Source organism: Ranitomeya imitator, chromosome 4 (assembly GCF_032444005.1).
Source record: "Ranitomeya imitator isolate aRanImi1 chromosome 4, aRanImi1.pri, whole genome shotgun sequence".
NCBI classification, from domain to species: domain Eukaryota; kingdom Metazoa; phylum Chordata; class Amphibia; order Anura; family Dendrobatidae; genus Ranitomeya; species Ranitomeya imitator.
Window position 1 is genome coordinate 644,603,808 of NC_091285.1, and position 72,089 is coordinate 644,675,896.

The 72,089-nt window shown below is 44.4% G+C and overlaps 1 protein-coding gene across 1 annotated transcript; it reads left to right on the forward strand.

The window, feature by feature from the left end:
- The first annotated feature begins 19,736 nt into the window (after positions 1-19,736).
- Positions 19,737-44,970, forward strand: LOC138677087 (tumor necrosis factor receptor superfamily member 10B-like). Its single transcript, XM_069766950.1, has 9 exons — positions 19,737-19,902; positions 26,324-26,423; positions 36,898-37,029; positions 38,575-38,689; positions 39,424-39,509; positions 39,962-40,051; positions 41,148-41,167; positions 42,903-43,017; positions 44,467-44,970. Exons 1-9 carry the CDS (start codon positions 19,834-19,836, stop codon positions 44,748-44,750), a joined length of 1,011 nt encoding a protein of 336 aa, XP_069623051.1. The 5' UTR covers positions 19,737-19,833; the 3' UTR covers positions 44,751-44,970.
- The last annotated feature ends 27,119 nt before the right edge of the window (positions 44,971-72,089 follow it).

Consider the following 72,089-nt stretch of genomic DNA (forward strand, 5'->3'; position numbering starts at 1 on the left):
TTTTGTACATTTACAACGAGATTATCCATTGAGGAGCACAGAGCCTGAATATCCATGTCCACAGCTGTGTCCTGAAGCACTCTAATGTCTAGGGGAAAAAAAAGACTGAAGACAGAGCTAAGAAAAAAAAATGATGTCAGGATTTCTTTTTTCCCTCTATTGGAAATCATTGAATGGCTCCTTGTACTGTTATGGCTGGCAATCAGGCAACACAGCGTGCAGTAATCAGCGCACATACAGAGATCTGGCAATAACCCAAAACAATAGGACGAGCTCTGAGACGTGGAATCTCTGTAGACTGCAGTACCTGATCTATCCTCACACAACTGGAAGCAGCAGTGGATTGCGCCTATCAACTACCTATGCAACTCGGCACTGCCTGAGGAGCTGACTAGCCTGAAGATAGAAATACAAGCCTGACTTACCTCAGAGAAATACCCCAAAGGAATAGGCAGCCCCCACATATAATGACTGTTAGCAAGATGAAAAGACAAACGTAGGAATGAAATAGATTCAGCAAAGTGAGGCCCGATATTCTAGACAGAGCGAGGATAGCAAAGAGAACTATGCAGTCTACAAAAAACCCTAAAACGAAAACCACACAAAGGGGCAAAAAGACCCACCGTGCCGAACTAACAGCACGGCGGTGCACCCCTTTGCTTCTCAGAGCTTCCAGCAAAAGATAATAACAAGCTGGACAGAAAAAACAGAAAACAAACTAGAAGCACTTATCTAGCAGAGCAGCAGGCCCAAGGAAAGATGCAGTAGCTCAGATCCAACACTGGAACATTGACAAGGAGCAAGGAAGACAGACTCAGGTGGAGCTAAATAGCAAGGCAGCCAACGAGCTCACCAAAACACCTGAGGGAGGAAGCCCAGAGACTGCAATACCACTTGTGACCACAGAAGTGAACTCAGCCACAGAATTCACAACAGTCCATATGGGTCTTAATTCATGGAGGGAAAAATGGTAACAAAATTCTCATTGGGGTCTGTTACAAACCCCCAAATATAACAGAAATCATGGAAAGTCTACTTCTAAAGCAGATAGATGAAGCTGCAACCCATAATGAGGTCCTGGTTATGGGGGACTTTAACTACCCAGATATTTACTGGGAAACAGAAACCTGTGAAACCCATAAAGGCAACAGGTTTCTGCGAATAACCAAGAAAAATTATCTTTCACAATTGGTGCAGAATCCAACCAGAGGAGCAGCACTTTTAGACCTAATACTATCTAATAGACCTGACAGAATAACAAATCTGCAGGTGGTCGGGCATCTAGGAAATAGCGACCACAATATTGTACAGTTTCACCTGTCTTTCACTAGGGGGACTTGTCAGGGAGTCACAAAAACACTGAACTTTAGGAAGGCAAAGTTTGACCAGCTTAAAGATGCCCTTAATCTGGTAGACTGGGACAATATCCTCAGAAATAAGAATACAGATAATAAATGGAAAATGTTTAAGAACATCCTAAATAGGTACTGTAAGCGGTTTATACCTTGTGGGAATAAACGGACTAGAAATAGGAAAAACCAAATGTGGCTAAACAAAGAAGTAAGACAGGCAATTAACAGTAAAAAGAAAGCATTTGCACTACTAAAGCAGGATGGCACCATTGAAGCTCTAAAAAACTATAGGGAGAAAAATACTTTATCTAAAAAACTAATTAAAGCTGCCAAAAAGGAAACAGAGAAGCACATTGCTAAGGAGAGTAAAACTAATCCCAAACTGTTCTTCAACTATATCAATAGTAAAAGAATAAAAACTGAAAGTGTAGGCCCCTTAAAAAATTGTGAGGAAAGTATGGTTGTAGATGACGAGGAAAAAGCTAACATATTAAACACCTTCTTCTCCACGGTATTCACGGTGGAAAATGAAATACTAGATGAAATCCCAAGAAACAATGAAAACCCTATATTAAGGGTCACCAATCTAACCCAAGAAGAGGTGCGAAACCGGCAAAATAAGATTAAAATAGATAAATCTCCGGGTCCGGATGGCATACACCCACGAGTACTAAGAGAACTAAGTAATGTAATAGATAAACCATTATTTCTTATTTTTAGGGACTCTATAGCGACGGGGTCTGTTCCGCAGGACTGGCGCATAGCAAATGTGGTGCCAATATTCAAAAAGGGCTCTAAAAGTTAACCTGGAAATTATAGGCCAGTAAGTCTAACCTCTATTGTTGGTAAAATATTTGAAGGGTTTCTGAGGGATGTTATTCTGGATTATCTCAATGAGAATAACTGTTTAACTCCATATCAGCATGGGTTTATGAGAAATCGCTCCTGTCAAACCAATCTAATCAGTTTTTATGAAGAGGTAAGCTATAGGCTGGACCACGGTGAGTCATTGGACGTGGTATATCTCGATTTTTCCAAAGCGTTTGATACCGTGCCACACAAGAGGTTGGTACACAAAATGAGAATGCTTGGTCTGGGCGCAAATGTGTGTAAATGGGTTAGTAACTGGCTTAGTGATAGAAAGCAGAGGGTGGTTATAAATGGTATATTCTCTAACTGGGTCGCTGTGACCAGTGGGGACCGCAGGGGTCAGTATTGGGACCTGTTCTCTTCAACATATTCATTAATGATCTGGTAGAAGGTTTACACAGTAAAATATCGATATTTGCAGATGATACAAAACTATGTAAAGCAGTTAATACAAGAGAAGATAGTATTCTGCTACAGATGGATCTGGATAAGTTGGAAACTTGGGCTGAAAGGTAGCAGATGAGGTTTAACAATGATAAATGTAAGGTTATACACATGGGAAGAAGGAATCAATATCACCATTACACACTGAATGGGAAACCACTGGGTAAATCTGACAGGGAGAAGGACTTGGGGATCCTAGTTAATGATAAACTTACCTGGAGCAGCCAGTGCCAGGCAGCAGCTGCCAAGGCAAACAGGATCATGGGGTGCATTAAAAGAGGTCTGGATACACATGATGAGAGCATTATACTGCCTCTGTACAAATCCCTAGTTAGACCGCACATGGAGTACTGTGTCCAGTTTTGGGCACCGGTGCTCAGGAAGGATATAATGGAACTAGAGAGAGTACAAAGGAGGGCAACAAAATTAATAAAGGGGATAGAAGAACTACAATACCCAGATAGATTAGCGAAATTAGGATTATTTAGTCTAGAAAAAAGACGACTGAGGGGCGATCTAATAACCATGTATAAGCATATAAGGGGACAATACAAATATCTCGCTGAGGATCTGTTTATACCAAGGAAGGTGACGGGCACAAGGGGGCATTCTTTGCGTCTGGAGGAGAGAAGGTTTTTCCACCAACATAGAAGAGGATTCTTTACTGTTAGGGCGGTGAGAATCTGGAATTGCTTGCCTGAGGAGGTGGTGATGGCGAACTCAGTCGAGGGGTTCAAGAGAGGCCTGGATGTCTTCCTGGAGCAGAACAATATTGTATCATACAATTATTAGGTTCTGTAGAAGGACGTAGATCTGGGGATTTATTATGATGGAATATAGGCTGAACTGGATGGACAAATGTCTTTTTTCGGCCTTACTAACTATGTTACTATGTTACTATGTTACCTCATGCTGCTGTAGAGTACCTCAAAGGGTCAGAGCAATGAGAAAGTGCAAAAATGACCAAAACAACAGCAAAAAAGGATGAGAACAGAGAAATGGTCTGTGCTCACCCCCTACAGAACCACTCCTTTATAATAATAATAATAATTTTATTTGTATAGCGCCAACATATTCCGCAGCGCTTTACAAATTATAGAGGGGACTTGTACAGACAATAGACATTACAGTATAACAGAAATCACATGTCAAAATAGATACCAAGAGGAATGAGGGCCCTGCTCGCAAGCTTACAAACTATGAGGAAAAGGGGAGACACGAGAGGTGGATGGTAACAATTGCTTTGGTTATTCGGACCAGCCATAGTGTAAGGATCGGGTGTTCATGTAAAGCTGCATGAACCAGTTAACTGCCTAAGTATGTAGCAGTACAGACACAGAGGGCTATTAACTGCATAAAGTGTATGAGAACATGATGCGAGGAACCCGATTATGTTCTGTTTTTTTTTTTTTTGAATGGGCAAAACAGGGATAGTTAGGTTAATGCATTGAGGCGGTAGGCCAATCTGAACAAATTAGTTTTTAGGGCATGCTTAAAACTGTGGGAATTGGGGATTAATCATATTAACCTAGGTAGTGCATTCCAAAGAATCGGCGCAACACGTGTAAAGTCTTGGAGATGTGAATGGGAGGTTCTGATTATTGAGGATGCTAACCTGAGGTCATTAGCGGAGCGGAGGGCACGGGTAGGGTGGTAGACTGAGACCAGAGAGGAGATGTAGGGTGGTGCTAAGCCATGGAGTGCTTTGTGGATGAGGGTAGTAGTTTTGTACTGGGTTCTTGAGTGGATGGGTAACCAGTGTAATGACTGGCACAAGGTAGAGGCATCGGTATAATGATTGGTGAGGAATATGATCCTGGCTGCAGCATTCAGGACAGATTGGAGAGGGGAGAGTTTGGTAAGAGGGAGGCCGATTAGTAGGGAGTTACAATAGTCCAGACGAGAATGAATAAGTGAAACAGTAAGAGTTTTTGCAGAGTCGAAAGTAAGAAAAGGGCGAATTCTAGAAATGTATAGGGGTGGTCTTGCTTATTGCTTATCATTTCTAGCTATTTGTTCCAATTGCATAACAGCAGGAGAAATTGATTCATAATCAGTGTTGATTCATAACTGGACAGGTTGATTTCACATAAGTGTGATTGACTTGGAGTTACATTGTGTTGTTTAAGTGTTCCCTTTATTTTTTGAGCAGTATATTTGTGTTACCTCTGTAACCCTTATAGCTACACCCTCAATTACCCACTTTGGATAACCTCTCTGACAATCAAAGAAAAATTTAAAGGGGTTGTCCAGGACTAAGATATTATTATTATTATTATTCATTTTTATAGCGCCATTCATTCCTTGGTGCTTTACATGTGAAAAAGGGGCATTGTGCTGTTCCATGTATATTCCTCAGTTTCAATGTATATTTTACTCTGTATTTAACTCTGCTGCCACCCAATGGCCTTTTTCCATATGGCAGCTTGTTATTCATTATTTCTTGTGGGCATGTCTTACTTCTGGTTCAGAGGTCAAATCTTCTCTTCCTCTGGAAGCCATTTCCAGTTTACTTTCTGTTGTGAGAAGACACACTTTAACCGGCTTAGGAAGGCATCAGTCTTTCGACCTCTTGCTGCTCTCTTGCTACCCACACTTGCAGACATACTTGGTGCTATATCATACTGTACCCTGTCTACACCTGCATTTCTGGAGAAAGTACTGTATTACCAGTTATACGCTGTATGTCCAGATCTACAAAATAAACAAGTCTGGATTGCACAATCCCTGGTGTGCATCATCTCTTCGGACACGGAGCAGCATTGGTCCTGTCTGCCTCACGTGGAGGAAAATACGGAAGGTACGTCTCTCTCTCACAACGCTTATTAATCAACCACACCTCCATTCGCCTCATGTGGGGCATATATAGACAATTACAATAAACATGAGCAATACAAGGAACACACAAGTACAAAAGTAGAGAGGACCCTGCCCGTGAGGGCTCACAGTCTACAGGGGATGGGTGAGGATACACTGGTCATTGGGCGGTTCAGTAGGTTGAGGATCACTGCAGGTTGTAGGCTTGATGGAAGAGGTGAGTCTTCAGGTTCCTTTTGAAGGTTTCCGTGGTAGGCGAAAGTCTGATGTGTTGGGGTAGAGAGTTCCAGAGTATGGGGGAAGCACGGGAGAAGTCTTGTATGTGGTTGTGGGAAGAAGAGATTAGAGGTGAGTAGAGAAGGAGATCTTGAGAGGATCGAAGGTTACGTGTAGGTAAGTACCAGGAGACCAAGTCATAGATGTATGGAGGAGATAGGTTGTGGATGGCTTTGTATGCCATAGTTAGGGTTTTGAACTGGAGCCTCTGGACAATAGGAAACCAGTGAAGGGCTTGGCAGAAAGGAGAGGCTGGGGATTAATGGGGAGATAGGTGGATTAGTCGGGCAGCAGAGTGTAGGATGGAAGGATGGATTGGAGTGGAGCAAGAGTGCTAGAGGGGAGTCCAGAGAGTAGAAGGTTGCAGTAGTAGAGGCGGGAGATGATGAAGGCGTGCACAAGCATTTTTGACGTTTCTTGGTCAAGGAATGTACAGATCTGGGAAATATTTTTGAGTTGGAGTCGGCAATGGCTTTGATATGTGGCTTGAAAGAGAGGGCAGAGTCGAGGATCACCCTGAGGCACCGAGCATGTGGGACTGGGGAAAGTGAGCAGCCATTGACATTGACGAATAGGTGAAGTGGAGGGGTGGAGTGAGATGGGGGAAAGATGATGAATTCTGTTTTGTCCATGTTCAGTTTTAGAAAGCAAGCAGAAAAGAAAGATGAAATAGCAGACAGACATTGTGGGATTTTGGTCAGTACGGACGTGATGTCAGGTCCAGATAGGTAGACCCGCGTGTCATCGGCATAGAAATGATACTGCAAATCGTGTGAATCTATGAGCTGTCCCAGGCCGAAGGTGTAGATGGAGAAGAGTAGGGGTCCTCGAACTGAGCCTTGGGGAACACTGACAGACAGAACCCCTTTCTGATGTTGGGCATAATAGTACACCCACGTCGGACTCCCCATGTATGGTGTGGGTTCCGGCGCTGAGCCCACACCTTTCAGGGCATATGATAGCTGATCTATACAGCTAACATGTGCCCCCAACAGCCACGGGTGGAATCGCGATCCACCTGCGGCTGTTAACTAGTTAAATGTTGCTGCCAGTCTATGACAGCTGCATTTAACTTGCGCTTACTGGAAGCACGTTGCTAATCCCGCCCATAGGTTACCCCGTAACATGATCGCGGGTCACCGATGCGTCGGCATGACAACCAGAGATCTGCAGCAGATCTCTATGGTTGTCATTGCCAGATTGCTATGAGCGCAATGTGGTTGGCGCTCATAGCAAGTGAGCATTTCTGCTACACACAGGGAATCTGATCATCGCCTGTGTGCAGCAGAGGCGATCAAAGAACTGCAGCTTATACTCTCCCATGGAGACTATTGAAGCATGCAAGAAAATATTTTTAACAAAAATATAAAAGTTCAAATCACCCCCTTTCACCCCATTCAAAATAAAACAATAAAAAAAATACACATATTTGGTTCAGAATGTCCCAATCTATCAATAGAAAAAAAATTAACCCAATCACTAAACGGCATAAGGAGAAAAAAATAAAAAAATGCCAGAATTACGTTTTTTTGGTCTCAGCTACGTTGCAATAAAATTCAATAATGGGCGATCAAACAATTGTATCTACACCAAAATCGTATCAATATAAATGTCAGCTCAGGGGGCAAAAAATAAGCCCCAGGTCACGAAAAATGGCGACGCTACAGGTCTTGGAAAATGGTGTCATTTTTTTTTTTTTTTTTTTACAAATTTTGGAATTTTTGTTCAACAACTGTGGAATTGCACTTTTTGCAATTTCACCACATTTCGAATATTTGTCCAATTTTCCAGTACACGATATGTTAAAACCAATGGTGTAGTTCAAAAGTACAACTTGTCCTGCTAGCCAATTCCCGGTAATGCAGCTGCTGACTCCAGGGGCAGGATGGCAGACATGGGCTCGGAGTCACAGGCAAGACTGGATCCAGACGCTGCTCAGACATGACAGGTTTGGGACAGACTGGTATCTTGACTCTGAGTCCATGGGTAGCACTCGTATACTGAGACAGGCTCCAACAGTATGGACTCTGGAACACTAACCAGGATAGACACTAGTGCTGGTTTCAGTACTGCCGGAAAGGTTTCAGGTTCGGGTACTGTAGGTGTGGCTTCATGGTTCAGGTACCACCGGAAGCAGTGTCAGGCTTCAGGCACAGGTACCGCAGGTGCGAGTACAGGTCCAGGGACCACCCGGTGTGACTTCAGGCTCAGTGACCGCCAGGTGTAACTTTGGGTTCAGGGACCACCAGGTGCACCTAAAGTTTCAGGGACTGCTAGGTGCGACTTCAGGTTCAGGGACCGCCAGATGTGGCTTTGGTGTCAGGATCTGCCAGGTGTGGCTACAGTTTCATGGACCACTAGGTGGACCACTAGGTGCGGCTTCGAGTTCCGGACTGCCAGGTGCCACTTTGGATTCAGGGAGTGTCAGGTGCAGCTTTGGGTTCTGGACCGCCAGGTGCCGCTTTGGATTCAGAGACCACCGGGTGCCACTTCGGGTTCAAGGACCGCCAATGCGGTTTCAGGTTCAGGCATTGGCCATACAAGAACCAGGGGTTCAGATTCTGGCCAGATTCTGGCACACAAGGACCATGAGATCAAATTCATGTACTAACTACATGTGATACTAGTACGGGGGACCTAGCAACTTACAAAGTAAATGAAGGAAACCACAGGGGTTGCTCAGGCGCCTCCATACTGCGGAGGGTGCCTTTTATACAAAATGCCTCCACATGTGTGGTCAGTACAAAAGACTGGCGTATAACTTATTCCTACCAAGGACCATACTTAGGACCACGGAACATTCATTACGGATAGAAGAAAGGCGATTCTGGCAGCTAAAAAGGAAAGGGTTCTTTACAGTTAGAGCAGTCAGACTGTGGAATGACGACCACAAGAGGTAGTAATGGCAGACACTATAACAGCTTTAAAGGGAACCTGTCACCCCCAAAATGGAAGATGAGCTAAGCCCACCAGCATCAGGGGTTTATCTACAGCATTATGTAATGCTGTAGAGAAGCCCCCAATGTATCCTGAAAGATGAGAAAAAGAGGTTAGATTATACTTACTTGGGTGGGCGGTCGGATCCGATGGGCGTCGCGGTTCGGGGCCTCCCATCTTCATAGGATTATGTCCTCTTCTTGTATTCACGCTGCGGCTCCGGCGCAGGAGTACTTGGTCTGCCCTGTTGAGGGCAGAGCAAAGTACTGCAGTGCGTAGGTGCTGGGCCTCTGACCTTTCCCGGCGCCTGCGCACTGCAGTACTTTGCTCTGACTCCTAAAACAATGTATTTATTAAATCCAAGCATAAAATCCGATGGCTTTGATAAAGATCATCTTGATCGAAACGCGTTGCCGTTAGTCTCTGTCTCCTTGGGCACTTACCGACGGGAGTCTGTACAGTATGGACATTTGGATTTTATGCTTGGATTTAATAAATACGTTGTTTTAGGAGCTGGAACTCAATTCCTTTGTTTCCCTGATGATCATCATGTTTACCTGCAGCGGAGTTCCGTGCACCTGCGGTGATTACTGGTGAGCTGGCTACGAACTTTTCTATAAGTACTTTGCTCTGCCCTCAACAGGGCAGATAAAGTACGCCTGCGCCGGAGTCGCAGCGTGAATACAAGAAGAGGACATCATCGTAAGAAGATCGGAGGCCCCGGACCGCGACGCCCATCGGACCGGACCGCAGCGGTACCGCCCCTGGGTGAGTATTGTGGCACCCCTAGAGGTATTTGCCACAAATATAGTTACTGACACTGAATACAAATACTAAAATAGCAAGACTGCACTACCTCCTCCGGCCAGAAGGGGGAGCTCCAGAGACTCCCCTTGATCCATTCTGGTCTGAGAGAAGAACTGGCAGTTGGGCTAAGGAGCTGAAAGTGAGAGGTTATACAGCTGAATTTCTAACAGCCCTATGACGGTTTCCAGGCCCAAATCACCGGCCTGAGGAGAAGAGGGACAGAGAAAAAGGACATTGTGAGAACCGGGTAGCATTAATCACTACCCAGAACAGGCGCAAAGACGGATACCGGATCCGTAGCTGTATTCATTACATATAATACAGCAACCGGAAAAACGTGAGGTGATATCAGCTTCACTAGGGCCGGACGCAGCAACAGACACAGAGTTCAGCGGTACTCCCGGAGGGGGTAAGCCGATAAAAGGACTCGGGTTGCCCGTCGAACCAGGACCCGGAGGGGACAGATTGGGCCGGCAGCCAGTTCACATACAGCAGCAGGGCCACACAGAAACTGCGCACAATAAGAGGCGAAGACCTCGGCAGGGTCAAAGTAACTCAGAGTTCCCATACAGACTCCGGTGACAGGACTGGTTGTAAATCCTTTTTTTTGTTAAAGTAAACTGGTTAAACGTTTCAGTGCCTCAGTCTTTCATTTGGACAATAGCCATCTATCCAGGATTGGGATCATCACCGCTGGGAGAACCTGCTGCTGATCAAGTAAGTGCCTGTTCCCTCACGATACCCTTTACACTGTGCATTGCCTGAGGCCACAGCAGCGGGTCAAGCCACCCGTGACATCCCCCTCAAGAGACAGACCCCATTGGTCCGGTGCTGGGTACCCCGGTCTCTCGGGCGTCACAATTGGCGTCACGAACAGGATAGAGCCAGCCCATATACCGGGTATTGTGTGCCGTGATTGGAGCCCAAAACTTTGAAAACTTGGATGAAAAATCGTGAAAATTGACTTTATTAAAGAAAATTCCATTTCCCATTAAAAACTATTGAAAGTGACTTTTCCCCATTGGTTATAATGGAGTAAAGATGGCCGCCATCCCCTGAGGTAATCATCTCATAACCGTTAGGCGCGAGACTGTTAATTGAGCTACGCCATTACCTGAGCCCCAGTCTAACTGAAAAACTTCAGAATCCGCCATTACAGAGCGCAGTGGGTGGGAGCAGCAGGGGGCGTGTCATTGTGGGCGGCACCAAGCTGAGCGCTCTGACGTCAGAGCAAGGGGAAAACCAATCCTGCTGCACAGCAGAACGAATCTACACTATCCCGACGGAAGCGGAGGACCGGAAGGCTCCGGATTAACTAAGGGGGCACAGTATGTCGCAGCACGGAGACGCCGCAGCACCCGGCGGCGCTAGTGCAGCTGAAAGACAGAGTGTCGATAGAGCATCTGGTAGTGCAGCGGTGCAAGGAGTGGCGCCCATCATGCCGGTGCTGATGCCATATACCCCAGGTGGCCCGTGGCTTCCAATGTATGAAGGTGAGCCTAATACCCTTGACGATTTCAGAGAAAAGATGCTGGCCCATTTTAACATGTTCCCCGTGGGTGAAGTTCAGCGTGTTAGTCTCCTGATGATGCAGTTAAGTGGCCATGCTAAGCGAGAAGTCACAACATGGGCAGCTGATCTAAAAGGCACTGTTGAACGCATATTTGCTGGATTAAAAGCTACATTTGAAACCACTGCCAGCAGCAAAGCTAAAATACGATTCTTTAATTGCAAACAAAAAGTTAATGAGGGCGTGAGAGACTTTGCCTTAAACCTGCAGGAAGCCCTTAAATCACTTACACTGGCTGAACCCATTTTTAACACCGGAGCGGATAAACTGCTAAGAGATCAATTTATGGAGGGACTCTACACCCCTTCTCACCGGGGGCATGTGAGCATGCTTGTTTTTAAGAACCCTGAATTGACATTTGCTCAATTAAAGGAGAGCGCTATACGTCTCCAGCTGGCAGAGGCACCTCGGGATCAGGATCCTGCGCAACCCATGGCAGAGGCACCTCAACAACAGGGAGTGCCAGTGACATCAGCTATGTCCGGGGCCATTGCTAAGCCCCTGGGGCCCAGTACTAATGAGGCTCTTCAACAAAAGCTTGACTCTTTAACTGATGTTTTTGCTTCAATGGCTAAAACCATGCAGGAGATGAGAGGACCCAAGATAGAGTTTGCAAACCGTAGAGAGGATGTTCCATGGATGAGACCCCGGAGATACCCGACATGGAGAGGACGACCCCGCGACCACTACCAACCGGATGGACAGCCCATTTGCCGCCGTTGCCAGCAGCCAGGCCACTTTGCACGAGATTGTGATTTAAACGGGAATCCCCTGTGAATGCGGGCCGCTTCGCAGGAATGAACTTTCAAGGCCCAACACCCTGGCACGACAGGTACATCGGAGGACGACCCATTATCCCTATCGTGCTGGACGGAATTCCCCTCAATGCTTTGCTGGACACAGGTTCCCAGATTTCATCTATACCATATATCCTTTATAAGAGGTACTGGGCTGATGCAGATATTGATAAAGGGCCCTCTGATGTTGAACTAGATATATGGGCCAGTAATGGTAAGTTGGTACCGAAACTAGGATTCAGGGAGATGACCATAAAGATTAGTAAAGTAGAATTGAAGAAACAGGGTATAATTGTTGTTGATGTTGACCGGCGGAACTGTGAACCAAATGTATTGATAGGAATGAATGTGTTAGAGAACTGCTTTTCTGAAGTTATTTCTGTCTTACAGCAAATTTTCTGAAACTGCCCAATCCTGCCAGCAGAGAGTTCTCCAAAGGGAAATAAAAGTATTGATGTTAAGGCAACAGGTAGAAGTTGCAGGTGGAGAAATCGGCAGTGTGAGGGTAAGTGATCCAACATCTATTGTAATCCCACCAAAAACAGAAATGCTGGTATGGTGTAGAGCAGCCATTGGTACTAAGGGACGAGATTATCAAGCCTTAATAGAACCAGTGTACACCGACAGCAGGTCCACTATACTCACAGCACGAGGGGTAGTCGAGGTACACCGGGGACGAGTGCCGGTACGACTTTTGAACTGTGGAGAGGAAGAGGTCACTTTGCCAAGGTATGCTACAGTGGCAAAGCTATATACTGTTGACAACAATGCCATCACAACCATTGAGCCCTTAGAACCAACCTGTCAGGTGGAAGGCAACGGCTCAGACGGAGAATTGGAGGATTGGTGTCAACAGCTACACGTGGGCATAAATTCAACACCTACCCATCAAAAACAAGGGGTGTATAGGCTAGTGACGGAATATGAACAAGTCTTCAGTAAACACCCATTGGACTTCGGACGGATAGAAGGGGTAGAACACACAATCCCCACCAGTGACCATCCCCCAATAAAAGAAAGATATAGAGCCATACCGCCCGCTCACTATCAATGTGCAAAAGATATGCTGAGGGAGATGAAACAGGCCGGGGTAATAAGAGACAGCTGTAGCCCCTGGGCGGCCCCTCTAGTGCTTGTCAAAAAAAAGGACGGAACCATGAGAATGTGCGTAGACTACTGGCGGATTAATAACATCACCCATAAAGACGCCTACCCCTTGCCTAGGATAGAAGAGTCCTTGACTGCTTTGAAATCTGCTAATTATTTTTCCACCTTAGACTTAACAAGCGGGTATTGGCAAGTCCCTGTGGCTGAGAGAGATAAGGAAAAGACGGCATTCACCACACCAATGGGTCTATGTGAATTTAATCGCATGCCATTCGGACTCTGCAACGCATCCGGTACCTTCCAGCGGCTGATGGAATGCTGCCTCGGACACAAGAACTTCGAGACCGTCCTCCTGTACCTAGATGATGTGATCGTCTACTCAAAGACTTACGAACAACACTTAATAGACCTGGCAGAAGTGTTCGAAGCCTTATCCAGGTATGGCATGAAAATCAAGCCATCCAAATGTCACCTTCTCAAGCCAAAGGTACAGTACCTGGGACACATCGTGAGTTCGGAGGGAGTAGCACCGGATCCCGAGAAAATAAGCGCCATAAGGGATTGGCCAAGACCTACCAACGCAAAAGAAGTGAGGCAATTCCTGGGATTGGTGGGTTACTATCGCAGATTTATAAAAGGATTTACCAAATTGGCAGCACCCTTGCAAGACGCCTTGGTAGGGCAGATGAAGAAACCTTCAAACCGAAACCCTCCTTTTCAGTGGAACGATGAAAGGGAAGACTCCTTTGAACAACTAAAGAAGGCACTAACCGGAGAAGAGGTTCTGGCATACCCAGATTACCATCAACCTTTCATCCTCTACACCGATGCCAGTAATGTGGGACTAGGAGCGGTGCTGTCACAAAAGCAAGAAGGTCGGGAGAAAGTCATCGCCTTTGAAAGTAGAAAGCTCCGGCCTACTGAAAGAAATCCAGAAAATTATAGCTCCTTCAAATTGGAACTATTGGCAGTAGTTTGGGCTGTGACTTAACGTTTCAAACACTATCTGGCTGCTGCAGAATTTATTGTCTATACTGACAACAATCCGTTGACCCACCTGGACACAGCCAAATTAGGTGCGTTAGAACAGCGATGGATAGCCCGGTTATCTAATTACAACTTCAAGATCAAGTATCGAGCAGGTCGCAAGAATGGAAATGCCGATGCCCTATCCCGGATGCCACACTTGAGAGATGTAGAAGAAGAAACGGGGGAGCTTGAAGAAATTGAACTACCAGCCTTCCATCATCCCAAGGCAAAACATCATCAGTCAAGTACCTATCAGAAACAACAAGAGGTGAATTTTAATCCGTTAGCACACCATAGATGGGCTGACACCCAAGACAGCAATCCGGCTGTGAAGTTGGTGAAGGAACTGTTAACTGAGCAAAGTGCATATCCCGATGAGGATGCCCCAGAAGAGACGCATCAACTCTGGAAAGAGAGAGGCAAAATGTTCCTGTATCAAGGGAAGCTCTGTAGAAGGTACACCAATCCGAAAACACATGAATTGGTTTGGCAGATTATCGTGCCTAAACAAGATGTGAAGATGGTCCTCGAAGCTTACCATAATGGTGCTGGTCACTTCGGTTGGAAAAAGTTAGAAGTACTTCTAAGAGAAAGATTTTATTGGGTCGGGATGAGAAAATCAATCGAACAGTGGTGCAGAAACTGTGGCCCGTGCAACCTCAGAAGAAATGATCAAAAGAACCAAAGAGCACCACTGCAGCCCATCATCACTAAACAACCACTTGAACTTGTAGCTATAGACCACGTGAAGTTGACACCAAGCCGGTCCGGCTATGTCTATGCCTTGACCGTTGTGGACCATTATTCACGCTTCTTGGTAGTAGTACCCGTAAAAGATCTGACAGCAAAAACAGCAGCCAAAGCGTTCCAAACGTACTTTTGTAGACCCCATGGATATCCGGAACAGGTTCTCACCGACCAAGGTACAGCCTTTGAATCAGAGATCTTCAGAGAATTCTGTAATATGTATAGTTGCAAAAAGATCCGGACGACGGCCTATCATCCACAAACAAACGGCTTATGCGAGAAGATGAACCATATTGTAATAGACCTACTAAAGACTTTACCTGAGACAGAAAGGAATCAATGGCCAGAGAAATTGCCTGACTTGGTGGATCTGTATAATCATGTCCCGGTGAGTTCCACCAATTGCACCCCAGCTTACCTTATGCGTGCAAGACCCGGCCAATTACCAATCGATCTAGAAATGGGAATTCTGAAACCAGACGCAGAAGTCCAAGACTCCAATTGGGATATCATACGGCAAAAGCAGTATCGCCAAGTGCAAGAGAGTGTGGAAAGAAGCCTTCAGCAAACTAAAGAAAGACAAGAGTGAACTTTCAACCAGAATGCTCTAGCGACCCCATTAAGACCGGGTGACCAAGTGCTCAAGAGAAATCGTCGAACCAATAAACTAGACAATCAGTGGGAAGCCGTACCCTACACAGTTTTACCAACAAGAATGGATAATCCTAAAATGTGTCTCATTAGCAAAAACGGGGGCTTATCATCTGTACTAGTGTCAAGAGACAATCTTAAATTATGTCCGGAAGCATTGAAAGAGACAGAAGTTGTCCAGCCAGAACCAGAAGTTATTCAACCCATGCAGGTCCAACCAGTGAAGGAAAAAGAAGAGGAAATGTATCACACCTGTATAGGAGACTTTCCCAAAACCCTACTAACATACCATGGTGCAGTAGTGGTTCCCATTGTGGCCTTTTACCCAACACCGAACCCAATACCAGAAGTCCCAAGACAGGAAGAGGCTGACCCCGTACTACAGGAGATTCCAGGCCAGGAAGAACAGATTCCTGATCAGAGTAATCCCATTCACGGTGGACTTGCCAACTCCATAGTCGTGGAATTATCTTTAGATAATTAGAGCGGGCAGATACTACATCCGCAGTAGACAGTAGTACACCACATGGAGAGATACCGCTGTTACGTAGATCACAGCGTAGTACCCAGGGTCAATTACCGGCCAGGTATGCAGATTACCAACTATAAAACTATAGTCATTGTTATCATTCTGCAACGTTTAAGCCCAGTACCTACAGAGACTTGTCTGTATGAACTTCTTGCATATTCTTGAACTTTTTATCAGCCCGGAGGCACTAAATCAAAGCTCCGGAAAGACTGCTTTTTGAACTTTGCTTTTTGCTCTTTTTGAACTTTCTTTAGACGTTATATTGATAACTCCGTTGGAAAAATGGAACTAAATTCTTGGACACAAAGTGCAGTGCTTTTCCTAGTACCTTCAAGGATAGAACTGTATTAATGGACGCTATTTGAAGTGACTTTTTACAGAACTCTATTTTTGTTTCCTTGAGTGGTTTTTGTAACTTTTCATTTTTAAGACTCTGTACATATTAATTGTTATTTCAAAATGTTATCGTCCCACAGTCCCGGAGTACTGTTCTTAACTAAGGGGGAATGTGGCACCCCTAGAGGTATTTGCCACAAATATAGTTACTGACACTGAATACAAATACTAAAATAGCAAGACTGCACTACCTCCTCCGGCCAGAAGGGGGAGCTCCAGAGACTCCCCTTGATCCATTCTGGTCTGAGAGAAGAACTGGCAGTTGGGCAGTTGGGCTAAGGAGCTGAAAGTGAGAGGTCATACAGCTGAATTTCTAACAGCCCTATGACGGTTTCCAGGCCCAAATCACCGGCCTGAGGAGAAGAGGGATAGAGAAAAAGGACATTGTGAGAACCGGGTAGCATTAATCACTACCCAGAACAGGCGCAAAGACGGATACCGGATCCGTAGCTGTATTCATTACATATAATACAGCAACCGGAAAAACGTGAGGTGATATCAGCTTCACTAGGGTCGGACGCAGCAACAGACACAGAGTTCAGCGGTACTCCCGGAGGGGGTAAGCCGATAAAAGGACTCGGGTTGCCCGTCGAACCAGGACCCGGAGGGGACAGATTGGGCCGGCAGCCAGTTCACATACAGCAGCAGGGCCACACAGATATTGCGTACAATAAGAGGCGAAGACCCCGGCAGGGTCAAAGTAACTCAGAGTTCCCATACAGACTCCGGTGACAGGACTGGTTGTAAATCCTTTTTTTTGTTAAAGTAAACTGGTTAAATGTTTCAGTGCCTCAGTCTTTCATTTGGACAATAGCCATCTATCCAGGATTGGGATCATCACCGCTGGGAGAACCTGCTGCTGATCAAGTAAGTGCCTGTTCCCTCACGATACCCTTTACACTGTGCATTGCCTGAGGCTACAGCACCGGGTCAAGCCACCCGTGACATCCCCCTCAAGAGACAGACCCCATTGGTCCGGTGCTGGGTACCCCGGTCTCTCGGGCGTCACAGTATAATCTAACCTCTTTTTCTCATCTTTGAGGTTACATGGGGGGCTTATCTACAGCATTACAGAATGCTGTAGATAAGCCCCTGATGCCGGTGGCCGCAGCTCATCTTCGATTTTGGGGGTGACATGTTCCCTTTAAAAAAAAATTGCTGGACAATTTCCCCTATACACATAACATTGTGGGTTATAGTTAATTTAGTGACAAAATGTATAATTGATGTAGAAAGGTTGAACTTGATGGACCTAGGTCTTTTTTTCAACCTATGTAACTATGTAGCCTGTAGTCCACAAATTATTTTATAAAAAAAAGGCTGTAGTTTTCCAGATATACAGTGAATGAAATAAGTATTTGATCCCTTGCAGATTTTGTAAGTTTGCCCACTGACAAAGACATGGGCAGTCTATAATTTTAAGGGTAGGTTAATTTTAACATTGAGAGATAGAATATCAAAAATAAAATCCAGAAAATCACATTGTATAAATTATATAATTGTATTTGCATTTTGCAGTGAGAAATAAGTATTTGATCCCCTACCAAACATTAAGAGTTCTGGCTCCTACAGACCAGTTAGACGCTCCTAATCAACTCGTTACCTGCATTAAAGACAGTTGTCTTACATAGTCACCTTTAATAAAAGACTCCTGTCCACAGACTCAATTAGTCAGTCAGACTCTAACCACTACAACATGGGCAAGAACAAAGAGCTTTATAAAGATGTCAGGGACAAGATCATAGACCTGCACAAAGCTGGAATGGGCTACAAAACCATACGTAAGACGCTGGGTGAGACAACTATTGGTGCAACAGTAAGAAAATGGAAGAAATACAAAATGATGGTCAATCGACATTGATCTGGGGCATCATGCAAAATCTCACCTCGTGGGGTATCCTTGATCACGGCATAAGATTCTCTCTCTATGCTGCAGTACACCCTGGCTCTGCCGAGCACTTGACCCATTGCTGTAATGTGCTGCTCCCTGGAATAAAATCAAGGGGGATGCAATAATACAATTGAACCACACACAGCAACCACATAAGTTGACCTCAGACTAGAGATGAGCGAATCGATTCGGAACTAATCAAATTAGTTTTTCCCGAAAACGTCATATTCCCTAGAATTGATTTGTGGGATTTGATTCGAGCTATTTTTCTGGATTCTTTGTAGGGCTAATTATTGGGGTGCAGGCAGACTGCCCCATGACAATCATCGGACTGGCTGTCGGCTCTCCTCACCAGAGCGTGACTGCTGCATAGAAATACATGTGCTGCCATGCTGCCATGCTCAGGTCAGGAGAGCCGATGGCCAGTCCGAGGATTGTGATGCCATCCTCACGTGAGTAATACGGCAGTCTGACTGTACCCTTATACTCACCCCTCCTGCCAATGCAGCTGCCCCTCCCGGTCATCTACTCCCTTCGGATTGGTCTTTCTTGGTTTTTGGTCCAGATCTTCCAGCCATCCAGTCTTGATGCATATCAATGACTCTGCAAGCAGAGGACCAGGCGGGGAGCTGCGGCAGCAGATTAGGTAAGCACAATATTGTACTTAACCCCTTCTCGGCCCTTTATTTCCTATGATTTGGGGTCGGGAGAAACCTCGGAGCGTAATAAACGTCTTTTTTTTTTGTAGAGTTTAATTCAGATCAATTCGAATCTGCTGTCCGATCTGAGAAAACCTGCCCGAAATAGACTGCGGTAGAAATGAGCAAATTTTGCATAAACCCTTGAATATATACAGACCTAAAACTAGACCCCCCAAACTAAAACATGGTGGTAAGGTGTGCAAATCAAAGCAATGTGAACAATGTCCTAATTACACATCATATCACTGAGTGCTGAGCATACACTGACACCACAATTGTACACAACCCGGGAGGATGACGAAGGTTTAGTTCTTGGGACAAATGCTGGTAAGGCTACGTTCACACTAGCGTTGCGCCGCCCTGCGTCGGCGACGCAACGCGCGACGCACGAAAAAACGCGCACAAACGCACGCAAAAACGCGCGCGTTTTGCGACGCGTGTGTCGTTTTTTGACGAGAATCAGACGCACAGAAAATGCAACTTGTTGCATTTTCTTGCGTCCGACGCTAGCGTCGTAAACGACGCAAGTGTCAAAAAACGCCACCCAAAAAACGCACGCGTCCCCTATGTTAAACATAGGGGCGCGTCGCCGCTGCGTCGCCGGCGCAACAGCGACGCACATTGGCGGAACGCCAATGTGAACGTAGCCTAACATATGAGAATATTTCAGTCACTAGTTTTTTTAAAGTTATTGCAATTCCAGCTACTGCCCCTAGTGGGAGCTCTAACATTTTCGATGGGTGTCTGGATGTTTCTCTGCAGGTCACAGGAGGCGGGGCCAGAATTCTCTATAAATGCTTGCACAGAACCCTGAGAAGATCTGTCATGTTGAGAGACGCAACGAGTCAACATCACTTCAACTCAACTTCTAAATTCCCTTCTCCCGGACACTAGTCTTTGGATTATCTGCTCATGGCCCCACAAGGGGCGAAAACCAAATTGCAATTTCTGGCAATGACCCTGGCCTTATTCTTCTTTTTGGTAAGAGTTTAAATACTTTAAACTTTTAATTTAGAAAAAAATATTATATACTGTGTGTGTGTGTGTATATATAATATATAATATATATATATTATACACATACATACTGTATATATATATACACTGTAAATATATATATATATATATATATATATATATACACACACACACATATATACACATATATACACAATATATGCACACATATATATATAATTTTTTTTTCCTTTTTAAGTTTTCTTTTTTTAATTCATTATGTCTCGGTTTCGCATTCTCCCAGCACAGTGACAGGGATCCACATTTCTATAATATTCATATATTTAATCTGTGTTAGTATAAAAAGACTGAAAGAAGCAAAAAACCTGATAAAAAAATCTATTAGTACTTTATGCAAATGCATCTTAGAGTCCATAAAATATAATTATTAATTTTCAGGTACTATAGAACGGTAAGAAACCTAATCCGTCGATTATATACTGTAAGCATTCTACAAATCATCTATAAAACATTTCAAAATGTATTCAATAATATATGTATGTATATATATATATATATATATATATATATATTATCCGTAAATTACACAGAACCAAACTGATCCATTTGTTTAGCCACAGATCAGGAAAAAAAGTATATTAATGGTAATTTTATGGTAATTTATGCTACAATGGTTGATTATTGTTTTACACTACATAAATAAGAGGAAAAAAACGCAGCGATCCTACCGTAAGTCAAATGCACAAATTAAAAAAATTAATACAAATAATTTTTTACATTTTTTTTTTATTTTTTAAACATTTTTATTTCAATATTTTTTTTTCATAAAATTATGACGTAATAGTTTTATCATTTGCGTCATTAATTATTAATGGCAAAATGCAATGTCTTAAACCATGAAAATAAGTGGTATAACTGGTATAAGGGGGGAATGTTTTCGCTTGGCCTTTTTACATATCTATGTTGCACACGGGCAAAGCTATAGTAGGTGCATGGGTTGTAGTCACACACAGGATCTGGATCACAAGGGGTCCAATAAGATCCCTTTGACACATAAGTCCAACAATATTAAAGGGGTATTCCCAATTTTGGACGTTATCCCTTATCCATGGAATAGGGGATAGCGTCCCAATTGCTGGGGGTCTAACTGCTGGGACCCCACCGATCCCGATAGCCATAGTTCTAAGTTGTCCCTTGTGAATTGAGTGGAGCTTGATCATGTGCACTGCCGCTCCATTTAGTCTTAAAGGGGCCCCGGAGATTGCCGAGCGCTGCGCTCGGGTGGTCTTCGGTACACCCATAAGAATGAATGGAACGTCAGGACACATGATTGACCTCTGCTCCATTCACACAGGATTCTTTGGAGACCCGATTCTAGGGATCGATGGGGCTCACGCAGGGTAGATGTCCAGCTACTGGGAAACTTGACAATACCTCTTTGAAGACCCATAATAGTTGGAGGCTTGTTGGAGTTTTTCCATTTTCAGGTGCCTTCATGCGAAGTCATATGCTATATTATGGCATTAGCTATGTCACGTATGATTGGTTTGCAGTAAGCCCCATCCAATATGGACACTTGGTATGTCAATAGTGAAGACTTACAAGGGGAAATAAGCTACAAACGAGCCTTCACAATCCTTGGTATGCCGCCGATGAATGAGCAAAACACTTATCGGGCGGCTGATTAGACCTTTCCTACAGTCCATTGAATCATCGTTACCAGGAGCCCTTCTCCTCTAGTACACGGGAATGTGCTACCGACATCTTACCGGCTGTATGGGGGCACAATCATAGTAATGATCTCCATACAGTATGACAGACTGAGGCTTTAAACCGGCGCCGACCGATGAGTGTGTTCTCAACCGGCAAAACACCGCCCAATAATTAGTGAGTCCATTAAGACCTCAGAGTCTTCCGGTCTTCTTTCCCCGAGACCCAGCTGGTATAGGCAGCCTAACAGGCAATGCTCTCTGGGAAATAACATGCAAATAAGCTCTCCGTGATTCTTGTAGTAGGAGAACTCATCTGCAATGATCCGGGACGATACAGAACATTCAGGGTTTATTATTAGTAAGGTTTCATCGAGCGCACACTAATTATGCGCAGTTTATATTTAGTGTGTGGCGGCACCATCTCACCACTCCCAGGGCAGCACGCATGTCGCCGACTCCCGGTTATTATCGTAATTTATTACATTTCTTATTATAAGCCATGCATCATTCACCAAAAATTATATAACATTATAATTGGTATGATTGCTGGGCAATTCTTGTAAATATCTATGAGGCCTCAATCAAATGTCTTTTTTTATTATTATTTGCTATCCATTTTTGATCCGATTTTCATTTATTTTTGGTCCGTTTTCCCATCAGTCCATTTTTATTGAATATAAAAAAAAAAATATTCCAAACTTCTAACTGGAAAAAGAAAAATTGCAGCGCTAGCGTGCAACACGAATGTATTGCGGTGCTACACAATTTATTGACAATTTGATAATTTTTTTTGGGGGGGAGAGGGGTGGTGTTGCAGGCAATTGATGTACACTGGTTGTGTAAAAGCTTCATGGACTTATATATTACAACATACTGGAAACTCTCCTTCCTTGTTCTAGAAGGAGAAAAAGGAGTTGAGTCATTCTACACTACACCCTTTGAAATGAAACATGCCCGATACACGTGACTCCTTTGTACAGGCCTAGGGTATGGCATTTGCCGGGACTTTTCCAAATTTTTGGAAAGGTCCCAGGAAATTTCGGTATTTCCAGGCCAAACAGAGATGAGGCTTAGGCTACATTCACACTAGTGTTTTTTTCAATGCGTCGTTTATGGGGAAAAAATGCATCCTGCAAAATTGTCTGCAGGATGCGTTTTTGCCCCATAGACTAACATTAGCAACGCATTGCGACACATTGACACACGTCGCAACCGTCGTGCGACGGTTGCGCCGTGTTGTGGCGGACCGCCGGGAGCAAAAAAACGTTACATGTAACGTTTTTTGCTGCCGACAGTCCGCCATTTCCCACTGCGCATGCGCGGCCGGAACTCCACCCCCACCTCCCAGCACCTCACAATGGGGCAGCGGATGCGCTGGAAAAATGCATCCGCTGCCCTCGTTGTACGGCGCATTCACTGCTAACGTCGGTACGTCGGCCCAACGCACTGCGACGGGCCGAGTCCGACGCTAGTGTGAAAGTAGCCTTACACAAATGAGCCTTTCTGGTCTGGATTGGTGAAGTCCTGGCCACGATCGGGAATGGGACTAAAGTGTCCCTAGATTGGCAACGTTGATAATGTGACAGCAAACTAGAAAGAGGTGCTGAAAAGTTTGTACACCAGGTTGTCATTAAATATATTCGGGATTTTAGATAATTTTATTTAGGTAGAGATAATAAAAAATGCAGGGGTGACACAAGTTTTGTATCCGCTGCATTTTTCAAATGATGGTAACCTCTTGGCCTTATTTAATATCTGTCTGGAAGGCTTCCTCATGGAAAATGAGGCTGACTTTCCTTTGATCATGACTCATCCTTCAAATCGAGCACAATTGTAAAAATTCATTACATAATCATCCTGCGTAAATCAAGTCATGAACTCATGGATGATTAGATAATCTTAGATCTGGTTTTGTAATTGCGATCTTCAATGTAAAATCAATATGGCCGCAATGACCAACAAACAAGGTCGGGAGAGTCTTTTTAAAAGGATTTTCCCATAATTGAACGTTACCCCATATTCATAGGATGGGGGATAATTTGCTGATCGCTGAGAACAGAAGTCAGTCCCTTAGACACTGTATTAAGCGATGGTCGAGAATGCGCCCCTCTATTCCAACCAGACATGATCGCGGGATCTAAAGCCCCTGTTCTCCTATAGGGGTAGGTACAAGGATTTTTAATTTTCTTTTCCTTTTTTTTTTTTGCTTTTATCTCCTCGAGTTTAGGGAAGATGTATATATTAACCACCTTCCCATCACGGCCATTTACTTTTATGGTGATAAACCCCTATATCATGAGAATGGCAGGCAATGAACTATTCCCAAGCGATAAGCTGCAGGCGTCATTGTAATATATTGCTGAATTCCTGGTGACATCCCCTGCAAGGAACATTTATATATATATTTTTTGCTAATTTTTCCCAAAATTTTTAAAATTTCATTTGCATTTATATAAGTCTGTCGGACTGGAGATAGGAGGAAACATTAGGCTATCCTAGCTTTTTCTCAAACCTACAGATCATACATATTAGTGATTTAACACTAGAAGTCCCAGAAATTTCGAGCTCAAAAAGTTCCAAAGGTAGAAATGTTAAAGGACCCCTCTCTGGGACTTCTAATGTTAAGGCCACAAATAATAGTGAAGACTTAGTAGATGAAAATATGGATGAAAGGTTAATACCTTCCTCCCAAGTCCCGTGTGACAGACGGAAACATGTGACGCTACCATGATGTAGGTAGGCTTTCATAGCCCGTCCACTTTAGAGCGCCGAAGAGCAGCCTTTCCCGTATTGGCACTGTGTGAAGGGGGCTGGATGACTGCTCATTTTAAATGCTAAGCCAGGACCCAGCCTGGAGAAAGGTGTCAGGCCACGTTAACACTATCAATATTTGGTCAGTATTTTACCTCAGTATTTCCAAGCCAAAACCAGGAGTGGGTGATAAATACAGAAGTGGTGCATATGTTTCTATTATACTTTTCCTCTGATTGTTCCACTCCTGATTTTGGCTTTCAAATGCTGAGGTAAAATACTGACCAAATTCTGACTGTGTGAACGTGGCCTACAGGACATACTCACCCCATGAATCTGTTCCCTGCTCTGGTAGCCTCGCCACAACGGAAAGCATGGCATCCCACCCACGAGACAACAGGTCCTTCTGCCGATCAGTGGCCTCAGATGTCAGTTCATCGGTGGTCATGATGTTATCTCTTCCGATTTGGTGCAGTTGAAGGGACTAGTGTGACTTCTTTGGCTCTTTCTCCAGACTGCTTTACTGTGCAGGTTTAATTTTTACTGGGGAACCCTTTTAAGTTCATTTCTAGATAATGTAATAAAGGAAGGCAAATACATTTAAATATTAAAAATGACCTTGTTGTTTGGTTATCTGACACGGATCATCATTTGGTTATCTGACACGGATACATCATGAGAGTGCCCAATACAATTTGACTTACCTTAAAAATTACCGTACAATTTAATACTACACGCTTTTTATGGTATTCATTTTTCATCATTTATTCATCATCATTGTGTTATTATACAAGTCAATTTATTGTAATATGCGGCCGTAACCATTTCATTGTGAAGCTCGTGGTTTTGAACTTTACTTCCCAGGCGCCGGAAGCTTAGGAATGCAGTCTTACGACTTTTGGTCTCGATTACGTAACAAGCCTGTCTTCTCTCTGGTGTTTGTTTTTCCCGCACAATGGAAAAAAATGCACAGTCAGATACGACTTTAAGACGAGAGAAATTATATAAAAGGGGGTTTAATTAGAGGTGAGCAAAAATATTCTCACTACCCTAGTCTGGTGACCACTTTGGCACTCCATGCCAGCCCGACCAAGGGATTGGCGAACCTCTTTGGTTGGCACTCTAATCCTGACAACCTAGGTGCCCCCTGTGAATAAAGCCCCTCCCAGGACATCTTGATATCATGATGTATATCGCAGCCAGGATGCCGGCATTCGAGTGCCTGTTAAGGGGGTTCACATTGCCCTGTTGTCTGCACGAGCCCTAACCAGGAATAAGAAAAGAATTGTTTCTAAGTAATCCCTTCTCTATAGGATAGCTGGGGATAAAACTGCTCAATCCCGAGAATGGCGCTCTGTAGCATTCTGGTGTGAATAGAGTGGAGGTGCGCATTCTTGTGTTTGACTCCATTCATTGTCTATGGGACTGCTGGAAATAACAGTCCTGTAGACAATTAATGGAGCTTAAATCGAAAATGGGCACCTCCACTCCATTCAACAAATGGCTCTGCAGAGGGCCATTCTCTGGATTGCTGCGGGTCCAAAAGGTCCTGTGAATATAGGATAATGGTTAATTCTGGACAAAGCCCTTTAAGCTAGGTGTGCTAGTAAAATCAGATAGTACCTGGGAATCAATAGGCATAGTGGTGTACTATAAATACTACACCCAATACATAGCCTTCCTTCTGCTAGTGGACAGATTCTTCCTGAGGCGATGTCACATCAGTGCAGATCCCTCCTCCCTCTCACAGCTCTGATACGTTTTTTTTTTTTTTGGAAACTGAGGAGATTTTAGAACATTAGCAGAAACTTACTAACGGATAAAGGGGAAATACAGGTTGTTAAACAGCGAGGGTGATGCCACTAACCTATGATAACATATGCTCCAAAATGTAATGAGCTAGTTTCTAATTCAATATACGCTGAATGGGAAAACCTAACGCTGATACGTCTTTCCTGCAGGGTCTGGTGCACACATTCCCCCTATCTGGAAGCACTGACTTTGATCCTGATGAAATTTACTACATGAATGGAAACATTCGGTGTCGGAGATGTTCTCCAGGTAATTTCGACTTCTTTTTAGAATATATAATGCCAAATATAATGTTAGAAAAATATATCGTTGTAACTTAGAAAATCCAGGAAAATTGGTAATATTCATGGATGACGCAGAGGAGACACTGCCGCATGTGATCACCACCATCAATAGATTTAGTAAATGCTCGGGATTGTATATAAATTGGGACAAATCCGCCTTGATGCCTCTCTCCCATGTTTCAGCAGATCCTCTTAAGGAGCTATCCTTATGGACAGTGGTGTCCCGCTTTAAATATTTAGGGATAATTATACCCAAATACAGTAGATTTGACCTACAATTTAATGTCCTCCCGTTATTGGATCTAGTCAAGCATGAATTTCCGGTGTGGAGTGAATTACCCTTGTCTGTTTCTGGTCGCATAAATCTGAGCTGATGATCTTTTTAATCATAGACCTGAGACAGGGACAAGGGGGCATCCTCTACGTCTGGAGGAAAGAAGGTTTAGGTATAATAACAGACGTGGATTCTTTACTGTAAGAGCAGTGAGACTATGGAACTCTCTGCCGTATGATGTTGTAATGAGTGATTCATTACTTAAATTTAAGAGGGGACTGGATACCTTTCTGGAAAAGTATAATGTTACAGGCTATATATAATAGATTCCTTGATAGGGCGTTGATCCAGGGAACTAGTCTGATTGCCGTATGTGGAGTCGGGAAGGAATTTTTTTCCCCAATGTGGAGCTTACTCTTTGCCACATGGTTTTTTTTTGCCTTCCTCTGGATCAACATGTTAGGGCATGTTAGGTTAGGCTATGCGTTGAACTAGATGGACTTAAAGTCTTCCTTCAACCTTAATAACTATGTTCACTATGTCCACTGTGTTACTTCCGAAGCTCAGCTATTCCCTTCAGCACAGTGCAGTTCCTGTACCCAGATCCTTTTTTTCAAATCTAAATTAGTTAATCTCATCCTTTATATGGGGGAAAGCCAGGCCTAAACTTAAATTACCTACTTTACATAGATCCAAGCAAATGGGAGGTGTGGCGCTACCTGACTTTTTCCTGTATTTGGCCGGACAACTTAGGGCTCTTGGTTAGTGGATGCCTGGGGGTCATCTACTAAACTCGGAGAGTCATCTGGCCCACGCTGCGAAGCTTGATTGCCCGATAGGCTTTTTAGAAATTGATAGACCCAACACCTCTAAATTATTACGGCTTCTCCGCTTAGCGAGGTTGGTTTGGAAGCAGGTGAAAAAGACCATTCATTTTGAAGGGATTATAGCCGAAATGCCATTATGGAATAATATATACTTCCCGGAGCTACTGAACCACCCATCTACTCAATTCTGGACCTCATGCGGTGTTGTTTCCATTAATAATTTGTATGAGCAGGGCGTCTTAATGTCTTTCGAACAGTTACAGATTAAATATGATATCCCGAGGCCCCAATTCTTCCGTTATCTGCAACTCAGATCAGCAATACAAATCGTACATGCGCAGAATAAATACCATGCTAATAATATCATCCCTTCCATTAATTGGGATCCTTAAATCACAGGGGCCCCGGGGTCTTATATCCACATTGTACACTCATATGTTGTCCGTAGGTGCGGACTCGGAGGTATTGCCGGTTAAGGAAAAATGGAAATTCCTAGTTCTTGATCTTCAAGATGAGGACTGGGAGACAATCCTTGAGTCCCCATCTAGAGTGTCCCCTTCGGCCAACAATAAGATGATCCAACTATATATAATACATCAATCATATTTAACCCCGTCATGACTATTTAAAACGTATGTAATGTAATGTATGAGATGCCATACAGGGGAAGCAGACTTCATACATATGGTCTGGGGGTGTCCAGTTATTCAATCCTTTTGGAGTGAGGTGACATCGTTACTAACCTCCCTTGTACATATCCCCGTTCCTTTGAACCCATTTATATGCTCGGGTGTCCTCCGAGTATTTTTTAGTGCTCAGAGATTTAGTTTTTCTTGCCGCAGCTGAATGATTTACATGTGTTAGCCAGCATAAGTACATGTGGGGGTTGCCTGGCTGCTAGGGAATCCCCACATGTACTTATGCTGGCTAACAGATGTAAGGCAAGAAAAACTAAATTTCCGAGCACTAAAAAATACTCGGAGGACCCCCGAGCATGCTCGAGAAATCTCGAGTAACGAGTATATTCGCTCATCGCTAATGTTAATATCCCTGGTGGTCTTGAGTCCTTTAGATTAATGTCAGAATCCCTTGTAGGGTTATTGGCAATGGAGGGGTTAATGTTAGGACTCACAATATTCTAGGGTTGTTGGGGGGTTTCATTTTAATATTCATGGTGGTCTAGGTGGGTGAAGGGTTTAGAATAGTATACCTGGTGGGCTAGAGCAGTAAAACTGGTAACGTTAACATTTACAGGTTTATTTTAGGATCCCTGGTGGTCTAGGGCACTAAATCGATAAGGATTGTATACATGGTGAACTGGAGCGCTAAATACTGCTAATGTCAGGATCCTGGTTGGAGAATTGTATTTTTTATGATCCCTGGTGGTATAGAGAAGGGATAAAAATTATAAATAAAATATATCTAATAATAAAAATGAGTCTACATCAGACAAGGACGGTGTGGTCATGCGATATTGGGCACTATAAATACATCTTGCGGTAGGTACATGGGACTAAGATTGCAGCAAGCAGAGCCACAGAAAGGAGAAGTCTACGAATGGTGAAATACAAATGGCCAGATTTATTTTTGTTCTATTTCCAAGAAGCCTGGAAAACCCCGGATATTTTGGTCATTAGTGTTATAATTATATGCGAAGTGAATAAAAATCAGCCAAAAATATAGCATCACTTTAAAAATGGTGGTAGATTTTGGCCTTGTGGCGGCGGCGCTGCACCTCCAGTACCCCATATGCTGCCGAGTGGTGCCTCTAGGAGAGAAATCTCCTGATTACGAAATTAGACGGAGGAGGCCACCATTATAATTTTGGGATTAAAAAGCTGAATCGGAGTCTGTCAGCACAATATGACGGTTCAAACCAAGCACAGGCACTAGGTGCACCCCTGGTGTGGCCGAACAGATCAGTGCACCTTCCTCCCTACTTGATTAATATCTATCTCTGCCCCTCTCTGTAAAACCTCAGCTGTCAATCAAAGAAGAAGGGACAGAGATGGCTGCAAAACTTCCAGGTCGGAGGGTGCACTGAACTGTTTTGGCCACACCAAGGGTGCACCCAGCATCTGTGCTTTGTTTGAACAGTCACTTTGTGCTAACAGACTACCTTTAACTTGAAACTTTTGGGCTCCGGTGCAAAATTGTATAGTAGACCCCCTTACCCCACTTTTTATTGTAATACTGGTGTCTTTTGTGGTAAAGGGGTCTTTGGCCCTCGTCGGCAGGCAGCTGCATCCCCTACAGATATGCCCCTGTCTATAGGTTGTTAGCGATATTACAGAAGAGCTGCAATACCAGACACAACCTAAAGACGGGTGGGGCGCTGTTCACAGAAGACAGACTAGTTTTTCTAATTTCGTATAACCCCTTGAAGAAAAGTATGGAAGTCGATTCAGAGCTAGAAAAACAGGGGAACTTTCTTGTCTTTACGTATTGCCTTCCCTTAGTCCGTATATGCACAACTGGAGCCCCTAAGTGATCTATCCGCACTGAGATCACCTGGAAGACCCCAGGATGAAACACTGGTTTTAGCTGGTGAAATGCCATATTACGCACTCGCCCCTCCCCAGTGTCTTGTGATCTGCTTTATCAGGGGAATTTGGACTGTGGACTGGAAAGACGGGAATTTCCTGATCTAGTTCATCCGGTTTTCGGCGTAGTGAAAAGAGTTTCTGCTGCAAAACCGGCTAAATATAGAATATATAAGACTGAGGATACACATTCTATGGATGATTCATTAAGGGGTTTTCTCCAGAAAACTGTCCTAGGACACTTTGAAGGTTGCAAACGTTTTGAGACTTTTGCCATTTTCGTACCAGTTGGAAGCAGCTCTGCCGAAATGCGTGGAGCTGAAGAGGAGACATTGCAGGATGGAGCGTGGCTATGCCCGCTTGTCAAGTTCAGCAAAAATGTCAGAGTTCTTACGACAGAAGTGTTTCTCCAGTCCTTGACTAGAGTAGCATTTCTGTCTACAGGGGCAGATTCAGAGCTCATAGACCAAACTGGTAATTGTTGTGTGCCATCTTTAGGTGCCTAAAGGACCCATTAGATGAAAGCCGCGTGACTTCATTTGTCAGAAGAGAAGGATCCGTCTAATCTTTTTGTTCCGATCAGCACACAAATAAACCACTGCCAGATCCTTCTCAAGGAGAATAAAAGGAGCGATCGGCTGATCGTTCCTGCGTATGGGGTAATCCGGGGAGGTAGCTCTCATTCAACTGACATTCTGTATGGCCGGCTTTAGGGTCTGTAAACCAGAGCCATGGCGTTCTCTGTGCACCACAATATGGGTCTCTGTAGCCTTCGGAGGAATAATACTGGCCTGTGTTGGGCATCTTCTTGGTACTCCTTCTGGCAATCTGGTATGATGGCATCATCAAGATGCCTCGTGGCAACTCAACATTGCTACATGTTCCCATCTCATGTCTTTATATGACAAATCCTGGGGAAATTATGTGATAATCAGGATGGGTATTTTGAGATATCCGTGGGCAGCCATCAAGACACTACATATGGTACTGCCATCCTAGATATGGCAAATAGGGGGGCACCAAAGCTGTACTAATCTACGTCTAAGCTCCCCTTAGTGGTGGCTTCTGGCTCTCCATGTTTTAGAATTTAATCTCTGGCTGTTATATAATTTGGACATCTGACAATGAGTTTTGGGGTGAGGGTTTGGATGCGAGAACCCCACCAGTTACTAGAATGAAGGGGTATGACTATCAGCTAGGACCACTTGTAGAACACATTGCATCATGTCCTCACGTCATGCCATGACGTTATGTGACGAATTCTGGGGAAATTAAGTGATAATCAGGATGGGTACATTGATATATCCATGGGCAGCCCTCAGGACACTACATGTGGTACTGCCATCTAAGATATGGCAAATAGGGGGGCACCAAAGCTGTCCTAATCTACGTCTAAGCTCCCCTTAGTGGTGGCTTCTGGCAGGCAAAGATTTAGACTTTAGTCTCTGGCTGTTATATAATTTGGACATCTGACATTGATATTTGGGGTGAGGATATGGATGCGAGAACCCCACCAGTTACTACAATGAAGGGGTAGAACTATCAGCTAGGACCGCTTTTAGACAATTGGTTCTAAATCAGAATCTAATTCATTCATTTCCGGTTGGTATGGCAACGAGTGTTATGTTAGAACACATCACGCCACTATATCAGGGTGCGGCTCTGTACAGCAGAGCGGTGATGTTGGAAAGGTTTTCAGGGCGGCAAGGAGACACATTCAGGCATTTTGCCGGTATCACAGATTGCTCACATAGTTTTCTGTTGACACATTCCGGTTCTAAGAACATTTCCGTTAGAATAAAGCCTTTAACTTCACAACATCCTTCTGTATCCGTCTCATTGCTTTAACCAGTTCAGGACCTTCCTTCCTGACCAGGCACAATTTTGTTTATTTTTTTTTTCGTAACTGTGGTTTAAAGAGCGATAAACATTTTTGTCATTCGGCTATTGATATCATTTTTGCATCTATTTTTTTTTCCTGGGGCCTAATATTTATGTTTCTGCTAATAACCAAGAAAAATTATCTTTCACAATTGGTGCAGAATCCAACCAGAGGAGCAGCACTTTTAGACCTAATACTATCTAATAGACCTGACAGAATAACAAATCTGCAGGTGGTTGGGCATTTAGGAAATAGCGACCACAATATTGTGCAGTTTCACCTGTCTTTCACTAGGGGGACTTGTCAGGGAGTCACAAAAACACTGAACTTTAGGAAGGCAAAGTTTGACCAGCTTAGAGATGCCCTTAATCTGGTAGACTGGGACAATATCCTCAGAAATGAGAATACAGATAATAAATGGGAAATGTTTAAGAACATCCTAAATAGGCAGTGTAAGCGGTTTATACCTTGTGGGAATAAAAGGACTAGAAATAGGAAAAACCCTATGTGGCTAAACAAAGAAGTAAGACAGGCAATTAACAGTAAAAAGAAAGCATTTGCACTACTAAAGCAGGATGGCACCATTGAAGCTCTAAAAAACTATAGGGAGAAAAATACTTTATCTAAAAAACTAATTAAAGCTGCCAAAAAGGAAACAGAGAAGCACATTGCTAAGGAGAGTAAAACTAATCCCAAACTGTTCTTCAACTATATCAATAGTAAAAGAATAAAAACTGAAAATGTAGGCCCCTTAAAAAATAGTGAGGAAAGAATGGTTGTAGATGACGAGGAAAAAGCTAACATATTAAACACCTTCTTCTCCACGGTATTCACGGTGGAAAATGAAATGCTAGGTGAAATCCCAAGAAACAATGAAAACCCTATATTAAGGGTCACCAATCTAACCCAAGAAGAGGTGCGAAACCGGCTAAATAAGATTAAAATAGATAAATCTCCGGGTCCGGATGGCATACACCCACGAGTACTAAGAGAACTAAGTAATGTAATAGATAAACCATTATTTCTTATTTTTAGTGACTCTATAGCGACAGGGTCTGTTCCGCAGGACTGGCGCATAGCAAATGTGGTGCCAATATTCAAAAAGGGCTCTAAAAGTGAACCTGGAAATTATAGGCCAGTAAGTCTAACCTCTATTGTTGGTAAAATATTTGAAGGGTTTCTGAGGGATGTTATTCTGGATTATCTCAATGAGAATAACTGTTTAACTCCATATCAGCATGGGTTTATGAGAAATCGCTCCTGTCAAACCAATCTAATCAGTTTTTATGAAGAGGTAAGCTATAGGCTGGACCAAGGTGAGTCATTGGACGTGGTATATCTCGATTTTTCCATAGCGTTTGATACCGTGCCGCACAAGAGGTTGGTACACAAAATGAGAATGCTTGGTCTGGGGGAAAATGTGTGTAAATGGGTTAGTAACTGGCTTAGTGATAGAAAGCAGAGGGTGGTTATAAATGGTATAGTCTCTAACTGGGTCGCTGTGACCAGTGGGGTACCGCAGGGGTCAGTATTGGGACCTGTTCTCTTCAACATATTCATTAATGATCTGGTAGAAGGTTTACACAGTAAAATATCGATATTTGCAGATGATACAAAACTATGTAAAGCAGTTAATACAAGAGAAGATAGTATTCTGCTACAGATGGATCTGGATAAGTTGGAAACTTGGGCTGAAAGGTGGCAGATGAGGTTTAACAATGATAAATGTAAGGTTATACACATGGGAAGAGGGAATCAATATCACCATTACACACTGAACGGGAAACCACTGGGTAAATCTGACAGGGAGAAGGACTTGGGGATCCTAGTTAATGATAAACTTACCTGGAGCAGCCAGTGCCAGGCAGCAGCTGCCAAGGCAAACAGGATCATGGGGTGCATTAAAAGAGGTCTGGATACACATGATGAGAGCATTATACTGCCTCTGTACAAATCCCTAGTTAGACCGCACATGGAGTACTGTGTCCAGTTTTTGGCACCGGTGCTCAGGAAGGATATAATGGAACTAGAGAGAGTACAAAGGAGGGCAACAAAATTAATAAAGGGGATGGGAGAACTACAATACCCAGATAGATTAGCGAAATTAGGATTATTTAGTCTAGAAAAAAGACGACTGAGGGGCGATCTAATAACCATGTATAAGTATATAAGGGGACAATACAAATATCTCGCTGAGGATCTGTTTATACCAAGGAAGGTGACGGGCACAAGGGGGCATTCTTTGCGTCTGGAGGAGAGAAGGTTTTTCCACCAACATAGAAGAGGATTCTTTACTGTTAGGGCAGTGAGAATCTGGAATTGCTTGCCTGAGGAGGTGGTGATGGCGAACTCAGTCGAGGGGTTCAAGAGAGGCCTTGATGTCTTCCTGGAGCAGAACAATATTGTATCATACAATTATTAGGTTCTGTAGAAGGACGTAGATCTGGGTATTTATTATGATGGAATATAGGCTGAACTGGATGGACAAATGTCTTTTTTCGGCCTTACTAACTATGTTACTATGTTACTATGTTAACTTTATATTCTCTTTTTTATTTTTTTGCTGATCTCAGTGGGAAAATAAAAGATGTGTCCGTTTCTCCCAGTTTTGGTAAAAAAAAATTAGGACCACTAAAATACATTTTAAAATTTGCTTCTACAAATATTTATATTATCAGACACATTTTACCTTGGGTAGGGAAGGTAACAACAATTTGGATTGGCTGTGGCTGTATATTCATTTATTTATTTTTTGTTTTTTTAGTTACGGTATTTATTTCATAACATTTCAACGTTTAACTACTTTTTTTTGCCTCTGATTTCCATTGTAACTGAGGCTAGTATAATAACCCCAGTTACAGTGGAAACTTACCCTTCTGGCTGTATAGCAGAGCTGACTGGGTCCAGAGGAGGCGGCACGGACAGCGCTTCCTATTACTCTATACACAGGGCTTGTTCATTGCTGTGTACACAGTGATCAGGAAGGCAGAGACCCAAGGTTGGGGCTTTTCAATAGAGTAGAGGGGAGAGGCTCCTGCTGCAGTCAGTTATCGTTCAGTCATACACAGGACTGTGAGGAGCAGGAGAGGTGGATATGTTTGAGCTCCTTGGACACATGGAGATGATTTCTTTATACAGTGGGGCAAAAAAGTATTTAGTCAGTCAGCAATAGTGCAAGTTCCACCACTTAAAAAGATGAGAGGCGTCTGTAATTTACATCATAGGTGGACCTCAACTATGGGAGACAAACTGAGAAAAAAAAATCCAGAAAATCACATTGTCTGTTTTTTTTTAACATTTTATTTGCATATTATGGTGGAAAATAAGTATTTGGTCAGAAACAAACAATCAAGATTTCTGGCTCTCACAGACCTGTAACTTCTTCTTTAAGAGTCTCCTTTTTCCTCCACTCATTACCTGTAGTAATGGCACCTGTTTAAACTTGTTATCAGTATAAAAAGACACCTGTGCACACCCTCAAACAGTCTGACTCCTAACTCCACTATGGTGAAGACCAAAGAGCTGTCAAAGGACACCAGAAACAAAATTGTAGCCCTGCACCAGGCTGGGAAGACTGAATCTGCAATAGCCAACCAGCTTGGAGTGAAGAAATCAACAGTGGGAGCAATAATTAGAAAATGGAAGACATACAAGACCACTGATAATCTCCCTCGATCTGGGGCTCCACGCAAAATCCCACCCCGTGGGGTCAGAATGATCACAAGAACGGTGAGCAAAAATCCCAGAACCACGAGGGGGGATCTAGTGAATGAACTGCAGAGAGCTGGGACCAATGTAACAAGGCCTACCATAAGTAACACACTACGCCACCATGGACTCAGATCCTGCAGTGCCAGACGTGTCCCACTGCTTAAGCCAGTACATAAAGGGGCCGTCTAAAGTTTGCTAGAGAGCATTTGGATGATCCAGAGGAGTTTTGGGAGAATGTCCTATGGTCTGATGAAACCAAACTGGAACTGTTTGGTAGAAACACAACTTGTCGTGTTTGGAGGAAAAAGAATACTGAGTTGCATCCATCAAACACCATACCTACTGTAAAGCATGGTGGTGGAAACATCATGCTTTGGGGTTGTTTCTCTGCAAAGGGGCCAGGACGACTGATCCGGGTACATGAAAGAATGAATGGGGCCATGTATCGTGAGATTTTGAGTGCAAACCTCCTTCCATCAGCAAGGGCACTGAAGATGAAACGTGGCTGGGTCTTTCAACATGACAATGATCCAAAGCACACCGCCAGGGCAATGAAGGAGTGGCTTCGTAAGAAGCATTTCAAGGTCCTGGAGTGGCCTAGCCAGTCTCCAGATCTCAACCCTATAGAAAACCTTTGGAGGGAGTTGAAAGTCCGTGTTGCCAAGCGAAAAGCCAAAAACATCACTGCTCTAGAGGAGATCTGCATGGAGGAATGGGCCAACATACCAACAACAGTGTGTGGCAACCTTGTGAAGACTTACAGAAAACGTTTGACCTCTGTCATTGCCAACAAAGGATATATTACAAAGTATTGAGATGAAATTTTGTTTCTGACCAAATACTTATTTTCCACCATAATATACAAATAAAATGTTAAAAAAACAGACAATGTGATTTTCTGGATTTTTTTTTCTCAGTTTGTCTCCCATAGTTGAGGTCTACCTATGATGTAAATTACAGACGCCTCTCATCTTTTTAAGTGGTGGAACTTGCACTATTGCTGACTGACTAAATACTTTTTTGCCCCACTGTATATTTTTCAGTATTATTTGAAAAATTAGACAAAATATATTAAAAGAAAATAAGGGAAAAATTACTAGGATATGACATTTTGCATTAGTGGCCTTGTTTATATTGATGAGTACCAGAATGTCCAGTGTGGTAGGGTTGATAATTCTTATATACTTTTGTTTCTTTTGTAGGTTCTTATGTATTGAGTCACTGTACCAGCCCGGATTCTCTGGGTGCTTGTGCACCATGTTATCCTGGACATACATACAGCGAGCACCTGACTGGTATGACGTATTGCCTTCCATGTAAAGTGTGCCGTGCAGGTGAGCTACCTCTCCAGTAGTTTCTGTGACGCTAGTCACAACCCACGGCCAGGCCGTGAGTCAATGAAGTCAGACATTTCGTGGTCAATACCAAAAGAGCACATAGTATACCAAGGGTAAATACGAAGTCATAGATCAGGTCACATGCCAGGGTCAGAATGTCAGAGAAATAGTGGATAAGCAAAGGGGTAATAACAAATGGGTAGTCAGAACACGGTCCATAGTTTAGCAGCAGAATATCGGATGCAAAGGGGCAATAACAAACGGGTAGTCAGAACACTGTCGAAAGGTCAGCAGCAGCAGATCAGAACTTACAGAGATCACAGGCTTAGAACAAATTTTTGACTGGCAGTGATCTGGGCCAGACAGCTCACCTAAGTAGCAGGGCAATTACCAAGAACTGGGAGCACTTCTGCACTGACAGTTCAGCACGCCCCAGCACAGGATAGGATGACAGATCTGTCCATCACTGAATCCCAGACACTCTGAGCAGAGGAATCGTAACAGTTCCTTTGTTATATAAAGATATATATATTTTTTGTATATGTCTTTTTTTTTGTGGGAGGTCAATGAGTCCTCTTTTAATGTAGTGGGGTAGCATGCTAAACATATGAAGCGCTTTTTCATCCATGAGTTAAATACCTCTTAAAAATCCCTGATTCTGCTGCTAAATTGCCACATTGCAGAAACTTTCACATTTGTTGCATCTGGAGCGCACTATGTGAAATCTCTGCTCTGCAATCTTCTCTGATTGCTTGTGCTTCCAACCTTCCCTCCTAGATGCTGCCAATCACATTGCTTCTGATAGGGAGGAGTGAAAGCACAATCCCCCCCAAAGAAGACAGAAGAAAGGCCCAGTTGGTCTGTAATCAGAGATTTCACATAGCGCACTACAAAAGCAACAAATGTAAATATCTCTGTAATGGAGTGACGTAGTGCGAAACAGAAAAGAGCTGCAGAATCAGGGGAGCTCAGGGATTTTTAAAAGGAATAGAACTACGGTAATTTTTTTTTAAATTACAGGTCCTCTTAAAGACAGCTCCATTGTGAGGATTTCAGCAGTCTACCTTCTCGGAGTTATACAGGGAATAGGCTCTTTGTTTGAGGACATATTGTACCATCCAGAAATCGCTTAGCTGTGGCTTATTCATTAACTAAACCACATTCACGTGCTAGACCTTTCTAGTAGGAAGAGTGTGCAGGAAGCAAGGGATTTTCCAGCCTAACTACTGAGATAATGTAAAAGTGCATTGTCAGAGTGACAGCCAGCTATGAAGAACAGTACGATTATATTCATATAGCCAACATTAATAATAATGACTTATTATTTGTTTCTATTATATAATTTGTTTGTATTGTTTGTGATGATCAGCAATGAAGAGATAGTTTAAGCGAGGCTTTCCTTGACCAAGGGTAAAGATTATCATTGCTGTCCTAACCGTGGTCAAGAAAGAGTGGCTTGTTTGCACCCCTTCCGAACACACCCCGCACTCATAACAATGCCCGCCAGCCTCCTTCTGGACTCATCAACTTTATCATTTACAGATCAAAGAGAGGAGTCTCCATGCACGATCACAAAGAACACCGTGTGCCAGTGCAAGGAAGGAACTTTCTGCCCTCCTGATGAATCCTGTGAGATCTGCCAAAAATGCACAACCAGGTGAGGGCTCAGCATGGCACGTGGGCCTCTTATCCCCATGCACTAAACACAAACAGAAGATTAGTGGATCATTCGTGGATATTTAGCTTTATAATAGAACTCGAGGTGACACTTATTTGACCAAATTGTGACATTATCACTCCCTTTTTGGGGGGATACTTGCCTGCTATCCAAAGATAAGGCCTCATTCAGACGTCTGTTTTTCTCACATACGAGAAAAACGGATCGATTATTTTGATCAGAGTGTGGTCCGAGTGTTATCTGTTCGTCTCGTACATGGAGAAAAGAAAAAGTTTCTCCACCTTCTCCTACGTCTGCACTCAGATGTCATGTCGTCTGAGTGCAGTCCGATTTTTTTTTCATGGACCCACAGACTTGCCAATTTTGATCCGAGACTAAGGTCTTCCGAAGACTGCTCAGTCCGTGAAAAATCAAGGACATGTGAAAGGTTCCGGAGACTATCACAGGTATGAGTGTTCTCCGTGATAACCATGGATATCACTTGTAGGGGAAAGTCAGACGTCTGAATGATGCCTAAAGAGCATCTTATGGCATATGTATCCTCTCTGATCCTTCATTCCATACCATGTGACCATCAGTGATCCCACAATAATTGGGTAAAGCCGGGTTTGGACGACTGTAATCTAAAATATTTGCAAATTGTTTTCAAGCTGAGCTATAAACTTTTACAAGATATGTGCTCATTGTGATCTAGTGTTTTCTTTGTCCTTCAGTTGTCCACCAAATGAGGTGAAACAGGCACCCTGCAATTCCACAACCGACACACAATGTGCACCTCCAGAAACTGGCAGCAATCTAAGTAAGCTCCTCCTTATTGTCTTCTAGTAATGATATTCGTCTTCCTGTTGCCGTAGTTCATTTAAAATGTGTACAACAAGCTGTAACTACAAAATTGTCTCCACAACAAAAGCTATAAAACAAGACCCAGACTTAATTGTATGTAACTCTGCGTCCAGACTATGAATGAGGCAGCTCCCTCTCTCCCTCTCCTAGCAGGAACTCTCACAGCATCTAAAGCACCAACCAGTAGCTGAGCGGCTACATCCAGCCATTCCTCCGCATGTAGCCAAACCCTTATATCCGTGCCTCTTTTAGCCTATATGAACAGCTCTGGAGGTGGCACAGTATCGGCAGCTTAAATCAGCAGCTACATGTCATCCAGTGAATAAATTGCATATGGTTGAGGGCTTATAGCTCCAGTTCGTTTTCCACCTGACATACGTGATATCTAATTTTGCTATTCTTTTTCAGTCGCCATCCTGGTGCCTGTTGGGGCAATTCTCATCCTCTTGTCGGCTGGCGCCTGTGTCTGGTTCTTCTGGATTAGGAAGACCATTGAAAGTAAGTGTACGATTGAACCTCTGTGGTATGAAATAGTGTAAACCAATTGACTACAGCCTACAGCTTTCCTGCTGTTAATAAACTTCAACCCTCAGCATTGCCTGCCAGTCATGGAGTCGCAGTTTGACAGTTTGCAGATGTGTCCTGGACTAGAGCATAATATGTACCTATAAAGTAGAATTCGGCCCTTCAATCAATTAGATTCCTTCAACCCTCCATCCCATCCCTCACCAACCAACATAGGATCCCCTTTACCGTCTCTGACTCATTCCTGAATAAAAGATTTGAGACTTAAATTTAATTAAATTGGCCACAGCAGCCATTTTATTAACAAATATATATTTTAATATTGGGTCAAATTCAGACATTCGGGAAACAGGGCCCATGTAAGGACCATATTGCACGGACTGACCTCGGGACTCCCATCCTGCACTCAACAGCCTCATGTCATGTTTATGATGCTGTCAGGTTTGGATCAGGACACCCCAAACTAGTCTGCGTATTATGCTCCATATTTCACGATGTAGGGGGTCATTGGAACTCCGAAGGTCAGCCGTACAAATAATGCCAATACTCTTTATTTTCCACCATTTTTACTCTTTGGCACAGGAATATCACACTGCATCGCATATGGCTAAACTTTCCAAACTGCTCCTAATGACACCGCCTGATGTGTCATCCTACCAAAAAAATGTTCTCCATAAATTGTGGGGGTCATACCCACGATCAGACCCCCACTAACAATTACCCTTGTCCACCTATAGCCATCGTGACACAGCTGAAATCAGCCACCGCACTCCCGCACCTTAAAGAGCTGATTATACATTAGAAAGGGAAATCTGTGTACATTAAACCATACCGGAACTTCACGCATCATCAAGGGGGACAGGCGGGGTCTTCTCTACTCGTCTAATTCTGTGCTCCCTGCCCACTCTTTACATCTCCTCCTACTTCACCCCCTACTTTACCAGCCCACACCAGCCCCGTGTGGGGTCTTCTTCACCCTTTGGCTCAGGTTTCAGCCTCTTTCTTTATATTTTGTCTCATTGTAGATCAATTCCAACTAATTTTGACTTTTTAAAACATTTTTTTTCAGGATCAAGATGGATCCCAAAGGTAAGTGCAAATGCCCCGCTGCTGCTATATTTGTTCTTCTAACACGTGTTGTCTCATTTTCTTTTTCTACAAATGGTGTACTTTGCATTTACATAGGACATGGTACGCAGGTGTCGCACTAGCTTGGACACCAAATGCACGCATATTTGCCTTTACCTGTCCTATAGCATATGGAAGATTCTGCTGTCACATTTCGCTTCCTTTTATTTTCCTGTTGCAGTGTCACGCACCGCTCTCGTCGCTCACAATTTTGCAATAAAGGAAATTACCTTTGGTGATTGCATAAATAGTATCTAAACAATGGAAAAGATTGAAAAAGTACCTAAACTTTTTTATCATTACTATTTATTTAATGAGAGATCAACTTTTGCAAAGTGATGAATTTTTTGTTATAGACTCCTTTACCTAATTTTGCTTCCTTCTCTCTCCAACATCAGGATAAAAGTGCAGTTTTAACTTCCGAGTTCATGCTGTTTTAGTAGCTCTGTGTCCTCCATACAATAATGCCGTACAAATAATGCCAATACTCTTTATTTTCCACCATTTTTACTCTTTGGCACAGGAATATCACACTGCATCGCACATGGCTAAACTTTCCAAACTGCTCCTAATGACACCACCTGATGTGTCATCCTACCAAAAAATGTTCTCCATAAATTGTGGGGGTCATACCCATGATCAGACCTGTGCATAAAGAGGGAGAAGCTGCTGGCTAATAGGAGACCCGGACAACTCTGCCATGCAGCCAGCAGGCTGCGTTTCCCCTGTAACTGGGGCTAATATATCAGCCTCAGTCACAGGGGAAATCACATGAAAATAAAAATATTTCAAAATTGAAAATTAAGACCCCCCTTCCAAAGGTCTTTTATGAATTATGAGGGTCACAATGTGTAAAATAGATGAATATTTAAAAAAATAAAATAAAAATGCCACGGTCAACCCAAATTGCAGTTACTAGCCGCTCCCAAGTAAAATAAAAAAGAAAGTGTCCAATATATATATATATATTATTTAAAAAAAATGCCCAAAACAGACACTTATTTTTTATTTATATTATTTTTTTTGTTTTTCTTCCAATATCGCCCAATATCAACAAATGGAAAAATGGAATCCGATATATCACGAGAAGAAGACAGAAAAATATCCAAACAAGAAAAACTGATTTATAGCTTTTTACAATGCATATATGAAAAAAAAAAAACACCAAAACATACTTGGTCAGGAATGTTAATGGCCCAGTCTTGAACTGGTTAAACTTTACCTCCCTTCCCCCATCATTTCACAGGAAAAGAATTTGCAAATAGTGTCTGAGTAGTGATCCTTGCTAGAGCTTCAGTTCAAAGCAGCTACTGAAACAGCATAAACTAGGCAGATAAACCAGCACGATGTGCGAGATAGAAGGAAGCTAGAGTGTATTACAGAGAGTCATCTCTTTGCAAACCCTAATGAATAATTAAATGTAAAAAAAGTTTAATTACCGTACTCTTTAATCATTGTATTAACACATAAATTATTATTCTACGTCCACATTGGCCATAAGGATGGCAGAATCTTCACCATATCTGTGCTGTATATCTTACCCCGTCCCGCCCTTTTTCTTCTTTCTTTATACGCCAAAGCCATATATTGCTGATTTTAGTTGATTATATATTTATTTCCGGCACATATGGTAGATATAAGCTCCGACATGTTTGTGTACACCGACTGAGACATGCAAACTATATTTTACTGGCAGATATTAACTGTGTCTTTCAAATGTGATGAGGCTTCAAGGGAGGACACAGAGACACCTTTCCTATCACCGACGCTTCACCTGAGGGAAGGCATTGCAGAAAATGAACGAAATGAAGGTAGGCCGAAATTTAAAATCTCTCCTATAGTTTTAGTTTAATCCAGTCCTACAAATGTGTGTATGTACTAATAGGCCAAAATCGCAGTCTTTAATTGCAACTGGATGGGCAGATTTACAGAACCAGAAACACATGGGCTACTTGCACAAGTAGTCTGTAGGAACCTGTTCACACACCACCAAGAAACTTGAAGACACAAAAGAGCACAGTGAGGTCAAAAAATACTCTGTTATAAAAAAAAATCACAGTAATAAGCAAGTGCTAGTCAAAAGATGGAAAAAACAGGGTATTTACTTGATACGTTTTTTTGCAAAAAAAATGTATACTAAGCTGCTCCACCAATTGTCAATGGGCAGATTTAACCTGAAACCTCCAATCCTGCAGTTTTACCTTGAAAGGATAATCCTTACAAACAATCCATTAGTTTTACCTTGAAAAGACAATCCTTACAAGCAATCCAGCAGTTTTGCCTTGGAAAGACAATCCGAACAAACAATCCAGCAGTTTTGCCTTGGAAAGACAATCCTTACAAACAATCCAGCAGTTTTGCCTTGGAAAGACAATCCTTACAAGCAATCCAGCAGTTTTGCCTTGGAAAGACAATCCTTACAAGCAATCCAGCAGTTTTGCCTTGGAAAGACAATACGAACAAACAATCCAGCAGGTTTGCCTTGGAAAGACAATCCTTACAAGCAATCCAGCAGTTTTGCCTTGGAAAGACAATCCGAACAAACAATCCAGCAGTTTTGCCTTGGAAAGACAATCCTTACAAGCAATCCAGCAGTTTTGCCTTGGAAAGACAATCCTTACAAGCAATCCAGCAGTTTTGCCTTGGAAAGACAATCTGAACAAACAATCCAGCAGTTTTACCTTCAAAGGACAATCCTTACATGATAGCAGGGTCTCAGGGTTTCATCTGTAAAAGTGATCAGATTGGTCAGAAATCTCTGTGTATAAACACAGCTTACAAGGAAGCTGCATCAGAAAATGATTTATTGTTTTTAATCCAGATTTTTGTGTTAAATTATTTTTTTATTTTTATTTTGGCATTGTTTTTTTTTTCTCCTATCACGATCTTTATTCTAAAAATAAAATTAATAATCTTGCTATTTTCAAAATGGCCGCTAGGGCTCTTTTAGACTTTCAGGCAAAGTTTACAGCAGTTTCCTATCAGCAGAGGAAGGATTAAAATGTTGAATAATGCCTCTCTACGCAAGAGAGGATCCACCAATAGGAAATGTAGCCCCCCCTTCCTTCATAAAGACCTTTGCACACGCTCATTAGATGCTTCAATGTAAAAAGATAGGGACTGACCATTGCTGCTAATGTTCATGTGAAGTCCCTCTAGATTTGCTCTTGTAAAACAACTATGTAAGCAAACCATTGTGCTGATATCTGTGTGTGATTAAAGCCGCCATCTTACAACATGTTTCCTTTTTATCTTTACAGCCATTAACAGTGTTTTCAATATTTTTGTGGATCTGGTTCCTGCATTTAAATTTGAAAGATTTGTTCGAGAACTGGGACTTTCTAGCAATGAGATTGAAAACATAAAAGCCGACAACACAGGCACAGAAAACCAGCGTTACACCATGCTGTCACGATTGCACCAGGATAAGAAGTTTGACGTGAACATTGGGTTGAGCAAACTGGACTCCATTAAGTTGAGGAAAGTGGCGCAAGAAATAACTGATAAATTGATTGCGGATGGACGGTTCGAGAGGTCGACCTAAGAGCTCCATACACTTTAGATATTTGTTGGCCGATTATTCAGCTAGTGCCTATCCTGCCTATCTTTACCATTCACGCGCTAAAATCGGGCAGTTTGGCTGACATTAGTCTTATGTGTATGGGGGCTTTAGAACAAAATCTTATTTATTTATTTTTGTTAAAAAAAAAAAAACTTCTGAAAAAAAAAATCCATAAAAAAAAATATTTAAAAACTACCCCCCCCCCCAAAAAAAAATAAACCCTTCATCAAAAACCAAAGTCATGAGCTGTGTAATGTGTCATTGATCTGTGGGAATGTGTTAGTGTAACTGAAACTCACCGTCCACTGCCCAGCTGACCAAGGAACTGACTATATAGCCAGAAATATCGCCATTTTTCGATGCGCTGTAAGGTGTAAGGGACAAAAAATGGCTATATACGTATAGCTGGTGGGCGCTTGACCTCAAGTATGCAATTTTGCACATATGCTGTGCAAATTGACACTGTGGACCACTCCCTTTTGCTACAAATCGTCTCATCTCTTGGCATCACAGACTTGGCCCTTTCCTGGATCTCGTCATATCTGACAGACCGAACATTCAGTGTCTCCCTCCCCCACGCCACTTCCTCACTTCGCCCCTATCTGTCGGTGTTCCTCAAGGCTCTGTTCTAGGACCCCTATTCTTCTCCATCTACACTTTCGGCCTGGGACAGCTCATAGAATCCCACGGTATGCAGTACCATCTCTACGCTGACGACACGCAGATCTACCTATCCGGACCTGAACTCACCTCCTTACTTACCAAAATCCCACACTGTCTGTCTGCTATCTCGGCCTTCTTTTCTGCTCGCTTTCTACAACTGAACACGGACAAAACAGAATTCATCATCTTTCCCCCATCTCACTCCACCCCTCCACCTCACCTATCCATCAATGTCAATGGCTGCTCACTTTCCCCAGTCCCACACGCCCGGTGCCTCGGGGTGATCCTCGACTCTGCCCTCTCTTTCAAGCCACATATCCAAGCCCTTGCCTCCTCCTGCCATCTCAAACTCAAAAATATTTCCCGGATCTGTGCTTTCCTTGACTGCAACACCGCACAAACGCTAGTGCATGCCCTTATCATCTCCCGCCTTGATTACTGCAACCTCCTACTCTCTGGTCTCCCCTCTAGCACTCCGGCACCGCTCCAATCCATCCTACACTCTGCTGCCCGACTAATCTACCTGTCTCCCCGCTATTCCCCAGCCTCTCCCCTATGTCAAGCCCTTCACTGGCTTCCTATCGCCCAGAGACTCCAGTTCAAAACCCTCACAATGACATACAAAGCCATCCACAACCTGTCTCCTCCATACATCTGTGACATGGTCTCCTGGTACCTACCTACACGCGACCTCCGATCCTCTCATGATCTCCTTCTCCTCCCCTCTCATCTCTTCTTCCCACAACCACATCCAAGACTTCTCCCGTGCTTCCCCCATACTCTGGAACTCTCTACCACAACACATCAGACTCTCGCCTACCATAGAAACCTTCAAAAAGAACCTGAAGACTCACCTCTTCCGACAAGCCTACAGCCTGCAGTGATCCTGAAGTTACTGAACCGCCGCACAACCTGCCCTACCCTCTCCTAGTGTATCCTCACCCATCCCCTGCAGACTGTGAGCCCTCGCGGGCAGGGTCCTCCCTCCTTATGTACCCGTGTGCCTTGTTATTTGCTCATGTTTAATGTATTTGTCTATATTTGCCCGGTATTCACATGTAAAGCGCCATGGAATAAATGGCGCTATAAAAATGTATAATAATAATAATAATAATGCTGTCACATGCCAACTAGACATGCGGGGTGTGCTCAACACAAGTCTATTGAGCAAGGCTGCATACGTCTAGTCGGAATGTGGCTGGAAGTGGAGAATCCTGATAGCATGCATTGCGTGTTGTGAGGATTCACAAGGCTGGACAACCCCTTTAAGCTTTATTTTATTTTATAAGACCTTTTTAAAAGCTAACTCCAATGACAGTCTTCGACAGGTTGACAAAGTGGCATAGATTTCTATTAATGAGATTGGTCGCCTTAGCTACATCCCCTCCTGACCATGCTACACCCATTTTGGAGTAGATGGGCAGAACTGGTGTTAAAACAACAAAATTCTGAACATTTTTTGGCAAATCTAAAAGTTGCGCCAAAATTTTGTGACCTTTCAAAGTGTTTTTATATCAGAAAACTGCAGTAAACACGTTAATGAATTGGGGTCTCAGACTCCATTTGAAATCACTCAGAATTTCATTTTTAGCTCATATCCAACGTCCATGAGTTTTCCAATGCTATCAGCATTGACAACGATAGGCCTGAGGCTAGGGGCACACGGACGTATGTTCTGTCATAAGAGAAAATGGGTCAGATTATGCTGATTGGAGTGTGATCAGAGTGTGATCAGAGTGTGATCAGAGTGTGATCGGAGTGTGATCGGAGTGTGATCAGAGTGTGATCAGAGTGTGCCTTGATTTTCTCAGAAGAGAAGATGAAAAGATGAAAAAAAAATTTCTCCATTATTCATTATATCAGTCCATGAAAATCGGACTGCACTCAGATGTCATCAAAGTTCCGTCTGATTTTTGCCACAGACCCATTGACTTGCACGGCTGAGTGTTGTCCGAAAAACGTAAGCAAATTTTTGCAATTTTTTTTTTTCCTTGGACAGATTCAGTCCAAGGAAAAAATCGGAAATGTGCAAGGCCCCATAGAATAACATTAGTCCGAATGCGATCAGATGTTTTGTCAGATTACACTCGGACTGAAAACATAGCCGTCTGCATAAGGGCAAATGGAAAGGGGCTGTAATCTGGTATTATTCATGTCTTGTTTACTCACTTATGCCGCTTACTCATAGGGTGTGGCGCGGTCCGACTCCTCTGCGCTCAGGTTTCTTATAATTCACCTTTGCTCACAGATCACATGAGTAATAGCCGCCCAAAGTGCGGGTTTGTTTTTTACGCCATACAAGGTATAGAAGAAAATGAAAATGGAAATGTGCCGATAGCAATTTGATGTGTAAACGAAGGCGGCAAACATTGTCCCAAGCGATAGTGCCATATTGTGTGCAAACAACAATGTCACGCAGTACAAAAACAACATGGCCCCTTAGTGCAATGACAATACCTCACAACGCTCACATAAATAGAGAATACCGAACCTATACAAATAATGCTGATAGGCCCCGATTCATCCAGACTGGATAGTGTGTGCTGGAGGAAGACGTGCCATATTCATTGATAGCTGTGCATCACTAAATTAATTTGGCGCATCTTTCAGCTGCTGTGCGCCATTGTGAGGAATGTACACCAATCAGGGGCTGGCGCACTTATTTTTTGTAATTAACTCCACTTTTGTGGCATGAATTTTGATGAATTTGTTGTGCACAGTTGGCCATGCTCCCTGCCAAATGCCGATACATTTTCGCCGGACATACCGCCGATGCAATTGCATCGGGGGCCCGAAGGTGGAGGGGGACCCTGTAGGCAGGGGCGTACTGCCCATAGCGGCACATTATGCCGGGGGAGGAGAGCTCCCTGCACAGGACAGCATGGCAGCAGCAGGGAGCTTATACCAGTCCTCTCTGCTCTGCGTCCCCATCCCCCACGGTGGATTCTGCAGCCCTCTCCAGCTGATCTCTGCACTATGTGGCCGACCTCCTCCAGGGCTCATGTGATCACCTGAGGTCATAAATTCATAAATTAGTATGTGTGTATTTGTATATGTACATGTGTGTGTACAGTATTTGTATGTATGTGTGTGTGCGCATTTGTGTGTGTCTATGCATATGTATGTGTGCATCTGTGTATGTATGTGTGTGTATGTATGTACAATATATGTATTTGTATATCTGTGTGTGTCTATGTGGGTTTCTATGTGTGTATGTATGTGTCTGTACATCTTTGTGTGTGTATATACGGTATACGCATATGTGTGTACTGTATGTATACTATAGTACGTGTATACTATATGTGTATATAAGTGTGTGTATGTACGGTATGTGTATCTGTGTGTATATATGTACACTATATGTATGAACGGTGTATGTGTGAAGCAGAGAATGGCTAATGAAATCAATTATTAAGCTTACATAAGCTAGTAATATATGTGGTGTGGCAAGATGGCATGTACATCTTGGAACAACGCCCTGGAATCCTTGGAATGTGAGGTGGACACACTGAAGACCATATATGGAACAGACCTAACATGGACCTATCACAGACTGACACGATGGCTGCTGAGAAGCTGTGCAACGCCTGCTACATGAGCTTTTGTTTGCACTAATAAAGTTCAGTTGTGTGCCAGCCTTTGCTGAGAGGAGCACACATCTCACCCTGCGTCTGATGTCTTTCTTCTATGCATGCACTTGACTCATATTTATTAGGTCAGGGGCAGGCAATCACTAAGATCTCACCTTAAGCAATCACCCCAAGATATGTATGTACGGTATATGTGTGTATTTATGTACGGTATATGTATGTGCATCCGTGTATATGAACGGTATATGTATGTACGGTGCATGTGTGTATGTATGTACAGTATATGTACGATGTACATGATATGTGATCCATCGGATAGTGGATAGCTTGCCGATCACTGAGGATTTGACCACTGGCGCCCCCCCGAGATCCTGAGAACAGGGGTCTGCAGTCAGGTCCTGGTTAAAACAGAGTTGTGTATGCTTGGCCTCTGCTCTCTTCATTATCTATAGAGCTGCTGAGCGCTGTGTTCGACTATTTTCATCAGTTCCGTAGACAATGAATAAATCATATTGATACCAGATGATACCGATACCAGACATATAATGTAATATAACATATAAATGGTCAGGCTCTGCCGGTTCCAGCAGTTATCACGTAACCACGAGGAGGCGCTTTGCACGCTCACTGTCATCTGCCGACTATAGTGTCACCACGCCTGCAATGTTCTATTCACTGACAGCAGGCACTAGTTGTCACCTGACGGCAAGTCTGACAGCACTGGAACCAGCAGAACCGAATGCTAAGAACCAGAACCAAATGCTAACGATTGTGTGTATATTTATATATCTCCCCATCTCATTAAAAAATGTAAATATCGTATATACTCGCGTATAAGCCAAGATTTTCAGCCCATTTTTTTTAGGCTAAAAGTGCCCCTCTCGGCTTATACTCAAGTCATTGTCCCAGAGGGTCGGCGGGGGAGGGGGAGCGGTGGCTGTCACGTCATACTTACCTGCTCCCGGCGTGGTCTCTGCAAGTCCCTGCTTCTCAGATTGTCTCTGGTGCCTGCAGCTCTTCCTGTGTTCAGCGGTCACGTGGTACCACTCATTAAAGTAATGAATATGGACACGACTCCACTCCCATAGGCGGAGAGCATATTCATTACTTTAATGAGCAGTACCATGTGACCGCTGAACACATTTACAAGCTGCCGGCGGGCGTCGGAGAAGCAGGGACATACAGAAAGACCGCTCCAGGAGAAGGTGAGTATGACGGGGGAGGGTGAGCCATGCAATATTCACCTGTCCCCGTTCCACCGCCGTGCTGTGTCTTCCGCGTTCTCTGGCTGTGACGTTCAGGTCAGAAGGCGCGATGACGTGTTTAGTGCATGCTCTCTGCCTGAACAGTCGCTGCAGAGAGACGGAAGACACAGCGGCGCACAGCGGTGGAACGGGGACAGGTACCGGGGGCCTGAGCCAGCGCCGACTCCGAAACCTGACCCCTATAGCGCGCCGGTGTCCCCACATGCTCAGGCCTCCGGCAATCAGTGCCCAGCAGCAGCATAAGGGGCATATCATTCTATGGAGCATCTTATGGGGTCATCAACCTTTGTGCAGCATTATATGGGGCATAATATTCTATGCAGCATGTTATGAGGCCATCAACCTTTGTGCAGCATTATATGGGGCATAATATTCTATGCAGCATGTTATGAGGCCATCAACCTTTGTGCAGCATTATATGGGGCATAATATTCTATGCAGCATGTTATGAGGCCATCAACCTTTGTGCAGCATTATATTGAGCATAATCATAGAATCATTGAATTATAGAATGGTAGAGTTGGAAGGGACCTCCTGAGTCATCTGGTCCAACCCCCTGCTCAAAGTAGGATTCATTAAATCATCGCAGACAGATGTCTGTCCAGCCTCTGTTTGAAGACTTCCATGGAAGGAGAACTCACCACCTCTTGTGGCAGCCTGTTCCACTCATTGATCATCCTAACTGTCAAAAACTTTTTTCTAATATCTAATCTGTGTCTCCTCCCATTCAGTTTCTTCCCATTGCTTCTAGTCTTTCCTTGTGCAAATGAGAATAAAGATGATCCTTCTACAATGTGACAGCCCTTGAGATATTTGTAGAAAGCTATTAAGTCTTCTCTCAGTCTTCTTTTTGCAAGCTAAACATTCTCAAATCCTGTAAACGTTCCTCATAGGACATGGTTTGCACACCGGTCACCATTCTGGTCGCTCTTCTCTGAACTTGCTCCAATTTTTTTTAAGTCTTTTTAAAATATGGTGCCCCAAACTGGACACAGTATTCCAGATGAGGTCTGACCAAAGAGGAGTAGAGGGCAATAATGACTTGGCGTGATCTAGCCTGTATGCTTCTGTTAATACATCACATACCGTATATACTCGAGTATAAGCCGACCCGAGTATAAGCCGACCCCCCTAATTTTGCCACAAAAAACTGGGAAAACTTATTGACTCGAGTATAAGCCTAGGGTAGAAAATGCAGCATTTACCGGTGAATTTCAAAAATAAAAATAGATGCTCCATACCGTTCATTATTGCCCCATAGATGCTCCATATACAACTGTGCTATATAGAATGCTCTGCACCTTTGATTATGGCCCCATAGATGCTCCTTATAATGCTGTGCCCCATTTATGCTCTGCACCTTTATGGCCCCATAGGTGCTCCTTATAATGCTGTGCCCCATATATGCTCTGCACCTTTATGGCCCCATAGGTGCTCCTTATAATGCTGTGCCCCATATATGCTCTGCACCTTTATGGCCCCATAGATGCTCCTTATAATGCTGTGCCCCATATATGCTCTGCACCTTTATGGCCCCATAGGTGCTCCTTATAATGCTGTGCCCCTTATATGCTCTGCACCTTTATGGCCCCATAGGTGCTCCTTATAATGCTGTGCCCCATATATGCTCTGCACCTTTATGGCCCCATAGGTGCTCCTTATAATGCTGTGCCCCTTATATGCTCTGCACCTTTATGGCCCCATAGGTGCTCCTTATAATGCTGTGCCCCATATATGCTCTGCACCTTTATGGCCCCATAGGTGCTCCTTATAATGCTGTGCCCCTTATATGCTCTGCACCTTTATGGCCCCATAGATGCTCCTTATAATATTGTGCCCCTTATATGCTCTGCCCCTTTATGGCCCCATAGGTGCTCCTTATAATGCTGTGCCCCATATATGCTCTGCACCTTTATGGCCCCATAGGTGCTCCTTATAATGCTGTGCCCCTTATATGCTCTGCACCTTTATGGCCCCATAGGTGCTCCTTATAATGCTGTGCCCCTTATATGCTCTGCACCTTTATGGCCCCATAGGTGCTCCTTATAATGCTGTGCCCCATATATGCTCTGCACCTTTATGGCCCCATAGGTGCTCCTTATAATGCTGTGCCCCTTATATGCTCTGCACCTTTATGGCCCCATAGGTGCTCCTTATAATGCTGTGCCCCTTATATGCTCTGCCCCTTTATGGCCCCATAGATGCTCCTTATAATGCTGTGCCCCTTATATGCTCTGCACCTTTATGGCCCCATAGGTGCTCCTTATAATGCTGTGCCCCATATATGCTCTGCACCTTTATGGCCCCATAGGTGCTCCTTATAATGCTGTGCCCCATATATGCTCTGCACCTTTATGGCCCCATAGGTGCTCCTTATAATGCTGTGCCCCTTATATGCTCTGCACCTTTATGGCCCCATAGGTGCTCCTTATAATGCTGTGCCCCTTATATGCTCTGCACCTTTATGGCCCCATAGATGCTCCTTATAATGCTGTGCCCCATATATGCTCTGCACCTTTATGGCCCCATAGATGCTCCTTATAATGCTGTGCCATATATGCTCTGCACCTTTATGGCCCCATAGGTACTCCTTATAATGCTGTGCCCCATTTATGCTCTGCACCTTTATGGCCCCATAGGTGCTCCTTATAATGCTGTGCCCCATATATGCTCTGCACCTTTATGGCCCCATAGATGCTCCTTATAATGCTGTGCCCCTTATATGCTCTGCACCTTTATGGCCCCATAGGTGCTCCTTATAATGCTGTGCCCCATATATGCTCTGCACCTTTATGGCCCCATAGGTGCTCCTTATAATGCTGTGCCCCTTATATGCTCTGCACCTTTATGGCCCCATAGGTGCTCCTTATAATGCTGTGCCCCATATATGCTCTGCACCTTTATGGCCCCATAGGTGCTCCTTATAATGCTGTGCCCCATATATGCTCTGCACCTTTATGGCCCCATAGGTGCTCCTTATAATGTTGTGCCCCTTATATGCTCTGCACCTTTATGGCCCCATAGGTGCTCCTTATAATGCTGTGCCCCATATATGCTCTGCACCTTTATGGCCCCATAGGTGCTCCTTATAATGCTGTGCCCCTTATATGCTCTGCACCTTTATGGCCCCATAGATGCTCCTTATAATGCTGTGCCCCATATATGCTCTGCACCTTTATGGCCCCATAGATGCTCCTTATAATGCTGTGCCATATATGCTCTGCACCTTTATGGCCCCATAGGTACTCCTTATAATGCTGTGCCCCATTTATGCTCTGCACCTTTATGGCCCCATAGGTGCTCCTTATAATGCTGTGCCCCATATATGCTCTGCACCTTTATGGCCCCATAGATGCTCCTTATAATGCTGTGCCCCTTATATGCTCTGCACCTTTATGGCCCCATAGGTGCTCCTTATAATGCTGTGCCCCATATATGCTCTGCACCTTTATGGCCCCATAGGTGCTCCTTATAATGCTGTGCCCCTTATATGCTCTGCACCTTTATGGCCCCATAGATGCTCCTTATAATGCTGTGCCCCTTATATGCTCTGCCCCTTTATGGCCCCATAGGTGCTCCTTATAATGCTGTGCCCCATATATGCTCTGCACCTTTATGGCCCCATAGGTGCTCCTTATAATGCTGTGCCCCATATATGCTCTGCACCTTTATGGCCCCATAGGTGCTCCTTATAATGCTGTGCCCCTTATATGCTCTGCACCTTTATGGCCCCATAGATGCTCCTTATAATGCTGTGCCCCTTATATGCTCTGCCCCTTTATGGCCCCATAGGTGCTCCTTATAATGCTGTGCCCCTTATATGCTCTGCACCTTTATGGCCCCATAGGTGCTCCTTATAATGCTGTGCCCCATATATGCTCTGCACCTTTATGGCCCCATAGGTGCTCCTTATAATGCTGTGCCCCTTATATGCTCTGCACCTTTATGGCCCCATAGGTGCTCCTTATAATGCTGTGCCCCATATATGCTCTGCACCTTTATGGCCCCATAGGTGCTCCTTATAATGCTGTGCCCCTTTTATGCTCTGCACCTTTATGGCCCCATAGGTGCTCCTTATAATGCTGTGCCCCATATATGCTCTGCACCTTTATGGCCCCATAGGTGCTCCTTATAATGCTGTGCCCCATATATGCTCTGCACCTTTATGGCCCCATAGATGCTCCTTATAATGCTGTGCCCCTTATATGCTCTGCCCCTTTATGGCCCCATAGGTGCTCCTTATAATGCTGTGCCCCATATATGCTCTGCACCTTTATGGCCCCATAGGTGCTCCTTATAATGCTGTGCCCCTTATATGCTCTGCACCTTTATGGCCCCATAGGTGCTCCTTATAATGCTGTGCCCCTTATATGCTCTGCCCCTTTATGGCCCCATAGGTGCTCCTTATAATGCTGTGCCCCATATATGCTCTGCACCTTTATGGCCCCATAGGTGCTCCTTATAATGCTGTGCCCCTTATATGCTCTGCACCTTTATGGCCCCATAGATGCTCCTTATAATGCTGTGCCCCTTATATGCTCTGCCCCTTTATGGCCCCATAGGTGCTCCTTATAATGCTGTGCCCCATATATGCTCTGCACCTTTATGGCCCCATAGGTGCTCCTTATAATGCTGTGCCCCTTATATGCTCTGCACCTTTATGGCCCCATAGGTGCTCCTTATAATGCTGTGCCCCTTATATGCTCTGCCCCTTTATGGCCCCATAGATGCTCCTTATAATGCTGTGCCCCTTATATGCTCTGCACCTTTATGGCCCCATAGGTGCTCCTTATAATGCTGTGCCCCATATATGCTCTGCACCTTTATGGCCCCATAGGTGCTCCTTATAATGCTGTGCCCCATATATGCTCTGCACCTTTATGGCCCCATAGATGCTCCTTATAATGCTGTGCCCCTTATATGCTCTGCACCTTTATGGCCCCATAGATGCTCCTTATAATGCTGTGCCCCTTATATGCTCTGCACCTTTATGGCCCCATAGATGCTCCTTATAATGCTGTGCCCCATATATGCTCTGCACCTTTATGGCCCCATAGGTGCTCCTTATAATGCTGTGCCCCATATATGCTCTGCACCTTTATGGCCCCATAGGTGCTCCTTATAATGCTGTGCCCCTTATATGCTCTGCACCTTTATGGCCCCATAGATGCTCCTTATAATGCTGTGCCCCTTATATGCTCTGCACCTTTATGGCCCCATAGATGCTCCTTATAATGCTGTGCCCCATATATGCTCTGCACCTTTATGGCCCCATAGGTGCTCCTTATAATGCTGTGCCCCTTATATGCTCTGCACCTTTATGGCCCCATAGATGCTCCTTATAATGCTGTGCCCCTTATATGCTCTGCACCTTTATGGCCCCATAGGTGCTCCTTATAATGCTGTGCCCCATATATGCTCTGCACCTTTATGGCCCCATAGGTGCTCCTTATAATGCTGTGCCCCTTATATGCTCTGCACCTTTATGGCCCCATAGGTGCTCCTTATAATGCTGTGCCCCTTATATGCTCTGCACCTTTATGGCCCCATAGATGCTCCTTATAATGCTGTGCCCCTTATATGCTCTGCACCTTTATGGCCCCATAGGTGCTCCTTATAATGCTGTGCCCCTTATATGCTCTGCACCTTTATGGCCCCATAGATGCTCCTTATAATGCTGTGCCCCATATATGCTCTGCACCTTTATGGCCCCATAGGTGCTCCTTATAATGCTGTGCCCCTTATATGCTCTGCACCTTTATGGCCCCATAGGTGCTCCTTATAATGCTGTGCCCCTTATATGCTCTGCACCTTTATGGCCCCATAGGTGCTCCTTAGAATGCTGTGCCCCTTATATGCTCTGCACCTTTATGGCCCCATAGGTGCTCCTTATAATGCTGTGCCCCTTATATGCTCTGCACCTTTATGGCCCCATAGATGCTCCTTATAATGCTGTGCCATATATGCTCTGCACCTTTGATTATGGCCCCATAGATGCTCCTTATAATGCTGTGCCCCATATATGCTCTGCACCTTTATGGCCCCATAGGTGCTCCTTAGAATGCTGCTGGTGCTGCCATAAAAAAAAAAAAAATCACATACTCACCTCTCTTCTCAGGACGCCGGCGCTTTCAATAATTACCTGCTCCTCGTGCGGCTCCGTCTCCAGCACTGACGCTCAGCAGAGGGCACGCACTGACTACGTCACAGCGCCCTCTAACCTGAGCGTCACTGCTAGAGGACACTGCAGACGGAGCCGGAGCGAGGAGCAGGTAATTATAGCGCTGCGCTCCCCTTACCTGCTGCGGCGCGGTCCCTGCAGTCCCTGGCTTCTCCGGCGCTGCAGCTTCTTCCTGTAATTGAGCGGTCACATGGCACTGATCATTTACAGCAATGAATATGCGGCTCCTCCCCTATGGGGGTGGAGCTGCCTATTCATTTCTGTAATGAGCGGTGCCATGTGACCGCTCAGTGCAGGAAGAATCTGCAGCGCTGGAAGAAGCAGGGACTGCAGGGACCGCGCTGGGAGCAGGTAAGTATGATTACACAGCCCCCGCTCCCCCTCCCCTGCTGACACCCGGGTATATGACTCGAGTATAAGCCGAGAGGGGGACTTTCAGCCCAAAAAAATGGGTTGAAAATCTCGGCTTATACTCGAGTATATACGGTAATTGTATTTACCTTTTTTGCTGCTGCATCACACTGTTGACTCATGTTCAGTCTGTGTTCTATTAGTATACACAAGTCTTTTTCACATGTGCTGTTGCTTAGCCCTATTCTTCCCATTCTGTAAATGCTTTTTTCATTTTTATTGCCCAGATGTAGTACTTTGCATTTTTCCTTGTTAAAAACCATTCTGTTAGTTGCTGCCCACTGCTCCAGTTTATTTATATCTTTTTGAATCCTCTCTCTCTCTTCTCTAGTATTAGCTATCCCTCCTAGCTTTGTGTCATCAGCAAATTTAATCAGTTTACCCTCAATTGCTTCATCTAAATCATTGATAAAGATGTTGAACAATACAGGGCCCAGGACAGAACCCTGTGGTACCCCACTTGAGACATTCTTCCAACTGGATGTGCAGCCATTTACGATATTCTAGCCATTTATAATATTCTATGGAGCATCTTATGGGGCCATCATTAACCTTTTATGCAGGATTATATGAGGCATATTTTAATATATAGCATCTTATGGGGCCATCATGAACTATATGGAGCATTATATGGGGCTCCTGATTCAATATGGATATTCAAAAACACTTAACCTACTGATGTCTCCTTTACTTTTATTGGTATCTAATTTTATTTTTGAAATTTACCAGTAGCTGCTGCATTTCCCACCCTAGCCTTATACTCGAGTCATTAAGTTTTCACAGTGTTTTTTTTTTGTGGCAAAATTAGGGGTCTCGGCTTATACTCGGGTCGGCTTATACTCGAGTATATTATTATTATTATTATACATTTTTATAGCACCATTTATTCCATGGAGCTTTACATGTGAATACGGGGCAAATATAGACAAATACATTAAACATGAGCAGATAACAAGGCACACGGGTACATAAGGAGGGAGGACCCTGCGCGCGAGGGCTCACAGTCTGCAGGGGATGGGTGAGGATACACTAGGAGAGGGTAGGGCAGGTTGTGCGGTGGTTCAGTAACTTCAGGATCACTGCAGGCTGTAGGCTTGTCGGAAGAGGTGGGTCTTCAGGTTCTTTTTGAAGGTTTTTATGGTAGGCGAGAGTCAGATGTGTTGGGGTAGAGAGTTCCAGAGTATGGGGGAAGCACGGGAGAAGTCTTGGATGCGGTTGTGGGAAGAAGAGATAAGAGGGGAGTAGAGAAGGAGGTCTTGAGAGGATCGGAGGTTGCGTGTAGGTAGGTACCAGGAGACCATGTCGGAGATGTATGGAGGAGACAGGTTGTGCATGGCTTTGTATGTCAATGTGAGGGTTTTGAACTGGAGTCTCTGGGTGATAGGAAGCCAGTGAAGGGGTTGACATAGGGGAGAGGCTGGGGAATAGCGGGGAGACAGGTAGATTAGTCGGGCAGCAGAGTGTAGGATGGATTGGAGTGGTGCCAGAGTGCTAGAGGGGAGTCCAGAGAGTAGGAGGTTGCAGTAGTCGAGGCGGGAGATGATAAGGGCATGCACTAGCATTTTTGCGGTGTTGCGGTCAAGGAAAGCACGGATCCGGGAAATATTTTTGAGTTTGAGACGGCAGGAGGAAGCAAGGGCTTGGATATGTGGTTCGAAAGAGAGGGCAGAGTCGAGGATCACCCCGAGGCACCGAGCGTGTGGGACTGGGGAAAGTGAGCAGCCATTGATATTGATGGATAGGTCTGGTGGAGGGGTAGAGTGAGATGGGGGAAAGATGATGAATTCTGTTTTGTCCATGTTCAGTTTTAGAAAGCGAGCAGAAAAGAAGGCCGAGATAGCAGACAGACAGTGTGGGATTTTGGTAAGTAAGGAGGAGAGGTCAGGTCCGGATAGGTAGATCTGTGTGTCATCAGCGTAGAGATGGTACTGCATACCGTGGGATTCTATGAGCTGTCCCAGGCCGAAAGTGTAGATGGAGAAGAATAGGGGTCCTAGAACAGAGCCTTGAGGAACACCGACTGACAAGGGGCGAAGTGAGGAGGTGTGTGGGGGAGGGAGACACTGAATGTTCGGTCTGTCAGATATGACGAGATCCAGGAAAGGGCCAAGTCTGTGATGCCAAGAGATGAGACGATTTGTAGCAAAAGGGAGTGGTCCACAGTGTCAAAGGCAGAAGACGATAAATATATTTTTAGAGGTGTGGGGAGGCCCAAATAAAACCTTTGCTATGGGGCCCTGTGATGTCTATGTGCGCCCATGCTTGCAGGGCAGTAAAAATGAGGGCAATCTGGCTTGTTTCTTGGGGTCCCATTGCCAGATTTCTGTCATCATGAGCAGTGTACCGGGCCGGGGGGGGGGGGATTGGGGGGGTTGGGCCCAGACACATTTCTTGCAAAGGGGTCCCAGGCTGTCAGTGTCCGCCCTTGTGTGTTTCACAAAAAGTTTGCAACATTTCAAGCAGATTAACCCAAGAAAACTGCCCTCAATTCCTTGATGGATTGGCTCCAAGATCTTCACAGTGTAATTTAGCGACCAGATGAGGCAAGACAGTGCCTGGGAGAATGGCATACATATCATATTTTTCTACCAATGTGAGCATATAAATGAATCCTGTCTAAGCCCGGGTGACACAACATTGGCTCGAGCACTTTTATGATCTTCACTTTTTGTGCCATTGTAATGTAGGAGTTAGGAAAAAGGAAGTGTGAATGTCAGTGACATACTTTCCATTTCCTTTGAACAGCAGGAAAGTCTTGTGTGTAGAGAGAGAGAAATTGACACCATTGGCTATTCCAGCTTTTGAGGTTCTGAGAATACGGCAGTAATTTCATCTGGCAGAATAAAGACTAAGGCAGTAATTTCGTCTGGAAGAATAAAGACTCCTTATTAATGGTCATAGAACCTGAACCCCTTTCATCTGCCTGGAAAGGAAATGATCTATTGCAACAGTATCATCAGAAACCACAGGGATTGATCCTATTCACCCTCTTGGAAAGGATCCTATTGAGCCCTTGACCCATACCGGGAGTGGGGTGGGGAAACTTGCCACATGAGCAGTTGCACAAGGGTCCTATAGGAAAAGGTGCCCACTGATACCTTGGAAAAATAGCTCTCCCTTCTCTATGGCAGATCACATTCAACTAATAATAGTAGATTGGTAAAGTATTGAGGCATTTTTGGGATGTGATGACGGTGTTTGTGAACTTACTGCACCACTGGCCAGGCTTACCCCGAAGGGGCGTGACTAAGTGGCTACCTGGTCTTCACTAGAGCCTCTGATGGTAAGGTTAGCTTAGGCCGAATGGTAGTCATCAAGTGCCACTCCAACGTAGTGACCAGAACTGCAACAGGTGACCAATGGGTCAATGCATTGGTACATGGTACACAGGGCATAAGCAGGGACGTAGTCAGACAGGACAAAGTCAGGACAAGCAGCACAGGTTTAGAATACAAAGCCGAGGTCAGACACAACGGCTATGCAAACCAGGTTGGTAACAAGAGAGTCAATACAAACATGCACTAGACAAAACACTAGAGATGGACTTCCACTAAGAAACTAAGTTCAGGCAAACAGTGGAAGGAGGTGTTGCCTAATATATCCCCTGCTGGCAGCAGATCAGCCAGGGAACCTAAACTCTGCATGGCGCAGCAGTGTTGAATTCCTGCAGAGACTGCCCGCTTCTCTCTATAGCCAGGTGGAGACAGCAGTAACATGTAGGAGTGCTGCAAGAGGCAACTCACTGAGACAGCCTGACACGAGGAGAAGTACAGCGGTGACTGCAGTGAGTAGGGTGGCATCTGAGTTACCAACGTGAGAAGGTGGTCTTTTTTCTGCACTTTACTGTCATCATATTAGCTATTAGAAATCTGTAGAAAGCCTCAAAAATATAGATAAATTGTCACATAATCCGTGTATGATCAATATTGCGGTCATACAGTTGCCAGATAATGCGACTATACCAGGGCACTTGGGTGGACTATATACCACATGTGCAGACAGTTCAGCTGTGTGGGGTCCCCGAAGAGGAGGAGGAATTTCCCAAGAGGCACTTCTCTTGGGAGGAATGCCAGTAGGCTAGTCTTCTCACAGGGTCACAATCAGGATCTTACTGATAATACTGTCGGTGGGGCAGAAATTTAGAAAAATAGGCCACAATTTGGACCATATTATTTGACTATGGTGAAAATTGAGGAACAGCCCGTCATTTGTTTATGGTATGAACATACATAACTTATCAATGTCTCCCCATATCACCTTCTGTGTGCCACTGTATAGTGTCTGAATACTCTCAAAAACTTGACTTCCCTCTGCACAGCTTGATGCCCAGACTTTTTCCTTCCATAATTCCTTGGTTTTCAAGCACCAACAACAATCATTTTCCAACCTCCACACAAATGTCCTATCCCACCGTAATACAAATCAGTGAAATCCCTGCAGAGCCCTTACAGGATGTGCCATTAAGTGGAACCAAATGATGCTGTAAGATTTCCAGGGGGAGCGACTTTGTATGCTCGATGTGATAACTCTGAAGTGGAGAATCTACGCCATCAAGGTGTCAGCCATTGCCTGACAATGCCCAGATTCCGCACAGAGTCTCACATCCTACACTTTCTCTGTCATCCAGACAGACTTTATCTTCTGCATCAGCTTCCCTTTCCTGGCAAGCTCAACAATTTCCCTGGACAATCCATGTCCCACCTGTTTCCTTGGACAATCTCTGTCCCTCTCCTGGACAATCTCTGTCCCACTCGTGCTCCAGGCCCACCAGCTTCCTGCCGTTTCTCTGGTCCGGCTGCGAGTTATAGGGTGACTGGCTTGCCGACTCAGCTGCCTCCTAATCCCAGGCGCTAGCTTCGGATCCTTCCTTGGAACGGTTCTGTATAAGCTGGTGACCACGATTCTCAGCCCGGGGCCCCTTACTGTCTAGCAGCTTTATCCTCACGGCCTGTAATACTCTGCTCACACGTCCTGCCCTTGGGCAAGGTGCCCGGGCGTCTGTCTTTAATCAGGAAGTGCCTTTCGAATACCTCCCTGCTCTGTGACTCCTCCCATCTGCTTAACCTCTATGGTCCTGCACTACTTACTAATCTATTCCTAAACTAAAGCACAATACATCACATTACAGTACATGACAAATACACTACAGTGCACACCATAGCAAAACATTATAAAACACCAGGGTGCCGCATGTGACACAGGTGAACAGCATTAAGGAGAGAGAAGGTACATGAGGGTCTCCACCACCTCCTTTCACAAGTGCAGAGGAAAATGGACAGCAGCAGCATTGTACCATTGGTGGTAATGTAATGCAGGTGTCTGGATGCAACGCACAGGGGCACGAGATGAAAACAGTCAGGGATGATTATAGTTCTATTGATATACAGCGATTTAAAGTTACTCTAAACAATTAGGTTAAAGGTACCGTCACACTGAGCAACGCTGCAGCGATACCGACAACGATCCGGATCGCTGCAGCGTCGCTGTTTGGTCGCTGGAGAGCTGTCACACAGCTCTGACGTCACTGCTCTGCTTTCCGGCCGCTGGGCTTACACAGGGCAGAGAAGCAGAGCGCCGAGGGACAGACAGCGGAAGGTAAGTATGAAGTGTTTGTTTTTTTTTTACTTTTACGCTGGTAACCAGGGTAAACATCGGGTTACTAAGCGCGGCCCTGCGCTTAGTAACCCGATGTTTACCCTGGTTACCAGTGAAGACATCGCTGAATCGGCGTCACACACACCGATTCAGCGATGTCAGCAGGAAGTCCAGCGACGAAATAAAGTGCTGGACTTTCTGCAGCGACAAACGACAGCACAGCAGGATTCTGATCCCTGCTACCTGTCACACTGAACGATATCGCTAGCCAGGACGCTGCAACGTCAAGGATCGCTAGCGATATCGTTCAGTGTGACGGTACCTTTAGTAACGAGGCAGATTATCATCCAAACAAAGATAACAATAAACTTGGAATAGCAAAGGAAGTCTTTCTCTATCTAACATCAATGTACTGTTCACAATGGTGGTGCACCGAGCCCTGGGGGCCACCACCTCCGCCTCGCGTAGGTCACTGGGTTTTCCCACTTGGCCGCAAGTCTCTCTCTGACTTAGTCTATGAAGGCCCGTTGAGACTCCATGCACCAACCGGCCCCCCTCCCACCCTAAGGCCCTAATCTCAGCCGACCCTGGTACCATGGAGGATAGCTGAAAGTGAAGGCTCTGCTTCCACGCACTATCCTTCCACAGTCACAGGTGCGCCCCACCTGTTGCAGTCTCCTAACGGATCTTCTCGGTTTGACCATCACCGGAAGTCTCTCAGGATTGGAACAGAGGCCTCGGCTCTCAATGAGCAAAGTCTGGTGTCTTGAGGTTTACTGGCGTGGGACATGAATCCTGATCCCAACTAGCGCAGGCCGAATTCGGAGTCCTGTGAGAATTGTGCTGCCAAAGTGCTGTGTGCACATGTTATTAGTAATGGTCCACTGTTGGGAAAGAACTGTGACTCTGTGGTATTTCCTAGGACCTGGAAGTAAGAAGCTGGAGTGACAGAGATAACCAATAGTATAGCAGTACCAGGACTTTATTTATCTTTTCGCGTACATAGTGTCGGTGTGCTCACTGACTGTTGCTTAGTGAACTTGACCACGACTACCACCCTGTGCAACCTTTTTACACTTGCATGGAGCGAGGCCATGCCCACTAGGTGGCTTCTACCCAGGACTATGCATATCGCATACATCACCGCCGTTCCCGGCTCAGAAACTGGTAAATCCTCACAGTGCACAGAATAACTGCAGACTTTTTATTTCAGACCGGACAGCCCCTTTAACTGAAGCTAATAGTGGCTAGAAACTTTTCAAAACTGGAAAAACTAAAAATAAAGTCTTGAACCCGTACCGAAAACCAAAGGTGGCTCGTGTTGATGTCATGTGTTGGGACGTGGCTTTGACAATGAATTCCAAGAAAGTCTTTCACACCAATGGTGAAGGCATTTTTGGCATTTTCCACTCTATGGTTTTGCATGCCCTCACCTCCATTTCTGGTGATGATGAGCACTGGATGGCCTGAAGCTGGAGTGAGCCCTGTCTGCAGAGAAAGCAAAGGCAAGCCAGCGCTGTCAATCACCAGTGAGAGAGGTGGGGATATGCAAAATCAGTGGGAGGAGCAGTGCACTTAGCCTCTTGGCCACACCCAGGGTGCACTAAGTGCCCTAATAGCCTATTCAAATGAACTTCAGTTTCTGCAGAATGGAGGCAATGATTCTAACACTAAAGGTGCTGTTATTATAGGGGCTATTTCCCCCACAAGGGTGTGTGTTTAGTTTATGCTGTCAGTGTTGGCTGACAATCTCTGTTTAAAGAGGTTGTCCCATCTTAACAAATAACTGGGGGTCCTATCAACCAAGACCTGGGCTCTGAAATGCCAATTTGAATTGTGCAATATCCAACACTGTTCCATTTTTTATATGGGACTTCTGGAGATGGCTGATGTACTTGGCTACCTCCAGCAGTCCCATTAACAAGAAATGGACCTGTCACTGTTATTTTCGGCACAATGTCTCCCCAGCCACCCACAGTGCACGGACCTGCAGTATGGCCCCATTGAAGTGAATAAGGTCAATGCCAGCCCTTGCACAGTGGGTGACAGGGAATGTCACTGTACAGGAAACACTTCAGTATCAATTATTCCCCATAATTCTCAGGATCGATGGGGATCCGAAGAGGTCATGAAGTGATGGCTTGTAGTGGGTATTTTTTTAAGAGCCTTTTCCATATAGACTGGGCATCACTGCAGTACAACAGATCATACCCGAGCCCTTATCTTATGATTTATGGGTGTCTCTGTGGTGGAGAGGTCGTAACTTGCTCAGTTGGGACATCCCTTTTGCACCAGCCCAATAATCCGCCTGTTGTCACAAGTGTGGCCTCATAACTGCAGCAATCACAGCACAGATCAGCTCACAATTCTTTTTCCAGAAAGATGAATCAATAGGGACACTAATCTGATCTCTTTCTGCTCTGTATATATACACAACCTACTGTTCTCTGTTATCAGCTATTTCAGACCTGGACAGAATATCTACTCCAGAACTTCACCTTTGTACTTGTTATCACATTCCACCTGTGGGGGGCAGCACTCGATTCTCCGCAGTGGTTAGCAGTAGGGTTGAGCGAAACGGGTCGAACATTTTCAAAAGTCGCCGACTTTTGGCTAAGTCGGGGTATCATGAAACCCGATCCGACCCCTGTGCGGGGTCGGCCATGCGGTACGCGACTTTCGCGCCAAAGTCGCGTTTCAATGACGCGAAAAGCGCCATTTCTCAGCCAATGAAGGTAAACGCAGAGTGTGGGCAGCGTGATGACATAGGTCCTGGTCCCCACCATCTTAGAGAAGGGCATTGCAGTGATTGGCTTGCTGTCTGCGACGTCACAGGGGCTATAAAGAGGCGTTCCCGCCGACCGCCATCTTACTGCTGCTGATCTGAGCTTAGGGAGAGGTTGCTGCCGCTTTGTCAGAAGCAGGGATAGCGTTAGGCAGGGTCCATTAACCACCAAACCGCTTGTGCTGCAGCGATTTGCACTGTCCAACACCACCCTCGGTGTGCAGGGACAGTGGAAGTTTTTTTTTTTTTTTTTTTCCCCTCAGCGCTGTAGCTCATTGGGCTGCCCTAGAAGGCTCCCTGATAGCTGCATTGCTGTGTGTACGCCGCTGTGCAAACCAACTGCTTTTTTCAAAGCACAAATCCTCTTGTTCCTTCCTTTCTGCACAGCTATCTTTTTTGTTTGTCCACACTTTTTATTTCATTTGTGCATCAGTCCACTCCTTATTGCTGCCTGCCATACCTGGCTGAGATTACTGCAGGCAGGGAGATAGTAGCTGCCTGCCATACCTGGCTGAGATTACTGCAGGCAGGGAGATAGTAATTGTAGGACATTCCCTGTTTTTTTTTTTTTTTTTTTTTTGGTGGGAGATTAAGATTGGCAATTTGGCATTTCTGCTAGAGTGCCATCCCTGTGTGTGCCATCTCTCTCACATAGTGGGCCATAGAAAGCCTTTTCATTTTTCTGTATTTTTTTTTGTGGGGTGTATAAATTCTCCCTGATAAAAATACAGTGGGAGATTAATATTGGCCTTTGGGCTTGTGTGCCAGTCCTGAGTGTGCCATCTCTCTCACAAATAGTGGGCCATAGAAAGCCTATTTTATTTTTTTTTGGGTTTTATAAATTCTCCCTGAAAAAAAGGGAGATTAATATTGGCCTCTGGGCTTGTGTGCCAGTCCTGAGCGTGCCATCTGTGCCAGTCCTGAGCGTGCCATCTCTCTCACAAATAGTGGGCCATAGAAAGCCTATTTAAATATTTTTTTGGTTTTATAAATTCTCCCAGAAAAAAAGGGAGATTAATATTGGCCTCTGGGCTTCTGTGCCAGTCCTGAGCGTGCCATCTGTGCCAGTCCTGAGCGTCCCATCTCTCTCACAAATAGTGGGCCATAGAAAGCCTATTTTTTTTTTTTTTTGGGTTTTAGAAATTCTCCCTGGAAAAAAAAAGGGAGATTAATATTGCCCTTTGGGCTTGTGTGCCAGTACTAAGCGTTCCATCTCTCTCTCTCTCTCAGTCAGTGGGCCATAGAACGCCTATTTTTGGTTTTATTTGTTTTCTAAATTCTCCCTGAAAAAATCATTTTATTTTATTTGGTTTCTAAATTCTTCCTGATAAAATCATATTTTTTTTATTATTTTTTTTTCTAAAGTCTCCCTGAAAAAAACAAAAAAAAACAGTGGGAGATTAATATTGGCCTTTCTGCTTGTGTGCCAGTCTTGACTCCTGGGTGCGTCATCTCTCAGTCAGTGGGCCATAGAACGCCTATTTTTGGTTTTATTTGTTTTCTAAATTCTCCCTGAAAAAATCATTTTATTTTATTTGGTTTCTAAATTCTTCCTGATAAAATCATATTTTTTTTATTATTTTTTTTTCTAAAGTCTCCCTGAAAAAAAAAAAAAAAAACAGTGGGAGATTAATATTGGCCTTTCTGCTTGTGTGCCAGTCTTGACTCCTGGGTGCGTCATCTCTCAGTCAGTGGGCCATAGAACGCCTATTTTTGGTTTTATTTGTTTTCTAAATTCTCCCTGAAAAAATCATTTTATTTTATTTGGTTTCTAAATTCTTCCTGATAAAATCATATTTTTTTTATTATTTTTTTTTCTAAAGTCTCCCTGAAAAAAAAAAAAAAAAAACAACCAAAAAAAACAGTGGGAGATTAATATTGGCCTTTCTGCTTGTGTGCCAGTCTTGACTCCTGGGTGTGCCATCTCTCTCTCTCTCTCTCTCTCTCTCTCTCTCTCCAATTGTGGTCCATAGAAAGCCTATATTTTTTTTCCTTGATTTGGGTTCTAAAATCTACCAGAGAAAATAACTACATCAATCATTGGTAGAAAAATATTGGCCTCTGGGTTTGTGTGCCACTCCTGACTCCTGTGTGCGTCATCTCTCAGTCAGTGGGCCATAGAACGCCTATTTTTGTTTTTATTTGTTTTATAAATTCTCCCTGAAAAAATCATTTTATTTTATTTGGTTTCTAAATTCTTCCTGATAAAATCATATTTTTTTTATTATTTTTTTTTCTAAAGTCTCCCTGAAAAAAAAAAAAAAAAAACAAACAAAAAAAACAGTGGGAGATTAATATTGGCCTTTCTGCTTGTGTGCCAGTCTTGACTCCTGGGTGTGCCATCTCTCTCTCTCTCTCTCTCTCTCTCTCCAATTGTGGTCCATAGAAAGCCTATATTTTTTTTCCTTGATTTGGGTTCCAAAATCTACCAGAGAAAATAACTACATCAATCATTGGTAGAAAAATATTGGCCTCTGGGCTTGTGTGCCACTCCTGACTCCTGTGTGCGTCATCTCTCAGTCAGTGGGCCATAGAAAGCCTATTTTTGTTTTTATTTGTTTTATAAATTCTCCCTGAAAAAATCATTTTATTTTATTTGGTTTCTAAATTCTTCCTGATAAAATCATATTTTTTTTATTATTTTTTTTTCTAAAGTCTCCCTGAAAAAAAAAAAAAAAAAAAAAAAAAAAAAACAAAACCCAAAAAAAAATGGGAGATTAATATTGGCCTTTCTGCTTGTGTGCCAGTCTTGACTCCTGGGTGTGCCATCTCTCTCTCTCTCCAATTGTGGTCCATAGAAAGCCTATATTTTTTTTCCTTGATTTGGGTTCCAAAATCTACCAGAGAAAATAACTCCATCAATCATTGGTAGAAAAATATTGGCCTCTGGGCTTGTGTGCCACTCCTGATTCCTGTGTGCGTCATCTCTCACTCAGTGGCCCATAGAAAGCATATAGTTTGTTACATTTGTTTTCTAAATTCTCCCTGCAAAAATCTATTTTTTTTTTTTGGGGGGGTTTCTAAAGTGTTCCTGAAAAAAATAAAAATAAAAAAAAAATAATAGTGTGACATTAATATTAACATTTGTGCTTCAGTGACAGTCCTGCGTGTGGGGCATCTCTCTAATTTGCAGCCACCAAAAAAAGAGTGTGTAACATTGGGCCTGATTTTCGCTGTGGTCTCACCAACCTGTAAAGGGGTAGCTAAATCATACTGAAGTTATAGCTCACCGTGTAAGTTGTGTGACTGCAACAAATAACGTTAGTTTGGTTACGTTTTTAAAACAATGAGGAAGTCTAGTGGAAGAGGTCGTGGCCGGGGGCGTTCATTGTCAGCTGGTAATGAGGGTAGTGGTAGTGGTGGAGCATCAGGTGGTCGTGGGGAAAAAAATATTGCACCTAAGTCTGGAGCTGTGGAGCCAGGTTCGTCGTCCGGCTACACAAGGCCTCGAACGCTCCCTTTTCTGGGATTAGGAAAACCGCTTTTAAAGCCGGAGCAGCAAGAGCAAGTTTTGGCTTATCTTGCTGACTCAGCCTCTAGCTCTTTTGCCTCCTCTCGTGAAACTGGTAAAAGTAAAAGCAGCGCGTCGTTAGTGGATGTTCACGGTCAGGGACAAGTCACTTCCTTGTCCTCTTCAGCAAAAACAACAACAGAGAAGAATGCAGCAGGCGACACAACGGGTTACTCCATGGAGCTCTTTACACATACCGTCCCTGGCTTAGAAAGTGAAGCAGTTAACAGTCCATGCCCATTACAAATTGAATCTGACATGGAGTGCACTGACGCACAGCCACAGCCAGACTACTATGCTGGTCCTTTGACTCAGACCACAACATTGCCCTCGCAGGGTGCTGATCAAGAATCAGACCCTGATGAGACTATGTTGCCCCATCACGAACGCTATACCACCGAACGACACGGTGACACAGACGAAGTTGCGCAGGAGGTACAAGAAGAGTTATTAGATGACCCAGTTCTTGACCCCGATTGGCAGCCATTGGGGGAACAGGGTGCAGGCGGCAGCAGTTCTGAAGCAGAGGAGGAGGAGGGGCCGCAGCAGGCATCAACATCGCCACAGGTTCCATCTGCCGGGCCCGTATCTTGCCCAAAACGCGTGGCAAAGCCAAAACCTGGTGGAGGACAGCGTGGCCATCCGGTTAAAGCTCAGTCTGCAATGCCTGAAAAGGTATCCGATGCTAGAAAGAGTGCAGTCTGGCATTTTTTTAAACAACATCCAATTGATCAGCGCAAAGTCATCTGTCAAAAATGTTCTACTTCCTTAAGCAGAGGTCAGAATCTGAAAAGTCTCAATACTAGTTGCATGCATAGACATTTAACCACCATGCATTTGAAAGCTTGGACTAACTACCAAACGTCCCTTAAGGTTGTTGCACCCTCGGCCAATGAAGCTAGTCATCAACGCAACATCCCTTCCGGCAGTGTAGGACCACCATTTAGCGCACCACCTGCTGTATCTGTGCAGGTATCTTTGCCAGGCCAAAGCAGTCAGGGTCAGGGAATCACCAGTTTCGTAGTAGGAAACACTGCATCTAGGGCACCGGCGGCAACAATACCATCTCCCACCGTCTCTCAGTCTGCCATGTCCACCGGCACCCCCGCTAGTTCCACGATCTCCAGCTCTCCAGTCCAGCTCACCCTACATGAGACTATGGTTAGAAAAAGGAAATACTTAGCCTCGCATCCGCGTACACAGGGTTTGAACGCCCACATAGCTAGACTAATCTCGTTAGAGATGATGCCCTACCGGTTAGTTGAAAGCGAAGCTTTCAAAGACCTGATGGACTACGCTGTACCACGCTACGAGCTACCCAGTCGACACTTTTTTTCCAGAAAAGCCATCCCAGCCCTCCACCAGCATGTTAAAGAGCGCATCGTCCATGCACTCAGGCAATCTGTGAGCACAAAGGTGCACCTGACAACAGATGCATGGACCAGTAGGCATGGCCAGGGACGTTACGTGTCCATCACGGCACACTGGGTAAATGTGGTGGATTCAGGGTCCACAGGGGACAGCAAGTTTGGGACAGTTCTGCCTAGCCCACGGTCTAGTAAACAGTTGTCTGTAGCCGTTCGCACCCCCTCCTCCTCCTCCTCCTCCTCGTCCTCCTGCAGAAGCAAGAGCTCGTCCACAGACCGCAGTCGCACAAACACTCCATCCGCACCTGCCACTGTTGCACACCAGGTCTCCCATTATGGGGCAGCTACTGGCATACGTCAGCAGGCTGTATTGGCTATGAAGTGTTTGGGCGACAATAGACACACCGCGGAAGTTCTGTCCGAGTTCTTGCAGCAAGAAACGCAGTCGTGGCTGGGCACTGTAGATCTTGAGGCAGGCAAGGTAGTGAGTGATAACGGAAGGAATTTCATGGCTGCCATCTCCCTTTCCCAACTGAAACACATTCCTTGCCTGGCTCACACCTTAAACCTGGTGGTGCAGTGCTTCCTGAAAAGTTATCCGGGGTTATCCGACCTGCTCCTCAAAGTGCGTGGACTTTGCGCACATATCCGCCGTTCGCCTGTACACTCCAGCCGTATGCAGACCTATCAGCGTTCTTTGAACCTTCCCCAGCATCGCCTAATCATAGACGTTGCAACAAGGTGGAACTCAACACTGCACATGCTTCAGAGACTGTGCGAACAGAGGCGGGCTGTTATGTTTTTGTGGGAGGATACACATACACGGGCAGGCAGTAGGATGGCAGACATGGAGTTGTCAGGTGTGCAGTGGTCGAAGATTCAAGACATGTGTCAAGTCCTTCAGTGTTTTGAGGAATGCACACGGCTGGTTAGTGCAGACAACGCCATAATAAGCATGAGCATCCCCCTAATGCGTCTGCTGATGCAAAGTTTGACGCACATAAAGGATCAGGCGTCTGCACCAGAGGAAGAGGAAAGCCTTGATGACAGTCAGCGATTGTCTGGTCAGGGCAGTGTACATGACGAGGTACCGGGCGAAGAGGAGGTGGAGGATGAGGAGGATGATGGGGATGAGTATATTTTTAATGAGGAAGCTTTCCCGGGGGCACGGGAAATTGGTGGCGTGGCAAGGCCGGGTTCTGGTTTTTTGAGGGACACAAGTGACGTAGATTTGCCTGCAACTGCCCCTCAACCAAGCACAACCGCAGATTTGACAACGGGAACTTTGGCCCACATGGCGGATTATGCCTTGCGTATCCTCAAAAGGGACACACGCATTACAAAAATGATGAACGATGACGATTACTGGTTGGCCTGCCTCCTTGATCCTCGCTATAAAGGCAAATTGCAAAATATTATGCCACATGAGAACTTGGAACTAATATTAGCAACAAAACAATCAACTCTTGTTGACCGTTTGCTTCTGGCATTCCCTGCACACAGCGCCCGTGATCGTTCTCACACGAGCTCCAGGGGCCAGCAGACCAGAGGTGTTAGAGGGGCAGAAATCAGAAGTGGCGTTGGCCAGAGGGGTTTTCTGACCAGGTTGTGGAGTGATTTTTCTATGACCGCAGACAGGACAGGTACTGCAGCATCAATTCAAAGTGACAGGAGACAACATTTGTCCAGTATGGTTACAAACTATTTTTCATCCCTTATCGACGTTCTCCCTCAACCGTCATTCCCATTTGATTACTGGGCATCCAAATTAGACACCTGGCCAGAATTGGCAGAATATGCATTGCAGGAGCTTGCTTGCCCGGCAGCTAGTGTCCTATCAGAAAGAGTATTCAGTGCTGCAGGTTCAATACTAACAGAAAAAAGGACTCGTCTGGCTACCCAAAATGTAGATGATCTAACCTTCATTAAAATGAACCACAACTGGATTTCAAA

Excerpts from the sequence above, each read along its gene's own strand:
- LOC138677087 (XM_069766950.1), top strand. The coding sequence starts at position 19,834 with ATGGCCCCACAAGGGGCGAAAACCAAATTGCAATTTCTGGCAATGACC. Across the intron at positions 39,510-39,961 it reads AGAAACTGGCAGCAATCTAA|TCGCCATCCTGGTGCCTGTT; the intron begins GTAAGCTCCTCC and ends ATTCTTTTTCAG. Across the intron at positions 41,168-42,902 it reads GATCAAGATGGATCCCAAAG|ATATTAACTGTGTCTTTCAA; the intron begins GTAAGTGCAAAT and ends TTTTACTGGCAG.